At 50.1% G+C, this 71,090-nt stretch overlaps 1 protein-coding gene across 2 annotated transcripts; it reads left to right on the forward strand.

Annotated features, from left to right (window-relative positions):
* The first annotated feature begins 5,270 nt into the window (after positions 1-5,270).
* Trim29 (tripartite motif containing 29) lies at positions 5,271-41,345 on the forward strand. 2 transcript variants are annotated; one of them, XM_021172568.2, is made up of 10 exons: positions 5,271-5,335; positions 15,568-16,484; positions 24,101-24,196; positions 25,124-25,357; positions 26,903-27,101; positions 29,560-29,661; positions 31,824-31,916; positions 34,329-34,424; positions 37,146-37,222; positions 40,341-41,345. In XM_021172568.2, the coding sequence occupies exons 2-10, from the start codon at positions 15,678-15,680 to the stop codon at positions 40,401-40,403; spliced, it is 1,767 nt and encodes a 588-aa protein (XP_021028227.1). In that variant the 5' UTR covers positions 5,271-5,335; positions 15,568-15,677; the 3' UTR covers positions 40,404-41,345. The 2 variants fall into 2 exon arrangements, with proteins under 2 accessions (XP_021028227.1, XP_029337700.1); XM_029481840.1 differs by lacking the exon at positions 15,568-16,484 and having other exon boundaries at positions 5,304-5,335; positions 40,341-40,416.
* The last annotated feature ends 29,745 nt before the right edge of the window (positions 41,346-71,090 follow it).

Here is a 71,090-nt window from a genome sequence, read left to right on the forward strand (position 1 = left end):
TATTACATCAGTAAGTATTCAAAAATCATTTGAAAAATAATTCCAACCACTCACAGGAAAACTTTGGAAAGCTGTATAAGTTTAATCAGTCTGATAAAGAGTATTTTATTTAAAAAAATCCAGCTAAAGTCACCATTACAGGCAAAACCCCTAAGACATGCTTCACAGCCCAGGACTAACTGCCAGGGTGTTCACCTTCATTACCATGGTTACAAAGTATGATAGTGATCATAGCCTCGAGTACAAGGCAAGAAAAAGAAATAAGTGATATAAGGAAAAAAAAAGAAACAGGTGGTGATGATTTATGTGGATAAAAATCTTACTAGAACTAACACGTGAATTTAGCAAAGTTGCAGGATATGAGGTCATTATATACAAATAAATTGTATTCATGCATACTAGTGTTCAGAAAAGCCATTGATGACACAGGGAATATACCTGTTACAAGAGAATTATGAAAGAGTCAGGAAAGTCTTCCACAGAGATATGCAGGAGCTGTGCTCGGAAAAACCATGGCTGAGTGAAATGGAGAAGATCCAGGCAAGGGGAGAGAGAAGCAGATTATGAATGGGAAAACATTGAGAAGATCATTTTTGACAAATTAGTCTACAGATGTAATGTAATTTCTGTCATATTCCTGGGAGGCTTTCTGGTGTATTCATTCTGAAAAATATGTGGAAGTATAAAAAAGCCAAAATAAACCTAAAAAAGATAAACAAATCTCAAGGATGAGTGCTGGGTTTGCTTTAAGATCTTAAATAAGGGGCTGTCGAGATGGCTCAGCGGGTAAGAGCACTGACTGTTCTTACAGAGGTCCTGAGTTCAAATCCCAGCAACCACATGGTGGCTCACAACCACCTGTAATGAGATCGGATGCCCTCTTCTGGTGTGTCTGAACAGCTACAGTGTACTCTTATATAATAATAAAAAATAAATCTTAAAAAAGAAAAAAATTAAAAAAAAGATCTTAAATAAGTGGAAACTGAGATGGTGTCGTATTGGGACAGACAGAACTGTGGACATACAATGGAAACTCTAGACAAGGGCTGGCACTATACATAGTTGATTGAATTTAGTGGAATCTAAGACATTCTGTGAAGAGAAGACACTCTTTGAGCAAGCGGTAAAGACATAATTGAACGTCTTTGTCCACAAATAAATGAAACTTAGCTGGGTGTGATAATTTGGACCTGGAATCCCAGCACTTGGGAGGCTGAGGCAGGAGAGCTGCTATGAGTTCCAGGCCATCCAGGACTACATCCTGTCTTGCAAAAAACCTCAACACCCCAGGTTGGGGATGCAGGTCAACTGGCAGAGTGCGTATCTAGCTGGCACAAAACCTGGGTTTGATTCACAGAACCTTGTGAGTCAGGTGTGGTAGCACACACTGTAACCCCAGCGCTCAGGGGTGGGTGGTTGGAGGTAGGACTATGAGGAGTTAGAGGCCATTGTTGCTTATGCAGCAAGTCTGAGTGCAGGCTGGGTTGTGCGAGAGAGTCATAAAATACGTTTTAGACTTGTGACTTTGTCTGTGCAGGCTTTGGAAACTTCATTTCTTATTTCAAGACTTATAGCAAGATGGCAAGAGCCAAGACTGTTTTATAACACAGACAAGTCACTTAGATGACCGGAAGAGCAGAGGAGTCCAGGAATAGATTTTATAAATACAGCGAACGGGTTTTTCATAGAGATGACACTGCAATTTAATGGGGAAAATAATAGTTTTTGTTTAACAAGAGTTTTTAATGAATGACCCTATAAAGATGGGATGTCCATGGACAATAGTAAAAAAAAAAAATCATTTTGTACCAAAACTAAGAGTTAATCTGGTTCAATGCTTCAAGTCTTTTAAATCTAAGTTTAGAATTTTTTTTAAACATTGGAAGCATAACTCTTATAAGAAAAACAATCTTTTGGATTTTATCAAAATGAAAATCTGCTTTTTAGAAGACATGGTTCTCAAAGTACAAACGCAAGTCATACTGGGGCTGGAAACATTTGCAAAATCAGTGTCTAACAACAGACTTGGGTCTAGGATATGTGCTTGTATCTCCTTTTCCTTCTATAGGAAAACAAACAGCCTGTGTAAGAGCTGGGCCAAAGATGTAAAGACCCTGAGCCCATAATGGTTAGCACATAGCAGGGCTAGCACACAGCAGGGCTAGCACATAGCAGGGCTAGCACACAGCATAAGCTCAGCATCATCCATCACTGGATGAACGTGCACCTCCATCACACTGGGGTGCCATGCAAGGGCTAGGAGCTCAACAATGGAAAAAGACCGATTAGATCCTGTGTCAGCAAGATGTGAAACAAGAACTCTTGTTGGAGGGATGGGAGATGGTACAGCCACCCTGGAAAATAGTGTGACAGTTACATGACCAAAGAATCCATTTGTAAGACATGAAGACAGAGATTTCTGGGGGCCAGGAAGACAGCTCGAGGGTGAAAGCGCTTGCTGCAGATGTGTGAGGACAGGTGTGTCCGTCAGGATGCCCAGAACCCATGTTTATGTTGAGGGAATGTGTTAGCCAGCCTGCAGTTCCAGACTCAGAAGGTGGAGACAAGGGATCCCTGAACAATCTGCCTAGGGAGAGACTAGCCATGTCTGAGAGCTCTGAGATGATGGAGAGATCCTGGCTCAGTGAATAAAACAGAAGAGTGGATAAAGGATGATTTCTGTCATCCTCTTCAGGCCTCTACAGGCACATGTACACAGCATGTGTACACAGCACGGGTGCATTCACATCCACACGTGTGTGCCTACAATGTGCAAACGTGTATACACACATGCATACTCCACACACCTGAGAATGGGAAAAGAAAAAAAAAAGACATTTCTTCATAGTATGTTTTTTTTCTTTTCCATTTTCCTTTTCTTTCTCCCTTCCCCTTCCTTCTTTTCTTCCTCCTTCCCTCCCTCCTTCCCCCTTCCCTCCCTCTCCCTTCCCTCCCTCCATCCATTCCTTCCTTCTTTCTATTTTTCTTTTTCTTGTATTTTCTTTTCTTTTTTTGTTTTTGAGATAGGTTCATGCTTTGTAGTCCAGACCAGCCTGGAACTCATTCTGTAACCTAGCCCAGTTTGTGGCAATCCCCCTGCCTCAGCTTCCCCAGTGCCGAATTATAGGCATGAGCCACCATGCCCAGAGTATTCATAGCAGTTGGTATAACAACTTCAAACTGAAACAAAGACCAAATGTGCATCAAGAGTTGAATAGATAAACCAGTCATGGCTCATCCAAAGATGAACACTGCAAAGGAACTTACAGCAAAATCATGGATGGCTCTCAAAATGTTGTGTCAGAGAAAGAGGCCAGGCAGGCAGAGAAGATGATATTCTGTAAGTACCCATTGATATGACCGTCTAGAGAAGCTAATGTCAGAAAGCCGGTCAGTGATGTCCAGGGCCTGGCAGTAGCCCAAAGGACTGCACCTCTCATTAGTCTATACGTTTATCAGGGGCTCGTTGATTGGCACACTTTAAATTGGTTTATGTATACCTTATTTAATTTTATATAACTTATGTGAAGTATGCTTTAGTAATTCTTTAAAAGCATCCTATTAAGCAAATAGGCTGACCACATATTTAAAGAAAATATCTATAAAGCATATGTCTGCAAAAGGACTTGTTCCTACCCAAATGCACAATAAAGTCCTCTCATTCAGTGACAGGGACTGGGACATAGCTTGATGGTGAAATTTAGCATGGGTGAAACTCTGGGGCCAATCTCATGCATTAATAATATTAATAGTAAGAAGCTTAAGATAAGGAGCTATGGCGATAGCTCTGTAGTTAGAGGGCTCACCACCTAAGGGTGAGGCCCTGCATCTAGGCTCCCAGCACCCACATGGGCGTGGCTATGCTTGGCTGTAACTCCAGCTCCAGGATGCTGAGAGGATCTCAAGGGTTCACTGACCAATCCAACCAATCAGTGAGCTCGAGGCTCAGTCACAGACTGACCCTATCTCAGAAAAGAAGGTGAAGCGCCATCCAGGAAGACACCTGACATTGACCCTTGGCCTTCGCATGTACACACATGGGCACATACACCCTCACTACCCACCTGCATGCATCCACATGAACTTATACATGCACCACATATGCACCCCCTAAAAGTCAAGTAACCGTAGTGAAAATGGGTAAAAGAGTTGAAGAGAGTCCTCACACACACAGGGAAACGAATGCACAATATTCACATGAAACACTGGTGACATCATTAGTCACTAGGCAACGATGAGAGATCACCACAGACCTCCTGGTGGCTGCATTGAAAACACTTATAGGGGCTGGAGAGATGGCTCAGTGGTTAAGAAAGAAGGCAGGCTGCTCTTGCAGAGGACCCTGGCTCACTCCCCAGCACCCGTATGATGGCACAACTGTCTGTAACTCCAGTTCCAGGGATCTGATGCCTCCTCTGGTCTCCTCCAGCACCAGACATACTATGGTACACAGACATACATGCAGGTAAAATGAATATATGTAATATTGTGGGGAGGAGGAAGAAAAAGCCTACGGTCAACAAGAAGTTGAAGAAGCCACAGAAGCTGGATGCATACACACCACTGTTGGAATTTCACACAGCGCAGCCACATCTGAAAAAAATGGACTCTTTCTCCCTTCCTCCCCACTCCTTCCCTCCCTCCCTCCCTCCCTCTCTCCCACCCTCTCCCTCCTTGTCTCCCTCCCTTCCCTTCCCTCCCTTCTTTTGTCCCTCTCTCTCCCTCTCTCCTTCCCTTCCTCTCCCCCCACTTCCTCCTTCCCTCCCTCTTTCCCCTACTTCATTCTCCCTCCCCCTTTCCTCCTTCCCTCCTTCCTCCCTCCCCTCTTCCTCCCTTCTCCCCCCTTTCTCCCTCCCTCCCTCCCTCCCTCCCTCCCCCATCCTTCCTTTCTTCTGATTTTCCTCATTTATTTCTGTGTTGTGCACACACATACATACAAGCATGCATGCATGAGCAAGAACATGCATAAGAGCACTGAAAAGTGCCACAGTGTCCATGCAGGGGTCAAAAGACAACTTGTGGAAGTCACTTTTCTTCCACCACTTAAGCCTCAAGAAACAAATTCAGATCCTCAGACTTAGTGGCAAGGGCTTTTCCCTTTTTGTGCTGAACCATCTGGCCAGCCGACTGTTTCGTTTACAGTTAAACACACATACTCCACTCCTGGGTATTTATTTACCCAGGAGAAGTGAGAGCCTGGCCAGAGACAGATGTGACAGGAGCCTCATACACTATAGTCGTACACTGGAAACGACCCAAATGGCCACCAGCAAAACTTGGAGATGAATTGCAATGCTCACATCCAGAGGAATAAAAAGCCACAGACATGAGACAGGTGAGTCACCGAGACGTGATGCTCAGACACAAAGCAAGCCCGTGAGAAAGCTTGCTGTGTAATTCTGCTTTCTCCAAGATCTAGAGGAAGCAAAGTGAAGAAATGCATCCATCGTTGGAGGTGGTGTTAGTTTGGAGTGGTGGTAGCCTGTGGGATTACCTGGGAAGGAATGAGAGAGAATTTCCCAATAAGATGTTAACGTACGGTGTTATGACAGAGATGTGGGCACTGGGATATAAACACTTATCAGCACCATGCAGCTAATATTTGTACATTTGACTATGCAAATTTTCTTAGAAAAGCCATGTTCAAAAAAAAAAAAAAAGCACACAAATGGAGTGTGTGAAATCATAGCGAGAATGGCATACTGTGATTGTCGCTGGAGCCGGTGATGGGCGCACAGGGCTCTCAATTAGACCATTATGTTTACTTTGTGTGTTTTTCAAGTTTCCCATAATAAAAAGTGAAATAAAATAAAGGGGAAGAAAAGGATAATTGCACCTTGAGGGGCTGTTTCGAGTTCCTGCGAAGGTTGGGGAGGGCTTCGAAGGCTGTGGAGTACATTCTGAGGTCTGTGCTCTCCCCGTGTGATCTGCTCTCCTCTCCTCCCGTCAGGATCTGCTGTAGCCACTGCCTCCTTCTTCTTCATCTTCTCCCTTCTTCTTCACCCTTCCTGATGAGTTCTTTTCTTTTACCGTTGCTCCTCCACCCCCTCCCGTTTCTCTTCTCCACCTTCTGTTTTTCAGAGACAGGATCTCCTCACTGTCTAGCCCAGACTGTCCTCTCTATTCCAGATATCCTCCTGCCTCAGCCTCTCCAGTGCTGAGATCACCTTACACTCCTTCCCCCAGTTTGCACCTGCCTGGTTTCTGCTTTGAACCTTCACTGCCCTTTCCCTATGGCCCTTTGTCCACCGGGGTGACAATTTTGGGGATAAACAATGGGGAAGGGGCTTGGGACCCCTTTGAGGTTCTGCTTTCTTTCCTCATTGTCCTTTGCTCTCCGTGCTCCTGACTCCTCCTCCAGAAGAGGCTGGTGACACTCTTGACTGAAAGCCAAGGGTACTTGTGACAGGATGGGCAGGCTGTGCAGCTGGCCCTTGTCACCTCTCCCTGGCTTTCCCCAAAACTCTCAGATTAGGGGAAGTTTGATTCTGGCTCCCAGCCCTAAGACCTGGCTCACCTCCCTGCAGAAGGCACCCTCCCTACTCCACCCAACCTTGTACCTCAATCTGGCTCCTGTTCAGACAGATGTGGGTGACAGCCTCGCTTCTCTGTCAGCGCCCCAGCGCTTGCGCCCTGATTCTTTTCTTGCCAGGCATCAGCTCAGGGCGGTCTCACGAGACGCTGACTCTCTGCACTCACTCTTGTTCTCTGTTAACCACCTATGAGCTCAGCAGTGTTTAATGAGCACCTATTATTTGCTAGGTACTGTTAGACCCTGTGGTCATAGCCATCCACGGTTAAGGGAGGTAAAATAAAATGCAGGGGTTATGATACAGTGTTGCCAAGCTGTGGGGCACACAGAGGGCCCTTATATACAGCATAGCTTGGGGAGGTAGGTCAGGCCATGCTAGACAAAACACCCATGAAGCTAAGATCCAAAGTAGGCGAACAGGCCTGGACACAGCCTGTGAGGCAGTGAGGTTAGCTCTCTTGGGCTGGGCTCCCTGGGAGCTGCAGGCAGTGCAGGTGTAAAGGGAGGGTCAGGCCGAAAAGAAGCCTGTGATGCTCACACAGCCTCCCTGCCAGGATCGGCCACGCACCGGCCCATTCTTCCTCAGCTAAGCCACCAGTGTCCTTGCTCACGCAGATATGGCCTTTCCCGGAGTGGTGAAGTAGAACTGGTACCCAACCTTCATTCATTTCCTACAGGGATGCCCCCATGCCCTGACCCCCATCCCCCAATTCCTATCCCCCCCCCCCCCCCCATCCCCCATTCTCCCAACCCCTCCCACCCAACCCCACCCCACCAAGCCTCTGGCTGGGCAATGACTCAGGAGGAGCTGGCCTCAGTGTCTGACATGTGACTCCTGCCTCTGCCTCGGTGCCTCACCTGCTCCTCTGTTCCCTTTGTCTTCTGGGGAATTCTGTCTCTGTCTCTGGATCATGTTTTTGATTGTGGTTCTGATGCCAGTGCTGCTCCCTAGCTGAGCATATACCCAGGTAGCCAGGCCTTGTTGGAGCCTGACACTGACCTCACAGATACCAAAGGTACCCCTCTATCCCACATACTCTTGAGCTGGGATAGAGGGGCACTGGGCAGTGTGGAGTGGGTAGGATTCAGTGGCTTCTCTAGGATTAAGAAGCAGCTGGAGGAGGCCCACTCCCCCCAACACATTGGGAAGCTGAAGGAATGTGGGGGAATAGACAAAACGTGTTAGACACTTCACAGAGAAGCTCCTGGCATGCCCAGCCAGAAGCAAAATTCACTAGCAGAGTGTAGGGAATTAAAGAGAAAGTTCCGGGGCTGGATTATGCTGAGTTCAAACCCAGTTCTGCTAGCTATTAGCCTACTGACCTTGGGCCTGTTACCTAACCTGTCTAGTTCCTCTTATGTAAAACGGGAAGAATAAAACATGTCACATATAATGGTAATGCCATTTATTGATTGTGAGACTTCTAGCTGTTCCTGTCACCCTCTGGGAGCCTTGCCGGGATTGTCCCTTCCATCCCTGGTAATCAGAGCCGAATGGGAGTGTGCAGGAGAGAAGCTTAGAGCATCCTTGGGATCAGTGAGTGAGGGAAACAGCTCAACTTCTTGCTCTTAGCTCTTTTGTGTTCTGTCCTCTCACGGTTCAGAACGGCTCTAGGCTGAGTCCTGGCTGCTGGGTGGCTTTGGGAGGGTTGCTTTCTATCTCTGGGCCTCTGATTCCTAACCTGTGTTTTGTAGTAGGCAGTTATGCAACCAGGGCTGTGTCTATATGAAGTTCCTGGCAAGAGAATGCACCAAACCTAAAACAGTAGCTGGTTCTGTTCCTTTAAAAGCACCAGTAATGATGAAGGGGTAAGAGGGGCACTGGCTGGCTGGCAGGCTCAGGACAGAAATGTCCTTCCCAGCCTTCCTTGGACATTTACTGTTCCAGGAAGGAAGGGCGAGAGGTGCCTATGGCGGGACTCTGAGGAGCAGGCAGGGACTCCATGCTTTGATTTGTGGCTCCTTGTTATCGCTAAGCCTTGGGGGCGAGGCATCTCATGACTCCCTGGGTCTAGGGCTGCTGGCCCAACTTCTTTATATCCCCTAATAGCTGTTCAGTTTGTATTTTTTTAAAAACCCTTTTATTCTCTTCTCTACTTCCGGTGTGGACAAGCATGTCAGCCATCTTCCTGCCCCTGTCACCGTGCTTTCCCTGTCTGAGGCCGAGCCTTTCTCACCGCCGCGAACTATCTCCCTCTGGAACCATAAGTCAAAACCAACCCTTTCGTTCCTAGTCTCTTTTCTCCTCTCTCTCACAGTTCTGTAAAAGTAAGGATCTAGAATCCAGATGTCAAGGAGGAAATGCTGCGGAATCCATTTCCCACCCTAATCACCCGTGCCAGCCCACACTCCTCCAGTGCGCCGCTCTCTGAGGCGAGTGGCCCTGTCTGTGGCGAGTGGCACAATCTGTGGTGAGTGGCGCTCTCGGTGGCGAGGCCTTCACTTAGCTGTCCGACTGGAGTCCCTCTAGCTGCAGTTAGTCTAGAGGGTAAGAGGGAAGCTGGCCCAGCCTTGGTCAGAAGGGTATCATTAAGCCACCCCCTCTCCAGGCTAAACAATCCTAGCGCCTTTAACCCTTTCCTCTTAGGTCCTGTTTTCCAAGTCTTTAATTATTTTGGCTGCCCATGTCCAAATTTCAGAACACAGCCCTATAATCATAGAACTTCAGGGCTCCAAGCTACCTGGATAGACTCTGGAGGAGGGCCAGCAACAGAGGTGGCCAGCCTTGCCCTCCCCAGCCATCCCACAGGGGAGGGAATAGGTCGTTTGCCCTTCTCAGACCTTCCCAAAGGCTTCTCCAGCAGAGGGGAAACTTGCCTGGGTCCCTTTATAGGGAAAGAGCCACCTCCCGGGGTGAGGTGGGGGGCTTTTGAATATCCGCAGCCAGTGCTACTCTTAACTAACCCTCAGCAGTCCTTCTGGGTAGTGAGGGTCAGCCTCATTTTGTAAACAGGGAAACTGTATCGGAAAGATTGTGTAACTTACCCAGATCTACCCACTGAAAAAGTCCCTTGCTGGGCTTGGTTGGAACATGGCTGCAACCCAGAACTCAAGACTGAGGTAGGAGGAATGTCACAAGTTCAAGGTCAGCCTGGACTATATAATAAGATCAAGGCCAGCCTGGGATAAGAGACTCTGACTCAAAAAATAAAACAAAACAAGCAAATCATAACAAATTTTTTTTTTTTTTTTTTTTTCGAGACAGGGTTTCTCTGTGTAGCCTTGGCTGTCCTGGAACTCACTCTGTAGACCAGGCTGGCCTCGAACTCAGAAATCCGCCTGCCTCTGCCTCCCGAGTGCTGGGATTAAAGGCATGCGCCACCACGCCCGGCTAAAACATAACAAAATTAATTTCAGGAAAATGGAAGTCATGGGCTCCTCCCCCAAGCTCTGCCCCCATCCACTCTTATAACCCTGCCACCCCCAAACTCCTTGGTCTCACATAGGCCCTGAGCACAGCCCTGCAGAAAATAGCTCAGGAAGTCAGGAGCTCAAACCGACTCGGAGCCAGCCTCCATAACTGTGAACTTACGGAGGGCCTTATTCCTACCAGTTGCCCGGTGGCTGTGGGGAGTCACCGTGGAAACCTGGAAGGCATGGAGAAGCAAGAGATCTGTTGCAGCCTTGGGCTGGACTTCATCTTCTTTAGGAAGCTTCTGTCTTTAACACTTCCCGGCTTTCCGTTCTTAAAAGGAGACACACTACATCATCTAGGGTAGTCTTTATTTAACATCAGCCAATTTCTGGGCCTGGTGGTGCATACCTGTGATGCCAGCACTCAGGATGCTAAATTGGGAGGACCTCAAGTTACTGGCCAACCTGAGTTACCAGGTGAGACCACTTTGCCTCAAAACCAAGAAGGATAAGACATAAACGAAAACAAAACAGAACAAAAGGAAACAGTGGCTCCCAAGTCAAAACCAGAGATGTTTTAAGACCAGCCTGAACTTTCTCTCACAGTCCTGATGGCTACTTAGTCATTTTTAGTAAGACCAAAACTCCAGTTCCCCAACTCCACATGCACAGTCAACTGTCACTTCTAGCGTATTGAAGCTAGACTCAAAGGAGAACTGCCTGCAGATTAAATTGTCATAGAGCTTGGGATGCGTGGTAGGGGAAGATCGCAAAGTGTCTTCCTCCCATGTTTTTAAGGGTCTGTCATCCTTTAAGAGACACATACATAAAAGACTTTCTAGGGAGAGTCTTGTCCAGAGACAGGAGAATGGGCCCCGTGGCCACTCCCCTCCCACCCTGGGTTCCCAGGAAGGCAGAGGAGCCCTTTCCTTTTAAGGAATTTCCTCTTTTATGACAGGAGAGTTAGAGGCAGAGTCAGAAGCAGTCAGGCCACCAGAAGTAGGCGGAGGAGGTTGCTCCACCCGCTGAATCAGGAGGGGGACCAGCTTCAAGCTTCCTCTTGAAAGGGCTTTGAGAGGAGTCCAGGGTCAGCCACTGGTGGGCGTGGGAATAGGCAGCCCAGTGGAGGCTGGCAGACAGGGCAGCCTGGCATTTGTCCTGAGAGCCAAGGGAAGACACAGAAATCGTCCCTGTTCCATAAGGTCTCTTCTCTGGAAGCCACAGCTCAGTGTCCTAACCCTTGTCAGATCCAGCACTGAAATCGCATGATAGGCTTTAAGGAGGACCAGAGGGTGGGCAGAATGAGACAGGCAATGAACGACTGAGAAGGCCAGACAAGGCTCCTTTTCCTTTTAAGGCTTTTTAAAATACAAAGATCCTTCTGCTTTGGTCCTTGGGAGTCTTTTGCAGTTTGTGTGTGACACATAGGTTCAGAGGACCGTCATGCAGTGACTTTTTCTAGGCTGTAGAAGGATGATAGGTACTTGGCTGTAGTTAGGCCCTTGCATGGGCACAAGTGTAGAGTCAGAGCGAGAACCCTCAGGGAGTGAAGGAATCGTCACCTTTCTTTGGACACCTGGGCACTTCTTCCACTTCAGTGTTGGAGCTTGACATAGCCCAGGCTAGCCTTCAACTTTCCAAGGAGCTGAGAAAGACCTTGAACTTCTTCTGATCCTTCCTCTCCTACCTTCTGAGTACTGGGATTACAGGAGTGTACTGCCATGCTCATTTATGCTGAGGACAGAACCTAGGGCTTCATAAATGCCAGCCATGCACCCTCCCTACTGGGTTACAGTCCCAGCTTTAGCCTCACCTCTTTGGGTCAGCTCCGCAGCTCTGTTAGGGAAGCTGAAGACTATGTGGTGGCTAGGGAGGGTGCTTTTGAGGGAGACCTGGAACCTGCTCAACCTGGTAGACAAGAGGTCACTTTCAGAGTGGCCTGGGGCTCTCCCTCCCCTGGGCATTCCAAGCCCCCTTGTGTTTATTCTCTTATGAGCCATTCACCCAAAATTTGAATGGATTTTTTTACTCTTTTCCCATGACACTGCAAGCTCCTCAATGCAGATCAAGAACTCATTCCTGTCTGTATGATGGATTCCTGCTCAATGCCAGGCACACAGTAGTACTCAGGAGTAGGTGGGGATAAACTAACACTAACAAACACAGGCAGGTCTGAGCTAGATGTCTCTTGTGGGACAGGTAGGTGCTAGGATGGAAGCAGGAGCTGTGAGGTCAAAGTGACAATGACAGCTCTTTATCCCATGCACATGGGGGCCCTCTAACGTACTTCCCCTCCCCAACTTAGGACAACTGAACATGGCTTACTCCAGGATCTGCAATCTATCCATCTTCCTACAGTCCATCTGTATACCTCCATCATCCATTCACCAGCCCAAGGCCTGGGATGTGTTGGAGCAGGCCCGTACTGACTCAGGAGAGCACCAAGTACTGTCAGCATCTTGAGGTATTAGGCGCAGATTGACACTTCAAGATGGTGATAGCAGGGTGGGAGGAAGAAGCAAGTTCCACAGGCTAGGGCTTTGTAGGAACAGTCAGATGCCGAGTCTCCTTTAGCAAACCTTTGTAAGTCACTCACTCACCTACAAACTGTTTGTATCTCTCCTTCCTCCCTCTAGTCTCTCTCCCTCTCTCCTATCCTCCTTTTGCCTCCTTTTCCAATTATTTTTATCATTTATTTATCTGTGTAGAAATTCATCCATCCATGCATCCATCCATTCATGCATCTACCAATCCATCCATCCATCCATCCATCCATCCATCCATCCATCCATCCATCTATTCATCCATCCACCCATCCATCCACTCATCCATCCACTCATCCATCCATCCACCTACCCACCCATCCATCCACCAATCCACCTATCCACCCATTCACCCACACACACACACCTACCCATCCATCCAACCATCCATCCCACCCATCTCTACTTATATTCATCCTTTGATTTCTTTTTCCCAGACAACTAGCCACAGATTTCATTTTATTTTATTTTTCTGGGTCTGGACATCTGTGTATCTGCTTAGTCCTAAGGCTTCTAGTACTTCCCTGACCTTTGGAAGCAGGTGTATGAACTCAAAGCATCAGAAGCAGCTGCTGGATGGCAGGGAGCCCAATGGCTTTCCTCCCATCCTTTCTTGCTCTTCTTCCTCTCTAGTCCTCATCATCTGGTCCCTTAGGATGAGGAGACTTTCAGTGGGTGAGGAGGGGACATGTCTATACCAAAAGACCAGGACAACATCTTCCTTTCCCTCCCTGCTTCTCCTAGGCCTCAGGCAAGAGTGTAGTGTAGTGTAGTGTAGTGTAGTGTAGTGTAGTGTAGTGTAGTGTAGTGTAGTGACATTGACCTGGCCTGGCTTTCCTGCCTTACCTCCTTCTCCATTCCTGTTTCCTCTTTACTTCTCTGCTTTTCCTTTCTCTTTTTCATTTTCATTTTGTTTTGTTTGGATCTCTCTCTCTCTCTCTCTTATCTATCTATCTATCTAACTATCTATCTATCTATCTATCTATCTATCTATCTATCTATCTATCTATCTATTTTTGGCCTGGAATTTACTATGTAGACCAGGCTGGACTCAAACTTGTGGCAATCTTCCTACTTCTACCTCCCAAGTGGATTACAACCCTGAGCCATTACAAACTCTGGCCTGGCTTCTGGAACATAGTTGGGTTTCCCAACCCAGAAAGCCTCATGAGTTCTTAGGTAAGCCTCATGAGTTCAAAGGAAAGGAGTTCCCATGAGGCCCCAGGACAGATACAAGCCAGCAATCCCACTTCCAGTACACATCTCTTCTTTCCTCTAACTACTTAGTGTGTCTGCCTTTTCCCCAGGGCTGTGATAACAAAGGCTTAGCTGCCAGCCTTTTGAGTCAAGGGGTGGAGTTCCCAGGATTTAACCTGAATTTGAGTGGAAGGAATGGAGACCCTTCCCCTGCACACACTCCAGAACCTTCTACTCCAGCCACACCCACATTCTACTCCATCTATCCATCCATCCATCCATCCATCCATCCATCCATCCATCCATCCATTCCCAAGGGGAATGGGGGCAGTTCTGTACTCTGCGGGGGAGCAGTTTCCAGGTTGCCTGTAAGAACAGAACTTCTGGTCCTTGGCTAGGGGATGGGGGAGGAAGAGAGCTTGGCAGTTCTCATGTCTCTAGAGCTGAGTCCCACACTGTACTGTGTCATTTTGGAGGTTATCCCATAGGTCCCGACCAAGAGAAGGTGTGTAGGTTTTTCTGATTCATGCCAGAAAACCTACTGTAGAGAAAGGGAAGTCAATTGTCTGGTCTCCAGGGACCCCCCCCCCCATCACCTCCTCGCTGCCACTGTGTCTCTGGCCCACAGGCCCCAAGCAGGCTCTGGTCTGCTCTGAGAGGATACCCAAGACCTGCATGTGCACCTTCTTAGGGCCGCAAGCATAGGAAAACCTCCAGCAGCTATGTTCTAATGAGCTATTTAGGTGGCTCTAAGAACCAGGGATAGAAAAAGGAACTTCACAACTTCAAAAGGCCCAGACTACAATCCCAGGCCTGTAATGGGCTGAAGCCAGTGTCCTCTTAGTGCCTAAGTTTTATCTCTGTCAGAAGGCATAGCCGGGACTCAGGTGGCAAAGGCAGCCAGGTTGGGGGTGGGTTCCCCAGAGACCAGACATTGATTCTTTCCTTTGTCTACAGCAGGTTTTTTGTATGACTCAGAAAAACCTGCACACCTTCTCTTCTTGGCCGGGCCCTATGGAATGACCTCCAAGATACCACAGTGGGTGAAATGTTCACTGGGCAAGCATGAAGACCTGATTCACTCTCTAGCACCATGTAAACACTAGATGTGGTGTCCTGTATCTGTAGTACCACGGATAGGAAAGAGACAGGCAGATCCAATGGCCAGCTCCAACTTCAGCATGAGCTTCTGCCTCAAAAAAGGGATGTGCAATCGAGCTAGATGTTGGGAGACAGACACATACAGAGGCATGAGTACACACACACACACACACACACACACACACACACACGGGAGGGGGACAGAGAAAGAAAGAGACAGAGTCAGAGAAAGAGAGATACAGAGACAGAGAGAGAGAGAGACAGAGGCAGAGAGAGAGAGAGAGAGAGAGAGAGAGAGAGAGAGAGAGAGAGAGAGAGACTGAGGATTGTAGAGGCTTAAATAGGCTCAGACATGTAAAATACCTAAGACATCAGTTGCAAATTGGTTAGAATCAGTTGTGCATATAAGACCCGGGCCACAGCTTCCCTCAGAATATGCTGTCCTAGGGTGGAGACTTGCTTTTGATGTCAAGCCCGCAAATTACAAGGCGATTTGGCTTGTGTGACCCAATTAAGAAGCCTTCTGTCCCGTGAACCTCTGCGGACACCTCACCTTCTGCCCCCAGGGGCAATGACCTCCTCAAAGCCTGCCCACCTGTGAAAGAAGAGGCTCCGCCTTCCCGCCTGAAGTGCATCTGATGAAGCAGCCTAACTGGTTGTCAGTGGTGGGAAGTAATAAAACTGGGACATAAAAAACACTTCTTTAAAATCTCGGGCTAGGGATGAATGTGCAGGCGTGGCCCAGGTTATTAACCACTCTGCCCCGCCTGTCTCTCTGGGCCCGTTTTGTCAGGTTGCTCCTCCTATGGCTCCTCCTCCTGCCCCACCTTCTCCCCACAGGTGTGTCCCTGGGCTCTGGCTGCCAGCCCCACTCCGTGCCCCGAGACATCCGCTGAAGTCACCTGCCAGGAGACCCCAACCAGCAGACACAGGCTAGCAAGTGACCTACCATGGAAGGTGCCGCCGATGCCTGCAGGAGCAATGGGGCCAGCCCGGAAGCCAGGGACACCCGCAGCCCACCGGGTCCCAGCGGCAGCCTAGAGAATGGTATTAAAGCAGACAGTAAGGACACCAAGACAACCAACGGGCACAGTGGGGAGGTGACAGAGGGCAAGACCCTGGGCAGTGCCCTGAAGTCAGGGGAGGGGAAGAGTGGCCTATTTTCCAGCAATGAGTGGCGCAGGCCTATCATCCAGTTCGTGGAGTCTGTAGACGACAAAGGCTCCAGTTACTTCAGCATGGACTCTGCGGAAGGCAGGAGGTCCCCTTATGCGGGGCTCCAGTTGGGGGCTTCCAAGAAACCTCCTGTGACCTTTGCTGAGAAGGGGGAGCTGCGAAAGTCCATCTTCTCCGAGCCCCGCAAACCCACGGTGACCATCGTGGAGCCCGGGGAAGTCCGCAGAAATAGCTACCCCAGGGCTGACTCCAGCCTCCTGGCGCGGGCTAAGTCGGGCTCCGAGGAGGTGCTGTGCGACTCCTGCATCGGCAACAAGCAGAAGGCCGTCAAGTCTTGCCTGGTGTGCCAGGCTTCCTTCTGTGAGCTGCATCTGAAGCCCCACCTGGAGGGCGCTGCCTTCCGGGACCACCAGCTGCTCGAGCCCATCCGAGACTTCGAGGCCCGAAAATGTCCCTTGCACGGCAAGACTATGGAGCTCTTCTGTCAGACCGACCAGACCTGCATCTGTTATCTCTGCATGTTCCAGGAGCACAAGAACCACAGCACCGTGACGGTGGAGGAGGCCAAAGCAGAGAAGGAGGTGACTTGCTAGGCCCCTCGCTGCCTTCCCTTAACCCTCCCACTTGGACCCTCACTGGGGACTTAAGGCTTCATGGTGCTCTGCTTTTAGGAAACATTTATTCCTCCTCTTCATCTTCATCCTGGGGGGGAGGGTCAGAGGTCACTCTCTAACTTCCAACGATCTTAAGAGGGACATCCCGTTCGAGCCAACAGAAGATTACACGCTAGGCAAAGCACACCAGATGAATCCTAAGTCGGGCTGGAGTGTAAAACGGAAGGATTCAGAACTCTCTGCTTGGCTGATCTGTTGTCTGTCCCTCTGTCTGTCTGTCTGTCTGTCTGTCTGTCTCTCTCTCTCTCTCTCTCTCTCTCCCTCCCCTCCCCCTGTCCTCACAGGTGATACTAAGGCAGGAAGACTCTAAGAGGGGACTTGAGGGCTCCTGAGTACCCTTTTTTTCTGATTCCAGGTTTGCACTTACAGTCCTGCAGCTGCTGGCTCTGCCCTAATCTGGAAGTCACCCCACCCCACCCCACCCCACCCCCATCCCCTCCTCTGCTCTCAGCTGGGCCCTGTGCCCTTTGTTTGTGTGGCTCCAGCGGACAGGTCTGTGCCTGTGGGTGGACAACATTGGATCGAGAGCATGTGTGGGTGGGTGGATGTAAATGTGTGTTTTATACGCACTCGGGTGTCTGCGAATGTGGGTGTCTGCCCCTATTTATGTATGGGCTACGTAAGTGTGTTTGTGTGAATTCCCTGTGTGCAATTAGGCACACGGGGAGGAGCAGAGGCAAGGCAAGTGGAGACTTGTGGGTGTGTTGCACCTGGGGACGGTATTCTGGGTTAAGGCCCAGCTGTGGCCACTGGCCTTGTCCCTTCCTGAGCTCACTCACCCAGTAGCATGTGGCCTGCCCAGGGGCAAACCTTCCTGGTGGCCAGGGCAGGGGCTTTACTTTCTTGTCAGCTTTTGTACCCCAACGGGCTCCTCTTTACCTAGCTCCGTGATCACATGCTTGCCGGTCACTGACTCTGTGCCTCTTGCCACTACCCTCGGGCCGCAGGTTCTGAGTCGCAGGTGGGAACAGACTCAGACATCCTCTCTAGACGCTTCATTTGGCTTCTAAAGGTGTCTTCAGCTTCTCCTGTCCCTGGCCCCAGTGTCCTCTGACACCAGTGTCCCCTGGCTCCATCCTGGCCTTTAGCTTCAGGATGGGAGACAGAGAGAGAGAGCGTGAAGCCATTCTTAGGGACTGTGCTGGGGAATTCAGGACAGAAGGAAGGCACCGGGAAGCAGTCTCAGGCCTGGTGTACAGACGGTGCCAGTCATGAAATGTAAGACAGTGACTAAGCTCCCTCCATGTGAGACCGAGGCATGGGTTACACCAGCGGTTCTCAACCTGTGGGTCAGATCCCTCCGGTGAGTCTCTATCTTAACAAACAAACAAACACCACTGCTCTAGACTGCGTTCATGTTTCTCTGTGAAGCCGAAGAGTCTCTGAGGACTCTGGGGTGAGAAGGGGGACAAAGCAGATACAGAAAGCAAAGGTTTCAGGTCCCAACTCCCCCAAAGCCTGGTATACATGCTGGCCTCTTTTCTAGGCAAACTTTGGTTCCACTGTGAGCATCTGCTGAAGGGCTGATTCCAGAGGGCAGGAAGGTGTGGGCATTCTAGCCTAGAGACTCAAGAGCTTCCGAGTTTGCTATTCTCAGCCAGGGGCTGCTGTAGGGCTCGGAGAGTCCTTGACTCCGATGGCTTGGTAAAGAAACAGAGTCTCAGACATACAAACAAGATGGGACACCCTCCCAGGTATGCAGAAGCATAAACACGGAATTGCAGAGGGAGAATACCAGGCTTAATGGAGCATTCTCAGTCTCTCGGTCTCCTGTTCACCCTGCAGATGGAGGGAGGGCACACCCAAGGGAAGGATGGAACCTGGCTGGAGAAAGCTGTGCCTCAGTCCCACTTTGGGAGGGAAAGGGATACTGGAGTAGCTGCTATGGTGGGAACTTGGGGTAACCTGGGGTAACAACTCACCTGTCTGTGCTCTTGCAACACTAGGATAGACAGAGAGGAGTGGGATTGAGCATCCAGGAGACAGCATGGAAACAGTCTGGGGCTGGCTATTATGGGATGTTGGACTTGGGGGGACTTTGACCCAGAATAGGGGAGGTGGTTTGATGGATTGGGGTGAAGCAGAGTGTCAATTCTGGCATTTTCTGAAGGCCTCCGAACCAAACTCAAACACCAGCTCCTGCATGCCTTTGTGCAAGGAAGCAGGCAGAACCAGCTCTGCAGGCCTGCTGGTGAGGCCAGGTGAGGTCATTAGGCAATGTCTAGGTTAGTTGCACAAAGCTGAAGATGACACCCAGGGCCACGGGCACTCATCTCCCGGACCTCCAGCCTATGTACAGACTTGGAGTACAGACTGTGCTGGGAAAAGATCATGTGTTGTAACACATAATAGTGGCCCTTTCCTCTAGTGAATCTCAGTGCTTCCCTCTCTACTCTCAATGTCCCAATGTCCCATAGGTGCTCACTGGTCCAGCTTATACCTCTGTGTTCTCTCAGGCTATGATAGGAGATAAGATGAAGAGGGATATCAGCATCCTATTTATCCATCGTCCTCCCTAACCATTCCGAGTCCCTCCAGCTACAGCTGCCTGCTCCAGGTGGCCCTGTCTTAAGGTGCATTTGACCTGGTCTCTGGGTTGACATCGTTGGCATAGGAAAGTGTACGCTGATGACATTCAAACTGGAGTGCTACCCCAAAGGGCTCATACTAAGTGACCTGTCCACATTCTAGACATCCTCATCTGACTCAGTTCTCTTACTTTGCCTTGTGGCTTGATTTCTCATCCTCTTGCCCAATTCTTTGAGCAAGGCTGAGCCACTAGGGTACCAGGATAATGCCGCCACTGGTCCTTGGGTTGCTTGCTGTGCTCATTTGGAGAGGAAAGCTCCTTGAGCAGATGGTGGGGACTGGGGTTCAGGAAGAGGAGCCAGACTAAAAGCTGGGCTATTTAGAATCTCCCTGGTCATTTTCAGGGTCTAGGTGTAAGATGGGGGCATGATCAGTTGGATGACGAGGGGAATCTATTAAAGGACTGGAAAGTGAGAACCAGGCAGGTGGTTGGCCATCCAGTCTCTATGGAGCTCGAGTGGGTCAGGGTTGGGCTCAGCATTTGCATGATTGCAAATGAAGCAGTCCTGAGGGATGGAGGGCAGGCTCAGTGATGCAGGGACTCATACAAAGGCCAGGGATGAAGAGCTGAGGTAGGGTGGGATGGAGGGTTTCTCTCTACCACTTCAAACCTTTTTCCCTAGCAGGATTAGAAGAGTCTTCTTGTGATCATCAAATCTAGGGGCCTCCAAACAACAGGCTGCAAGTCGGGGGTCACTCGGTGATCTGTTAGAACACAGAGTCCCAGTCTCTGCTCTGAGACATTCTGGTTCCCCCGGATTCTAATGTGTAGCTGGGCAGAGTAAGGTAGCCCAATTCACCACAAGGGAAATGAAGCTAAGGGGTGGGTAGTGACAGCTGTAGGGCTCCTCCATGGTCTGCAGATGCCAGGATGAAGCCTCGAACTCTAGCTGGCACCATCCTTTAACCTGAGGCAGGAGGAAGCCAAGGGAGTGAGAGGGGACACCTCAGTGAAGCTGGTGGACAGATAGGAGGCCATTTGACATGTGAGCATAGAAATATGAAATCTATTCAGCATTTCAGATCCTTATCCAGGTAATTATTATGTGTCTGAGAGTACAAATTTGGCAATTAACTGGCTCATTTGGTAAATGTCACAGCCCAGGGCCCATGCAGTTAATCCAGGCTGACGGAACAGCTTGGCCGGCCAGGTTCTTCTTTCCCGGGGCCCTGCTGGTCCACGGGTCTAGTGCTTGACTGTGTCTACACTTGATCGGCAGTCTAGGCTGAAGCACCTCAGGAAGTGCCATCCCTCTACTCTCAGGGGGCTTCTACTTACTCAAGGCCACAAGAATTTTAATGCTGAGCGACCCACCACAAAGGTCATCCTAGCCTTCACAGAGGAGAGGCCCCAGACAGTGTGGGAGAAGGGAACAAAGGAAGCATTTAGGGACAGGCCTGGGCAGGGTGTAGAGAAAGAATCGAGGAGTGGGAGGAAGCCAGGAGGGAGGAAAGGGGAGGGGTGGAACACTGGGGCCTGTCAGTCATCTGGAGCATCTGGGGGAGGGGTAAGGGGAGTAGAAGAGTGATAGCTAGTGTGTGTGTGTGTGTGTGTGTGTGTGTGTGTGCAGTAGGAAGGGAGGATTGCTGAACTTCACCAGCTCCAAAGAGGAAGGAATTCGTTAAAGGACAAGGTCTATGTCCTAGGAATGTCTAGACTCCTACCTCACAAGGGGCTTCTGAAGACCACAGAACAAGAAATGAGCCCCTTGATTATAACTTGCCTTTACATCTCTTTCTCAATGTGCACACTTGGACCGGCTACATAGCCCCTTTAGGTTTTGGTTGCTGCTTCTGCAGTGTGTGGCTAACACCACTGACCTCCACAGGGTCTTTGGCTTGTACGAGATGCTCAGTAGCCCAATGCCTTTCCTCTACCTATCTATAATCATGGTTTCTTTGGATATCCTGTTGTTACTTTCTATGCAGAATAAACCTGACAAACACTAAGAAGATCTGAGGCACATCCCTAAGGATCTGGCTCTAACACATGTCCTCAATGGGACAAGACCCCCCCCTAGATAGAAAAGGAGCCATTACTGTGACACTACTTCCAGCCCCAGGAATACACTGTATCCTGCAGGTCTGGTCTTGCTGACCATGGTGTAGGTACTGGACCTCTCCCAGCCCATGTCTGACAACTTTAGAACCTCAGAGAAGAGGAGGGCCAGTCTCTCCTCTGCCCTGACCCATTCTGCCACCCACTGATGCAGACAGCCTGTCTCCGCTTCTGATCCTGCCCTTGCACGTGCCCAGGCTGGTCATCTCCTCCTGCCAACATAGGTGGCTGGGCAACACCCCAACTCTCCTCTTCAGACCTCAGATGGCCCCTGCCCTCCCCCTTCCCTCCCTGTCTTTCATAACTGTGGACTCCCAGGAGCTGATATCTCTTTGTCCTTAGCTTATATGCTCCATGGCCTAAACTGCATTGAGCTCTATCCCTTGGACTCAGGACTGCCTTCCTTCCTCTTGGCTAGCCAATCCAAGGTAGAGCCTTCAACCAGCTGTAGGCTGGCCACACAGCTCTTGATAGGTGTCTTTGGTACTACTGTTCACCTCCAGCTCCTAAGTCTGCCATTTATCTTCTTCCACTAGCAGGGCTTTGCCTGTTCTCCACCTTTTCTACCTCTTTCCTGCTTCCACCAGGGTCCTCCTTGCAAGGGGATATCTTACACTTTTAAGTCTGGTGTCCCAGCCACTGTCCACTCTGAAGTCTGCCCACATCCTGACTGTGTCTATACCACATCTGGACTCCATCAGTCCCCACGTACCAGCCTCACCATCTAACATGTCTCAGTCACCTGAGCACGTCTGCCACTACCCTACTTGCTATGTCTACTGTCTTGCCCCACCTGGGAGGTGCCGTAGAGAAGTGGCCATGGGGACATTACTCAGTCAGTGCTTACTCTGTGCCAGGTGCTTTCTGAGAGCGTCACTTGGTGATCCCCATCTCTCTCCTACACCCTTGGTAGTGGGTATGGGTGCTCAGGTTTCCTCCACAACACAAATGGAGCTAGAGCACAGGGAAGCAGAGGAATTTATAAGACCCCACAGACTGCTTGCGGGTGGCGGTTAAGGGTCTCAATCTTGGATTCTTATTCACGAGCTTTGAGTGAGCCTATTTGAAAGGCTTAGCTGCAAAAGATGGGAGGCCTCCTGCTCTATTTGGACCCTGGTCTCCCCCAGGAATTCTTTAGGGATGGAAGAGTTGCTGGGACACATCCCTTATCCTTATCTTTATTACACACTTTCTATGCCTATTCCTCAGGGTACAGAGCTTCTGCTCAGGCCTGGACCACATTAGGGTCTTTAGATCACTAGCTCTACAAGTGTTGTTTCCTGGGCATTTTGATTCTTCACCTCAAGGAGCAGAGCTGGAGGGTGAGGGCTTACTCTCTTTGTTTCCCCCACCCCTGCTGCTACTGTGTCTTCTCTCAAGCTTTGTTCCAGAGACCCAGCCAAGTCCCCACCCTCATCTTCTCCTGCAAGCCTGTCTTCCTCTCTGGCGATGGTATTTTCCATGCTATGGGTTTTCAGATTTTGGCGGTGGGACAAGTGCTTACTGAGAACATCCTAGACTCTTTTTGCTTGGAGAGCCTGGGAATATGGTGGTGGTGGTGGACAGGTCATGGAAGCAGGACTTCCTGTCTGGGGGTGGGGGTGTCTGTGGCTCCTGAGTCCCTGTTTTCCACACCTCTGGACACCATTTTTAAAAAGCCAATGGGAACCTATTTACCATTAGAAGCCATGCTCTGGGGATTGTTGCGACCATCCCAGGGCAGTCCCTCAGCCTCGGCTACAGGCGCTCCTTGGTTCCGTATTCTGTTCAAAAGCAGCTGTTGATGCTGCAGGCCCAGCTGCTCATGACGCCCTGCCAGGAGAGCTCACCTGCCTCATGGCTTGTGATTTCTTCACCTTAGCCAAGGTGTTCTTGTAGGTTTCCCAGGGAGATGGCTAGAGAGACGGGTAAGAGTCTGTTTTCGAACCCCAGTGGTTCTGGGAAGCTCTGAGTCATGCAAGACCTCCTTGAAGGATCACCTCTTTATCTTCCAAGCTGGACAGGGCTTTGGGAGCCCAAGTGAGGCTCAGGAGGAAAACAGAGGTGCCTTTGACTCATCGGATAGCCTTGGCTTTAGCTTCACACCTCCAATCTGCCCCAGTGAGAGCTACTTTTCAGAGGAGGGCTTTTCCCCACATGGAAGTCAAGGGTGAGCGTAATCCTGATGTCTCAGTGCCCTCCTGATAGAGCTTCTTCCAAGCCCACCACAGGGTCCGACACTCTGTGAGCCTCTGAACATGGGTCTCAGGTCCTCTCCTCCCCTGCCTGGTCTCACCCTGTAGTTTTTTTCCTTCAGGGAGCCTGGGGGAGTGTTCCCATCTTGCCTACACTGCAGATACGCTCCCTTTCTTATAAACAGGTTTACAGCTGTGCCTGCCTAGACGGAGTCTGTGCCGGCGGCAACCCCAGCTCTTGCTTGCAACACCAGGCCTGCGTCATGCCACAGAAACGCTGCACAGGGTTTCTGCTACAAGACACTCCCTGGGCAGGGTTCCACTGGACTGGGCTGAGTCCAGATCATCTTTTTCACCAATGGCCTAGGCCCACTGAAGGGAACCAGAATCTCCCACCTTTCGGGTTAGGTAGGAAGGATCTAGGAGGCTTAGGTCCTATAAGGACACAGCCAAACTGCTCAGCCCTAGTGGTCCATTAACACAGAAGCATGGCATTGGATACATTGCTGGATTCCTAGTCACTAGCACAGAGCCCAGCAGATCTGAGGTACTGATAACATGAGCTGAGTGAAGAGCTATACAGATGCATGGGGAATGTGCCTGAGTTTGCTCTACGGTGAATCACGAGCCTGGGTCTCTGGTTCTGTCTCCCCCACCCCTCTCTGTCCCTGACAACTGCAACCTCTATGCTTTCCCTACAGACCGAGCTGTCACTGCAAAAGGAACAGCTGCAGCTGAAGATCATTGAGATTGAAGATGACGTTGAGAAGTGGCAAAAGGAGAAAGACCGGATCAAGGTGAGCAGCCCGAGGCTCTTCAGCTATGCCCTCACTTGCCTGTGTTGTTGTAGAGAAGCAGACCTCTGCTGCTGCTCCAGGCTTTGGCCCAGGGCGATACCCATATTTAGGCTCCTCCCACCCCCTTTGACATTCCCTCCCACTTCCCTTCTCAGCCTAGGACATTGAGGTGGGCTTTTCCCTATCACCTGAGCCAGCCAACAAGACCCTAGAGCCATTCCTCCTCCACGTATCTTCCAATGTCATCTAATGGCTGCTCTGCCCACCAGACTACCCAGCTACTAAATACACATTCTTTTCTACTTGGGCCAGCATGGTAAGCAGTATGTCTGCTGTGGCTTAGATAATTGCAAACCCATCTAAAGATACTGACTGCGGAGCCTGGCCTCAGGAACAGCCAACTGATTTACTTTCCAAATAATGTTTGCGCTAGTCGGGGTTTCGGCAAGCACACCCTGACTTGTGGGAGACTGTGGGGGCTTGTAGAGAGTCACCTGAGCATGGAATAGAGGTTCATGTTGACCTACCCACAGGAAAGAGCCAAGGTAAATAAGGAAGAGTGGGCCATAAGAAACACCTGCAGACAGATGTGCAGGTGACACACACCTGTCATCCCAGCACTCAGTGGGTAGAGGTAGGAGGATCAGAAGCTCAAAACCAACCTTGACTACATAAGAAGTCTGAGGGTAGCCTGGTTTACATGTAATCCTGTCTCGAGCTACAACAATAACAGAGCAATCCACCTAAAACAATAACATACACACTGGCATGGTTATCCATAAGAGGCATCGCCCAATGATGCCTTCAAATGAGATTGCAGACAACTGTCTTGTCAAGTCAGGTCCTGGGGTTCTCTGGTCTGTTAGAAACCTAGGGGGTTTTTCTTAATGCAACTCTTCCTCCTCCCTCCCCTGACTCTGGACCTAGAGCTTTACCACCAACGAGAAGGCAATCCTGGAGCAGAACTTCAGGGACCTGGTGAGGGAGCTGGAGAAGCAGAAGGAGGAAGTACGGGCTGCACTGGAGCAGCGGGAGCAGGATGCTGTGGATCAAGTGAAGGTGATCGTGGATGCTCTGGATGAGAGGGCCAAGGTGCTGCATGAGGACAAGCAGACCCGAGAGCAGCTGCACAACATCAGTGACTCTGTGCTGTTCCTGCAGGTAGACAACTCCACCATTCAAATCCTCGGTCCCAATGCTCATCTCATCCAGTCTCTCAGGCCCTCATTCACTATTCATCCATGTACGATTACTCACTGCCCATTGACCCACTATCCATCCATTTATCCATGCATCCACTCATTCCTTAGCCATTCACTACCTATCCATCTACCCACTGTCAATCCATTCGTTCTTCTTTCCATTTCTACACATCCACTCACCATCAATCCACTCGCCCATTACCTATCTGCTCACTATTCATTCAACTATCCATCCACCCACCCATTACCATACACTCACTATCCATCCACCCACCCACCCACCTATCCACCCATCCATCCATCCACCCACCCATCCATCCATCCACCCACCCACATATACACCTATCCATCCATCCATCCATCCATCCATCCATCCATCCATCCATCCATCCATCCGTGCCTACAAATATGCCCACCTATCACCCATCCACTCTTTACCCATCCCCCCTCCACTCACTGTCAACCAACCAACCCACTCATCTATCTACTTACCACCCACCCACCCACTATTTATCCATCCATTCACTACCAATCCTCCCGTCTATTTAATTTTCTATCCAGTCTATCCTCTCTACTACTCTTAAGGATGGCACGCAAATGTCACCTTGCACCAAGTTCAATTGCTATGGACCAACAGTGTTCTAGACTTGATAAGAAAGAGTTCTGTGATTAATTAGTAATGCCTGCTTTGGGAAAGGGAGGAGTGGCATGAGAGAGCATTTCGTACTTGTTATCTTTGATCTCGCCTGTTTGTGTATTCATGCATCCATCTTTCTGTCTGCTAGAATGTTTTGATACTCCTGGGCAGGCAGGACTCTATCAGGTGCCGTGGTGAATAGAGAAGTATGAGACATGGTTTCTGCCCCCAGGCAGCTGCAATCCAACTGGGAAGATAAGACATGTACAATTAGAGAACAATATGGAAAAGTGTGTAATTAAGTGATAAAGCATGTGGCTCAGGAGATAAGTGCCTATGGAAATTCAGAGAAGGGCTGGCGGGCTGGAGCAAACTAAGGACAACCTAGAAGAGGAGGTGCAGTTTGGAAAGGGTCTTGCAGGCTGCTTACGACTCAAGGAGGAGGGATGCTCAGGAGAGGGAGAAGGGATATGTAAGAACCAAGAAAGACTGAGGCAGGATTGAGTAAGCCTGTCAAGATGGAAACACACACACTGTTCTGGTATTTTCACCCACCTCTTTACCTTTCCCCTTAAAGTCTACACAGTCTGTGTCACTTTCACAACTCCCCGAGTATGTATGTTACGTACACATCGGTGCTGGGAGCCCTGGAATCTCTCATCTGAATGCTAATTTGGTCAAGGCTGATTTTAGCTGACTCATCTGTCCAGTGAGGAAAAGCAAGGCTAGCTATTGAGCTGATCCCAGAACTCAGCCCTTCTGGCTCTCCGCACAGTCCCCAGCTAAACTGAGAGTTCCCTTGCAGACCAAACTCCCCAGAGCTCACAAAGACCGGCAGAGTCAATGACTGCTTTTCTTTCTCCATAGGAATTTGGTGCATTGATGAGCAATTACTCTCTCCCTCCACCTCTGCCCACCTACCATGTCCTGCTGGAGGGAGAGGGGCTGGGACAGTCTCTTGGCAACTGCAAGGATGACCTGCTCAATGTGTGCATGCGTCATGTCGAGAAGATGTGCAAGGCTGATTTGAGCCGCAACTTCATCGAGAGGAACCATATGGAAAATGGTAGGTCCTCCCTTGTCTACAGGTCCGAGGTTGAGTGTGTTTCTCAGCCAATTCCTGCTACCAGATATAAGACAAGAACCTGGTTAGCTGACACCTCATGGTCCCTGTTCACTCATTCATCGGACACGTTCAGCTTCAGGCTCAGGGATTCTAACATACCCCCCCCCCCCATCAAACTGGCAGCTATTACAAAGGATTCTAGAGTGAAGAGCCTCTGGAAACTGCTGTACAGGTGCCTCCTCTGTGGGCCATTCACTAAAGTCAAGGGCTGGTTTCATTCAAGTCTCCATCTGACTGTCAGCTCTAATCTGGCAGCTGTATACTGCTGCTGCTTGAATGGGCTGGCTTTGAGTGGGTGAGTTAAGGGCTTCATAAGTAACCCAGAATTACATCTGGGCTTGGAGGGAGGGAGGCCTGTCACCTTGACCGTGATGAGTAGTGTTAAGCCCACAGGCTAAAATTGGCCTGGTGGTGGGTTGGAGGTGACTTGACGTGTCTCTCTGACTCATCAGCCCGTCTCTGCGTCACGCTTTTCCTCTGTGGAGATCACCTGAAATACCTCACAGAAAGACTCCTGAGAACCTGCCCTGCTAAGCCCTTATTCCACCCAATCCCACTCCCTTTAGGGAGTACCTGAAGCCTGGGTACTTTCTCCAAGGCCAAGCCCCAATGGCTCAGGCCCAGTGCAAGATCTTCCAAAGCAGCTCCCTTGGCCCTCGTAGCCATCAGCACCAGTGGGAGTGATTCTGTCTGGTCTCCAGGTGCAACGTATCATTCTTCTCAGAGAAGAAGGCTAGGAGTGTGCAGGGGACCACACATGCATTATCCCATACAGTGTCCTTGTGAAATATGGGGGCGGGGGAGTGAGCATTCAATCACACCTAAGGACAGATAAGCCATTTTAGCAAGACAATCATTTGGCTTAGAATGGCACTCAGATCCTGACAGCCTTTTCCTAATGGCAATAGCCATGATCCTAATGGGGCTGGTGACAGCCAGTGTGATTGAGGGCTCCCCTGGACGTAGGCATTATGTCGAGTTCTTTCCTTCCTTGGCCTTTCTCTATTCCCTGGTAGGGTGTTGCATCTTGCAAGCGTCCAGGTTGTTATTTGGAGAAGCAGCCTTTCAAAGGGCCCCCAGCCAATGGGGAGGACATAGTGTTGGGTTTCCCACTGTTCATCTGGATGCTATGGCTTCTCATCTTAAACTGGGCCACTACCACTGTTGACAGCAGCAGCCGTGGTTTAAAGAAGGACCATTATATTCTCTGTGGCACAAACCTTGCAGGAGACTCCCTGGGTATGGTTTGGGCAGATGCAAGAGGACAGTCCTAGCTAGGGTAGGATAGCCTGTGGACCTCGTAGGAACCACCCAGCCTCCTGGTGGCTCATCATCCCATTTCTAGGTCACGATGATTCTTGCCACAGTCTCTGTGCAGGTGTGGTCCGGCGTCCTATATAAGGTGTGGAGTGTGATGGTGGCAGGGGCGAGGCTGAGTGTGCTGACTAAGCTGCCCTGCACCTGTGCTGCAGGCCCCGGGGAAGCCTCCCTTGCCAATGTCATGCTCTTGTTACCGTTGGCTGTTGGCTGGATGGTATCTGTTATAGGAGATAGAGGCTGGGTAGCATGTGAGTCAGGCCTTGGAGTGACCATCTGCTGCTCCAGACCAGGGATGCATTGCACCATCCCAAGCCCAGGGCTCAGAGGTACCAGGTCACCTTCAGAGATCCCTGGTTTAGTGGGACCAGGGCTGGACAAATACCTTTAGTCTACTGGGCACCAGGATCCTGCTAGATGCTGATGGAGATGGAGATGGAGATGGAGATGGAGATGGAGATGGAGATGGAGATGGAGATGGAGATGAAGATGAAGATGAAGGATAGGTCTGAGCCATCTACTCCTTACCTGAGAGAGCATGGGAGGGCTGGGGAAAACAGCAGCCAGGAAGTAGGGATAGGAGAGGGATGGAAGGCAGCAAGGTAAGGGTAGAGTTGGACACCGAGAGACAAGGTTGTTGGGATTTGAGAGTCTGCAGCTGTGTGCAGCTTACCCTACACAGCTGACTGGATCCCTGGACTACAGAGGCCAAGAGAGAACCTCAGTCCACCACCTGATACCGCCAGCAGTGGCTGGGACTGAAGTGGAGTGAGGGATCAAACCCCTTGACTAGTCCTATCTCCAGCAGCAATCCACTACCCCTTGATTTCCTTTTCTGTCACATGGAGATGTCCATTCACATCTGCCCAAGAATTGACGTAGAGATCAAATAAGAAATGTGTATCTACCATGTACCCAATAGCCTTCGCTAGGAGACGTGTGACTGGAAAGTAGCTCACTGGAGGAGCCGGGTGCATATGGACACCGTGTCGTCATGTTCTCTGTGAGGGTTTGACTCTTCCTGTGGGCTAGCTCCTCTTCCCATCTCTCCCGCTGCTGACCTGCCCACCCTCTCTTCCAGGTGGGGACCATCGCTACATGAACAGCTACACCAGCAGCTATGGGAACGAGTGGAGCACGCCTGACACCATGAAGAGATATTCCATGTATCTCACGCCCAAGGGTGAGGGAGTGTGCTACCAACGGTAGCCGTTCAAAGCCCCTCTCGGACTGGTGCTTCCTGGGCAGAGTGACGATGACTCAGTGTGTCTGGCACCTGCATTAGTGCTTCCATTCATTCAGGGGTGACACGTGTCCTGGTTTGGTGGCAGGTTATTCAGCGTGCTGCTCGTTAGATGCATCAGTCCCCTAAAGCAGCTGGTCACTCCTGTAGCCTCTGTCCTTCAGTGTCTTCCAGACTCTCCTCTGGTGGGCCAGAGTTATGTAGAACTTCTGTCCAAGTTGCAAGCAGTGAGCCCTGGGTAGTGAGCTGCTGCCTCCAGGGCCAATCTGCCCCTCTGCATTTTCCCCGGAGTCACCTGCCTCCTTAGCCTGCCCTCCAGGGGGACAGCCTAGGCCAGGATCTGCCTGCCCTTGGTTTAGAATAGTCTGGAACATTCTTAGAGGCCAGCAACAAAACACAACAGTGCATGTTGCTATAAGGGTGGATGTCCCACACCACAGGCCCAGGGTAGAGGGGGTATGCAGGTGGATGTGGGAGCCAGGGAGTCTAGAGAAAAGTGAGGGTGCTAGAGAATGGAGGGTGGAGCGGGAGGGGGAAGATCTGGAAAGGTGTTTAGCTGGAGAGTGGAGCCAGAGGCTCTGAGCAGTTGCTGACAGATAGATAAATCCACAGGACTCGGGATTGGAAGAAATGAGCTCATCAGACAGGAAGTTCTGCACCCCGCCTTTCTTAACAACACCTGGACTTTCTGGAAGGTTCTAGGCAGCAGAGAGGTGCCAGGATTTCCCCTCTGACATCCCTAGGGTGAACCAGACTCTGACATCAGTCCTGTCCCCTCTCTCTGCCCAGACCTCCACTCTTACTTAGCCAGTTTCATGAAAGGACAAACTGTGCTGGCCAGATCCCCAACATCTCTCTCTTTAAAAGTCCCTGTCTGCCTCTTACCAGCCTGGTCTCTCTGCTTCCAGCCCTGTGTGGTTAAGGGCTAGCCAGATGATAGTGTCTAAACCCCACTGATGGGGCCGTTCAGTCTCCACTGGCTTCGGCTCGATTCTCTCTGCATAAGGGAGACCCAGGGACAGAGTGGTCCAACTGCTGTTCACCAGGTGTAGGGAGTGCAACCTCCTACAACAGCTCCCTGAGAGTGCCAGGCTGAATCAGCCTGAGGCTGGTCACTGTTCCCTTTGGCCTGTGTCCTTCTGTGTGAAGAGAGGCAGTGAGACTCCAGGGCTAGGAGCTTTTCTGACTTTGACTCTGGGCCTGTGAGTCAGTTGTGTGACATCTATAGGTAGAAGAAACAGGTTCTTCTGGTGTCCCTGCCCTGTGGGGACAGGATTGGTAGGACACCTGCAACTCCCAGGCTCAGGGTAGAGGAGAGGCATGGGAGGATCTGAGAAGACGTCAAGAGGACCAGAGAAATGGGGCCACCGAAGGCTGAGCCTGGAAGCTTAGAGTGACTATGACCCCCCTCCCTTGGAGAAATTAGTTCCCAGGCTCAGGAAGGAGGGCTTTCTGCCCAGTGGAGGGGGCAGGGCTGTGATGGCAAAGGATGGACAGGCAGGGCAGGGCCGGGTGAGTCAGCAGTGGGTTGGGTGTACGGTGACTAGGCGAGAGGGTAGAGACAACAGGAGGGCCCTGACTAGGGGCTGTGTGGGAGCACAATGCGGGAGAGCAGAGAGAAGCCACAGGCTGTGTTGACAGGAGATCCAAGCTGGTCCATTAGCCTTCGTAGGAGGCTAGGTCATTGGGGGAGGACACAAAACCTCCCCCCCTCCCCCCACTGTTGTCATGCCTCTTCTTCCTCCTATGACCCCAGATCCCAGCCTCTGCAGTGCAGGAGCGTCGCGTCTCAGCCTCCTGCTCTCAAAACTCCTCCATAGAGTGACCGAGCATCTTAGTGCACCCAAGACACCCAGAAGTCTAGTACTCTGGGCACTGTAGCCAATAGTGTCCCCTCTGCTTTCCAAAGGGTCCCCTTCTGGGTGATGAGTTTTGTGACTACCTCAGGCTAGACCCAGGGATTGTTCCTAATGGAAGAGTCCAAAGGGCTCTGGGGGGGAGGGGGATGTTTAGGATACTAAGAGTCCCCTCAGCAAGTGGGAGTCCACAGGTCCCGAGTTGAGTCAGGACCACGTTTCTGCAATGATGTTTCTGCCCCACAGGTGGGGGCCGGACATCCTACCAGCCATCCTCGCCTAGCCGCCTCTCCAAGGAGACCAACCAGAAGAATTTCAACAATCTGTATGGCACAAAAGGTAGGCAGGGACTCAGCTTACAGTAGGCAGGGGCAGTGTAGGTGTGCAGGTGGGAACCTGGGATGGTGGTGCCACGGCTGAGTCATGGATAGAATGTCTTGACTACCCAGTAAAAGAAGTGAGGGAGCAGGATGGGCCTCCTGAGCCGAGAGAGAGAGAGAGAGAGAGAGAGAGAGAGAGAGAGAGAGAGAGAGAGAGAGAGAACTGCACTGCCTTATGCAGAACTGCATGATGTCATTGGTTAGGCTGGGGAGGAGCTAGTAAGACTCCGCATCTTTAAAAATTCCCAGGCCGCTTGTTCTTTTCATCCCTGAAGGATGGGTTGGGGGGAATGGGGTGTCTACTCTGAGGTTAGTTGTGGCAGCCTCTCCTAGTGAGCATCAGGACTGAAGGCCCACGAACCTGAGTTGACTTCTGCACTTGCCGGTAGTGGCTAAAATGAAATGCAACTGGAAAGGAAAGCCTGACCTGACACGTGTGTGTCGGGAAATCACAACAGCTCCTTATACAGAACTGGGTGTGGGGGAGGGGGTGCCTTTCCCAGGGGAGCTGTCAGATACATCCTGCTCCGAGTGCTAAGGAGAACACTGTTCCAGGTCAGGATCGTGGTGTGCTCACGAAGCCTCTGTTTTGGGGGGCCTGATTTTGCGATGGAGCTTTTGGGTACTACCTGTCATGGACAGAGAGCACTGGGCCAGTTCGGCTAGGCACCCCCAACCCAGAGACAGTCCTAGGAAGACCCCCTTAGTAAAGAACAGACCCCTGAAAACTGGAAGGTCACTACACTGCCATCTGGTGGAGAGGGCGACGCCCCGCCTCTTTACTGGTTGTTGAGATTCACAACTGTGGAGGCGGGGGAAGCTAGCTCAGTTGGTAAAGTATTTGCCACACAAGCACAAGGACCCAAGTTTGACTCCCACCACTTCCGTGCAAAAGCTGGGCGTAGCTCTGTGCGCCTGTAATCTCATTGCTAGAGAAATGGAAATGGGGAGTCTGGAGGTCAGACTGACCAGTCGGCCTAACCAAATAAGCAAGTTCCAGGTTCACAGAAGACCCTGTCCCCAAAACAATGTGGAAAGTGACTGGAGACACCAGAGGTCCTTACAGCTGACAGGCATATTAAACTCAGTGCTTGCAAGCCGGCCCGCCCACTACCTCTCCCCCATCCACATACAAAAGGTTTACAGCTGTGGCCAAACCCAGCAAGAATCTCTGGGAGAGAGAGCAGCAAGACAGTGACGGTACATGGGTCTGCAGAGGTGTATCCTTGTGTCCTGACACTTGCTGAGTGAGGTCCCTAAATCTAACTTTAGAGTGGCTACTTGCCCCATTTCACTCCACTCATCCTTCAGGGACAAGAGGAATACATGGGCTTTGTGGCCACTGCTGCAGATGGAGCCTGACTTAGGAGGTACCCAAGGCTCTCTGCTGCTGAGGAAGAAAGAACTTGAGGAGCATGTCCCATTAGTGGGGACTCCAATGTCATCTTGATGCCCCAGCTATTTCTCCCTAAGATCTCTTCCTCAACACCACAGAAATCTCCTTGCACATGGCTCTCTGTTAGCCTGTTCACCCCACACAGAGGATGTCAGGCATTCTGTCAACAGTCTCTGTCCCCAAGTGATAGGATGTATTGGTATTTATTTGCTCATTTATTAGCACGTGTGTCCATCAATCATGTGGTGAGTGTGTTCTGGTAGGCGTCAGTTTGATGCAGGGCCAACCAAACCTATCCCTGGCACCATAGGAGACGAACAATTAAACAGCCAACTATAGCCCAGGGTCCAGACAGGTCAGGGTGACAGGAGGGAGCAGGTAGAGGCACACAGGGAACTCAGGGGAGGTGACAAGGAGACCTGCTATGTCAATTTGCTGAGGATGGGGAGCAAGGACATGTCCCACGTAAAGGCTCATTTTGAAGCTAGTATTAGAGGAAGTGAAGTCACAGCTTGGCTGGGGTGTCAGGAAGTGGGTGAGAATGGGGGGCACCTGTGGGCTGTGTCATTATTCTGTGCCCTTATTCTGAGAACAGGAGCTGGCAAGATTGCTTAGTGGGTAAGGCCCTTGCTGTGTAAGCCTCATGACCCCAGTTCGATCCCTGGGACCCCATGTAAAGGTGGATGGAGAGAACCCAGAGGCATCCTCTTGTAACACAGGCCACTCCGCATCCCCTATGAGTTACTAAAGAGTACAGATCACCCTCTCATTCTGAGGATGGTGGCCTATAGGAGCACACCTATCCTTCACACACCTTCCATAGCAGGGAAGGCTGGGCACAGGTGATGTAGGCATAGTGGCATCCTGACCTCGGAGGTAGCCAAGGAACCAAGAGTCAAGGGTCTGATTGATCATGCCCTGGTCCTTCTCCATGCCTGCCTACCTGGGTTTGACGTGCCTTCTCTGTCCCGCCAGGCAACTATACCTCCAGGGTCTGGGAGTACACGTCCACGGTTCAGAACTCTGAGGACATGCCCACGGTGCAAGGCAACTCCTCCTTCTCCCTGAAAGGTGAGCTCACTTCCTGCCCCTCGCTTTGCTTACAGGCCGCCCTGCTTGAGTCTGTTCCCTCTCTGGCTCGTTCCTCCCTCACACACTCTGGAGGCGAGGGTGCCAACCTAGATGGAAGCCGGGCCTGTGGTGCGTCCCAAGGCAGGGGAGGAGGCTGGGTTATGGTGGTGTTTCTTAGGGATGACACACATACTGGGTCCTAAAGATGGGCTGGGACAGCAGGAGAGTACTCACTCTGCCTCCGTACCCCTCCTGGCCCAGACACTTCTTTTGGGCTGCTTCCCCAGCCTCTCTGCTATGGAGCTGATTTACCTCTGTTTGCCCAGTGACTCCCAGCAGCTGACTAGACCCCAGGTCATGCAGCAGCCCCCAACTTCCTGTATAGACATCTTGTAGCAGCCTGAAGGGGCGAACAGGCTTCTCAGGCCTAACCCTCTTTTGCTATACTTGGCCCTCACCTACCTACTTTATCCCTGGGGGTCTTGAACAGGTTGAATGGGCTACATCTCCTTTTCTCTGGGGTTAGGCCATCTTGAGTGTATAGTAGGTCAGAGTAGGTCAGGGCCCTCCTGTCTGTCTCTAGGCCTTAGAGGCAGCTGTGATGAGGAGGGCTTTCCCTTCTCACTACACCCAAACACTTATCCCGGAAGGAGCAGAGGCTTGTCTCTTGGGATGGAGAGGGACACTGCCCTTCCATCCCCTCCCCTCCAGCAAACAGTGGCCTTTGAAGTGGCTTCATCACCTTGTGGTCCAGTTCAGGCTAGGGCACAAGAGACCCTAGGGAAGTCCAGTATCTGGGTCAGGCGTGGGACACTGTGGGACTCTGTGGCAGGCTAGGGACACTGTGGGACTCCGTGGTAGGCTGGCTCCCAGGTGCTTACCTGCTCCTTGCTCAAGCCTAGTCTGAAGGTCACATGGTGCAGAGGGCAACAGCTCTTAGCTCCAGCTCTGGCTGGCTCCGACATTTCCCATCAGACTGTGTACAGCCTCCTGCTGAGGCCCTCCTTGGAAGGGCTTCTCACTTCCAGCGAGTTCATGGCAGGCACCTTCAAGCTGACTAGAGATGGCCTAGCCAAGTTGCCCTATGTGCCAGCATAGCCCGCAGTTCTGAGAACCCCTCCTCCCACACCCTCTGCCCAGTCCACAGGGGGAGCACAGGGCCCCAGAGAGGTGTTAGAGCCTCAGCCTCCTGGAAGCCTGTACCCACACCACTGCTAACACCTCTCTCTCTCCCAGCAGGCACTGGGAAAACCCCCTATCAGTTCACAACCCTGGGACAGGCCACTGCCGAGTTTTCCAAGCCCCTGGACCGCAGTGGGCTGTTTAAAAACAATCCCGGTATCTGCCTGCTCCCCATCCCTCCCCTTCCTCTGTCATAGAAGGGCAGGTGGGCCATGCTATGGGGGGGTCTCTGCCACTGCTAGGGAGTCCTGGGTCCTGTTCCAGAGAGAGAGAGAGAAAGAGAGAGAGAGAGAGAGAGAGAGAGAGAGAGAGAGAGAGAGAGAGAGAGAGAGATGCATGTCCCCTGTCCCCACCATCCTGGCTCCCTCTCTTTGGACTTCTGTCTGCTGCCAAGGCTGGTCTCCTGGGCCACCCCGTCCCCACCCTTAGCTCTTACGGCTGGTATGGGTTTTTCTTTCTGGAAAGAGAGAGGCCAGGTCTCAACTTCCAGTTTTCATTGTCACCCAGGACCCGTAGAATCTTCTCTTTCTCTGGCAGCTTCCACCCTAGGTGCAGGGACAGCTCCAGGGGTTCTTGCTCAGTGCAGGGGGAAGTTCTGCAGGTGGTAGGGCCCACTGCATGCAGCCACAGCCTCGCTGGATCGTGGCTGCCAAATACTGACCCCGTGAATCTCTCTAGCTTCTCATTCTCCAAGTCATGGGCGATCTGCCCTGCCGCCGAGCAGGCTTTCCATTGTGTCTCCCTTTATAGAGTGCCTGGGCTGAGAAGGAGGGTGGGGAGGCAGGCAGCCTTACCCTGGCTACCCGCTTCTCATCAAGTACTGAGAGCCACCTGCTGGGACCTTGGGCTTGCTGTCTTAGCCTTGAGTGACAGTCACACTGGCCAATGGCTGACCTTCTGTGGGTTCCTGGTCTGCTGCTGGTGAGATGTGAGATGACCAGAGCCAGGCAGAAGGAGTGGAATGATGGATTTGGAGTCTGGCAAGCCTTGGTTTCTAGTTCTGATAGCTCCTTGCTGCGGGCAAACTGCTGAGCTAAAAGAAAGGACCAAGCAGGGGCAGACACTCACATGATGCTTGGCACAAGTGGGGCTCAATAAATGACCCTCACAGCAGAGCCAGGAGTCCCTCCTTCTGGGCAGTGTTGGCAGGGGCTGCTGACTGACTGAATGACTGTCCTGGACTCTGGCAAAGGGACAAGTCTATGGTTGTTAAGCCCTCTGGGCCAGTGGGTGGTGATCCTGGCAGCACAGTGCAGACCTAGACTGAGCGACAACATTCTCCTGATGTCTGGCCTCATCCATCTGACTGGCTCCTCCTCCTTCTGTCTGTCTTGCTGCCTCCTTCCTTTGCCTCTCAGGATGTCCAGTTGGCAACCGCACCGCCCCAGCTGCTGCACACCTCTGCAGGTGGCTGAACTTGGTCTTGGGCTAGATGATGCTTGGGGGTCACTTTGGGGCAGGCATCGAAGCTGCTCCGTCTATGGGGCTCCCTGATTGCCATCCAGGGCTCCTCCTAACTGGAGCATTTTGTCTTCCCAGGCTATCCCTCCCTCCTCCGGAGCCAAGTTCCCAAGGCCCAGCCTCAGACTTGGAAATCTGGCAAGCAGACTCTGCTGGTGAGTATGGTGTACCGGGAGAGTTGCCAAACATAGGCGTGTCCAGGGACCTGGCAACTGTGCAGGCTTTCTGAGTCTGTTTGACAAGAGTGACTTTTCTGGGCCATGCTGGGAACATGGGAGGCAGCAGTGACCCTTACACCAACATGTAGCAAAGATAGAGAAATGGACTTACAGGCAGGGGACCAGTAACTGCACACTGCCTTTGATCTCGGTTTAGAGCCTGTAACACGGGCATCCCATGTTTGTATTTGAAATGATCACTGCGTATCGATGGTGGCTTGGTCACCAAGAGGCATGTGATTGTGATGGGCGTCACTCCTAGGGCTACTTTCTATTTCTGACAGCATAGAGGCCATTAGGGGTGATGGTGTGTGTATGGGGGCCGGGGAGCTGGAAAGCTAGAAAGGTATATTCAGAATTTACTCTCTAATAACTCTAAGCTGGGGCTATTAGAAAGCAGCACTGGAGGGGGGATGTGGCCGAGGGACCCAGACCATCTGCTGGCACCTCAGAACCACAGACCCTTTTCAAGACTCTCTTCATTCTTGTATTTATGGGTGCACTGTCACTGTCTTCAGAGACACCAGAAGAGGGCACCAAATCCCATTACAGATGGTAGTGAGCCACCATGTGGTTGCTGGGAATTGAACTCGGGACCTCTGGAAGAGCAGTCAGTGCTCTTAACCACCGAGCCATTTCTCCAGGCCTTCTCTTCATCCTTATAACGTGATGATGAGATGAAGTGCCCCCCGCTTCCCTGTGGACTGACAGTCTTATCCGTGCCTGGGAATAGCATTGATCACAGACTGCCACCCTGGAGGCTTCATCTCCCCTAATGCTTCCCTCACAACGGCTTGCTAGGTCCTGAGAGGCCATCCAGTGAGCCATGCAGGTAGCACCAGGGTTTTGTTGAGATGGGGGTGGGGGTCAGAGCCCTCCCTTCAGCTGCTTTTGCATTTTGAGGTCAGAGCATGGGATTTGCTGTTCTACAAAGAGCGGCTGGGGCTGGTTTAATTGAAAAAAAGTCTTTAATTTGTGGGCGAAAAGAGCTAAGTGATTGCATGTAATGCAGAGCTGGGCCCAAGGGTGTCGAAGCAGCAGGACTGTGGGAAACAGATAATGGGAGAGTTATCCCTCTCCCTCCTGTGCACCTTCCTGGCTCTCCAGCCTCCAAGGCTCCAGCAGGACAAAGCTGTGCTGTCCTACTGTGACACCTAGTGTTGGGAGGATAGAGGCCAGTGTAGTAGGAGGACTGAGAGCCAGGCTGCCTGGTGCCTAGGCCTTAGCCAGCACCAGCTTCCTATGTGATCTTGTGTGAGTCGATCTTCCATGCCTCAGTTTCCCCGTTTCTAACATGAATTCTGCAGTTTGGGTGATTTCATAGTCCTTCTGACTCTCACATGTGGTGACCCCACATATGAGGATGTGGGATGGAAATGAGCACCCCACTCACCCCCTGCCCCTGCCTCTCAGACAGCAACATTGTTCACTGCATTGTTCACTGCCTGCAATCCATACACTATTGACCCAGCCTTTCTGAAAGACAAGTTCTCGCCTATTCACCTTACCCAAAGCACGGTGGACTTCTTTGGGGCTCTGGAATGGACCTGAGGGCTAGAGAGACCTGGCTCTAGGCTTTGCTCTATTACAGTAGCCCTGTAACTTTGTCAATGCCCTGTTTTCCTTCTTGAGCCTTAGTTTTGTCTTCTGGGAATCAATGGTTTAGCTGGAGTCTGGGCTGAAGACCCTCCTGCCCTGGCCTTGCCTACGCCTGATTTCTACTATGCAAGGGTGTCAGACCAGGGCTTCTGGGAGGCCCAGAGTGGCTCTGTGCCTGACCCACTTAGGGACAAGGCTGATTCCTGAGACCCTCCAGAGGCTGGCAGTGCTTGTACTGGCCAGGGACATCTCTTTGCTCTTCCATGCCAGCCGGGGGTGGGGGGGCTGAGTTCTCAGTGGGGGTTAGGAGGAAGGGAGAAAGGGGCTGAGTTCCCTGAAATTGCCATATGACATGATCCAAAGAGGAGGTCAGGAAAGCTCTGGCAAGAGAGGCTGGAGCTCCACGATTGTGGATGGTGGGGAGGGAGCACAGCGGAGGGAGGACCTGGCATAGTGGTGTGCTAATTCTGTACCCTTCTGTCAGCGAGAGTCAGCAGAGAGAGCATAATCCGACACATGAAATACTTGAGATCCAAGAATAATACCAGGAAGTGGAATGGAGCAGGGGGTGGTGGGGTTTGGAGTCCAGTCTCTGGGTCTCTCATCTTGTTCCCCCTGTTCAACTAGCTGGTGACTTAGGCAAGTTGCCCAGCCTCTCTGTGCCCTGGTTTGCTTACTTACAAAGTGGCTGTGATCATAGTCGCCTATTTAATTGGACGGTTGTAAAACCTAATTGAGTCTGTCGATGGCAAGCCCTTGGCACGGTGCTGTGTAGTTTTGTAGAACACAAAATGCTATAGCACACGGTGGCTGTGGTGACATCAGGATATTGGGTGGGTGGGTGGGTGGGTGGGGCAGGGGATGATGTCCAAGCTCATATGCTAAGTGGCAGGGACAGACTCTAGTTAGAATTTGGACCCAGAAGTTATGCTATCACCAGCCATCTCCTGGTAGCAAGATAGATCTTGCAGGCTGCTTCAGAGTCTAGGTTGGGTGGGCAGGTTAGGGGTTTCTCAGACCATCCGGCTATCCTAACTGTCTTAGTCAGGGTTTCTACTCCTGCACAAACATCATGACCAAGAAGCAAGTTGGGGAGGAAAGGGTTTATTCGGCTTACACTTCCATGCTGCTGTTCATCACCAAAGGAAGTCAGGACTGGAACTCAAGCAGGTCAGGGAGCAGGAGCTGATACAGAGGCCATGGAGGGATGTTCTTTACTGGCTTGCCTCCCCTGGCTTGCTCAGCCTACTCTCTTATAGAACCCAAGACTACCAGCCCAGAGATGGCACCACCCACAAGGGGCCTTTCCCCCTTGATCACTAATTGAGAAAATGCCTTACAGTTGGATCTCATGGAGGCATTTCCTCAACTGAAGCTCCTTTCTCTGTGATAACTCCAGCTGTGTCAAGTTGACACAAAAATAGCCAGTACACTAACCAATCCTCTCTCCCTGCAGTCTCACTACCGGCCATTCTACGTCAACAAGGGCAGTGGCATCGGATCCAACGAGGCGCCCTGAGTTCAGGACGGAGGAAGCTGCACTCCCCCATCCTCCCATTGCTCCTGCTTTGCAAGCTGCTGCTCTTTCTCCCGGGCAGGAGCCCAGCCCCACCCTGCCCTCACATAGTCTCTGGCAGCCCTACGGGGCACTCTTGATTCCTCTGCTCCTTTCTGCTTGGTGACAGACAGTCACTGTGACTTCTAGGTGTGAAGCCAAGAGACCTACCACAGGGGCGTGAGCCAGCTGGGCTCCTTTCCCATATACTAGGCCCACACAGTGCTGGTCTGTCCACCTGCACAGGCTCTGTCACGTCAGGCTTGGTGACCATTTCCCTCCACTAGGTACCTAGTTACGGCAGCCTCTTTGCTCCTGTTCCTTGGGCTCATGTTGTATTGACAGCCTGAGCCTGTCAGGAGGAGATGGGTCCCGCATGTCCTCTTGCATCCTCCTTACTACAGTATGGCTGGTCTTGGCCACGCCTTAGAGGATGCTCTCAGCATCTTGGTTTTTTCCTGGTCCAGTGGAGAGGTTCTGCCATGTCCTCTTTGAGGCTGCAAAACCGGAGAATGGGCTGTCCTATCTGGCAAGAGGATTGTAGCCTAGATTTTCTCTGCCATTGCTTGGAAGAGCAGTTCCCCAGGTGCGCCACAATTCACTCATGAAAATTGGCCTGTAGATGTTCACTACTATGGGAATTTGATGCTCTTCATGGTAATGGCCAGCAGGAGGGCTGGTAAGAGTGGTGTCACTTAAGATGTACCACCCGTATCAGGAGAGCCAGCCTCCATCCATGTCACATGTCACTGGGCTTTGAGATAGCCAAATCAGGAACAGCACTGGATGTTGGGAGCTTGTCTCCCACTCTGGGCTGACAGGGCCTCATGAGCCAGCTTGCAGGGGTGGGGAGGGGCACTTTTGGCTTATGCTTCCCCCTCCCTGAATAAACCGTTTGTCTCTTTACAACAACTCTAGTCCTGAGTGGATTGTCCCTCAGGGTCACAGGGGCCTGTATTACAGCCCCCCATTACTTCTTTTATTTATTTATTTATTTATTTATTTATTTATTTATTTATTTATTTATTTTTGAGGCAGGTGTTTCTCTGTGTAGCCCTGGCTCTCCTGGAATTCATTCTGTAGACCAGGCTGCTCTCAAATTCACAGAGATCTTCCTGCCTCTGCCTCCTGAGTGCTGGGATTAAAGGCGTGCGCCATCCCCATTGATATTCTCAATGTATCAGTGTATCTTGAAAATATGCTGCCTTTGGGTCTAGCCTGGGTCTCTGCGGAAGGAAGCCTGGAACTTTCTGAGGCCCCCCTTTCCTTAGCACTGAACACAACAGACAGAGGCCTAGGGAGCTCTTGACTACCCCGAGAGACCTAGAACAGTGGTTCTCAGCCTTCCTAACCCTGTCACCCTTTAGTACAGTCCCTCATGTTGTGGGACCCCAACCACAAAATTATTTCCCTTACTACTTCATAACTGTAATTTTCTACTGTTAAGAATCATAATAATACTTGTGTCTTCCAATGGTCTTAGGTGATCCCTATGAAAGTGTCATTTGACCCCCAAGGGGTCATGACTCCCAGGTTGAGAAATGCTGCCTTAGGGTCTTCCATAGGTGCTTTGAGCTTGTGATTTGAGCCTAGTGGTAGAGGTGTACCAGAGGCATGGCCCAAGGACATTCTCCATGTAAATGCCCTGGGTGGTGGAGACCACAATAGAGGTTGCCTCCCAAGGAGCAACACGATTCTAGGCTTGGGGTACAGAGGAAGGGGGTGACACCATCCAAATCCCTAGGGTCCCAGAGGAGCCTATGGGACAGTCAGAGAGGACTTCCTGGAAGAGGTAATCAAAGCAGACAGAAGCATGGTATGATAGAGAGAGTACAAACTTGACAAGCTCTCCCTTGGTGGGGCCAGGGCATCATACATCTTTGGTCTCATGGTCCTTTCTCTCCCTCCTACCCCAGGCTGTCAAAATGCTGACGGGGAGGGGGGCATCCTCCACACCACACACTGCACACTGTGAAATGAATCTAAATCAGCTTCAGCTCATGTCCCTGGAGCAGCAATACGCACCCCCTTCCCTATCCCTCTGCCTATGGGTTCAGGGGAGCTTTCAGATCTCAATAGCCAGGCCTCCCAAGAGAGGCCCCTGGGAACCAGAAAAAAGGGGAGAAAGAAAGGATAAGGCGGGGAGAACTCAAAAGGCTCAAGAGAGGCAGGGGTCATAGGCTCCTGTGAAGAGCCCTCAGCACTGCTAAGGACCTGCCGTCTTGTTCTGATGCCCTTGGTAGTCACCTGCGAGAGCGAAGACAGAGTTTCCTATACTTGGCTGAAGCTTCCTAGGCCACAATCTTGCTGCTGTTTTCCCTAACAAACAGCCCCCAAGGAGTGCCTAGCAGTTGGGTACTTAATGCTACGAAGTCCATTGTCCTTTTCTAGGACCTGTGCTTTGGAGCTGAGATGCCCAGACTCTAGGAACAATGCTCTCAGCCCTAGAAGCTCCCTGTCTTGGGGGCTCCTCTTCCCACTTCCACTGCAGAGGAGGGAATGGGTTAGGAACCAGAGTTCTCCAGGGGAAAAGTCATGGGGGTGGGGCAGCTGGACCACTGCCTATCCACTGTCACCTACATCATGGAGGTAAGGAAAGGGACCCAGGTGGCAACGTCACTGAGCGCATCCCCCACCCCAACAATCCCCCCACTGACACCATTTCCACAGCTGTGACTATAAAGTAACCACAGAACCTTCTCTCCCAGCTCCCAGGCCACCTCCCTCCGAGAGACTGGTTGCCAGCCCCGGGACACAGGAAGTGTCTCTTCCAGAGGGAGGGAGAGAACAGAAGAAGCAGAGCTCTGGTCACTTTGGGTTCATCTCAGACCCAGAGCAAAGGTCTGGGTTATAGGAGGTTCTGTCTGGGTTCTGTTAGCAGACAAGAAAGATGTGGGCTATCCTGGGGTACAGCAGGAAGCCCCAGCTGGGCAGCTGTGAGCTAACTTCTCACCCTGGCCCTGTGATCTCTGTGGAACTGGGCAAGCCATTCACCCTCTCTGGGTCCAGCCTTTCCCAGTGTTCCTATTGGATCCTTACTAGGGTCTATTCTCAGCTGTCACAGCAAAGAGGGTCAGATGGGACTGGGAAATGTGCCTGGCTCACGGGCAGGGACTGGAGTGGAAGCTAGGCTGGGATCCGGGCAGCAATTCCCATCCCTGGGCTCTTTCCCCAGCCCAAAACTGCCCTTTCTTTTCTTTAGACCTGACTCAGGGCCTCAACCCAGAAGAGACCCTTTCATTCAGAAGAGAAGGCTGGGGCCTTGCAAGCTTTGGGGTCTGCTCTGGGCACCCAGGACCCTAGGAACAGTGCCATTATGTCCTAGAACATTGATTCCCACACATGGGCATGCTTGGGGGTGGGGGGAGGCTCAGAAGCAGTCACCTGAAGAGAAGCACAACACAAAGAGAAGACACATCAGACACAAAGGGTATCTAGGAAGATGTGCACTGATGTGTTGGGGCTGCTTTCTCTGCATGTGAGGAGCCAGGTGAGGGGGCATAGTCAGAGCCATTCGGCCTGGGCTGGGGTCCAGGTTGTTCCATATACCAATTCCATGGCCTTGGGCACATTGTCCCACCTATCTGTACATCATTGGAAGAACTTTTAAGAGATGACAATGAGTTCTGAATCCCTGTCTGTAAAGATTATTCTGGTGAGTGATCTATAATTGAGAGACTGTGATTTTATCATAATCATCAAAGCAACAGCAGTAAACAATAATGATGTCGTGGTCAGACTCTCGAGTTTACCGTTCTCAGCATTGTTGCTGTTGTTAGTATATATTCTTCCATTTTTATACACTCTCATCTTTCAGAACATTTTATTTTTTATTGGGTATTTTCTTTATTTACATTTCAAATGTTATCCCCTTTCCCAGTTCCCCCCTTCCCAGAAACCCCCTATCCCATCCTCCCTCCCCCTGCTTCTATGAGGGTGTTCTTCCACTCATCCACCCACTCCCACCTCCCTGCCCTTAGTTCTCCTACACTGGGGCATCTATCGAGCCTTCATAGGACCAGAGACCTCTCTTCCCATTGATACATGATAAGGCCATCCTCTGCAATATATGCAGCTGGAGCCATGTGTACTCCTTTGTTGATGGCTTAGTTCCTGGGAGCTCCAAGGGGTCTGGTTGGTTGATACTGTTGTTCTTCCTATGGGGTTGCAAACCCCTTCAACTCTTTCAGTTCTTTCTCTAACTCCTCTATTGGGGATCCCACACTCAGTCCAATGGTTTGCTGTGAGCATCTGCCTCTGTATTTGTAAGGCTCTGGCAGGGCCTCTCAGGAGGCAGCCATATCAGGCTCCTTTCAGCATGCACTTCTTGGCATCCACAATAGTGTATGGGGTTGGTAAAACACTTTATTTTTTTGGAGACTCTCTTGTAGCCCAATCTGGCCTCAAACTCACTATGTAGCCAAGAATGACCTTGAACTCTTAATCTGAGTGTCACATGATGGGACTACAGGCCTGTGCTAGGGCACCTGCTCTTTCTTTTTTAGAGCCTGCATTTAGTGATGGGCACAGGACTCCTGGACTCAGGCTCCCGGAATTCTAGAACTGGCCAGAAGGTGGCAGCATTTCACCATCATTAATGGGCACAAAAAGTACTCATCTGCCTAGGCAGGGGAGGCAGGGGGCCAGGCTGCACCCACAAAGCCCTCATCATTAAACAGATCTTCTTGTCCCTGACAAGATGGGCTAGGAAGCATTGTGGTGAAGGGTAAACCCCTGGCCTGAGCAGGAGAGAAGGACTTGTCCCTTGACCCACCAGTGCATGACACAGTGGGCTCTGCGATGGGGCTGTGGGAATACCAGGCTCTTTTCTGCGCCCCCCCCCTCCCCCGCCCATCTCTGTTCTCTCATCACATCTTCAAGTCATCTCCCAAGAGTGACCAAGGCAGTTTTGTCTTTCTGAGTATTGACTATTAAGTTTGGGAATGAGCTGTTGTTCAGCCACATAAACAAGGAGGATAAACACTAATTACTTGGTGAATGTGCCAACTGCTGGTTCGGAATCCATCACCTTGCCAAGGCTGAGGCTCAGAAGAGGCTAAGGGAGAGAAGATGGGGGTGTGAGCCAGTCCCTTGGGGGCTGGTAGATGAGGAGTCTACAGGGGTAATTGAGTTCAAATCTCCCCAGGGTGATGAAAATATTTCCAGAGTCCCTGAGATTCACAAGGATGGATAGGACTCTAGGGAAGGGAGGGAGGCAGAGAGGGGGAGGAAGAAGGTAGGGAGGGGGCAGAGAGGGGCAGGGAGGGACAGGGAGATTTTTTTGCTAGGCTCATGGTCATCAATATATAAATAGCAATCGGCCACAGTGTTTTGTTTCCCTGGTGGGCCGTCAGTCCTTGGTAGAGCCTTGCACTTCTTTAAGGTTGGCCCATCACTACCTGAAGACCTTGATGGGCCGCAAGCCCATTGACAATGACCTACCTTCAGGAGGCTGATCTGGTAGTGGGAGGCCTAGCTAGGGGAGCTTGTGTTCAATAGGACTCTACTGGCTTTGGGGTGAGGGCCGTGTCTACAATAGCTAAGAGGTGCAAGCTCAACCAGATATGTTTATTTCCTGGGCCCAGCTGAGACAGAGATACAGGGGTCACTCTGAAGTGACAGGATTGGGGGAAGACACAAGACCAGAGAATAAAACTCCATTCATTCATCGTTGTAGCCTGCCCACTGCCCCGCCATGCCCCCATGCTGTCTGCAGCTGAGGTTCCAGATTGGCAGATTCACCGAAAGGCAAATTAAAAAATGTTATGGAAAAAATTGCAGCTGTATGGAACATGGAGACTTTTTTTTAATCCTTTGTCATTATTCTCTAAATAATACACTTATTTACATGGCACTTACACAGTATCAGATACAGGTAATTGGGAAGTTTTGAAATGTACAGGAGGATGTGTGTGGGATATATGCAAATTCCACAGCATTTTACACACGTAGCTTGTGTGTCTGTGGATCACGGGGGTTGGGTACTGTTATCAATCCTTGCCAGGCACCAAGGGGTGACATTATTGGAGCCATGGCAAGAGGTAAGTACGGGGGGTGGTGGTGGGTGGAAGGGCGGGAGCCTGCAAGGTGGAGGTGACCTAAGTCTAGCTTTCCCCGGGGGGAGGTGAGCTGATGTGGTGTGGTATAGTGGCTGTCTCCACAGAGGCTTGCAGAGCATTTAAGAGGAGATTCAGCACACACCAAAAGCAGAGATCCTCATAGACCAGAATGGTTGCAGAGACGTCATCCACAAGCCTCATTGTGGAGATGGAAGGGCACGCAGTCAGGGAAGCAGACCCATGCTGAGCAGGAAGTAGCTGTGGGCAAAGCGCTGATGTGCAGGACAGGCAAGTAGGGCAGCAGGTCCCGGCTGCAAAGCATGCTAACACAGGTGAGGGACACTTTGCCTCAACTGTCAAGGGGTAGTGAGGATATTATATAGAGATCACCCCTCCCTTATGCCTGCATGTTGTTGCAAAAGAAAAGGATATGTTGTTTGTTTCCTTTCTGAGCCTCAGTTTTCTTGTCTGCAGAATGGGAGTAATACTGTGCCAAAATGTAAGGATGAAGCAAGGGCTGGTCCACAGAGTGCCTGGCACTTTGCTGTCAGGGGTGGACAGGCGCTAAATGAATAGTGGCCCCATCCTCCCCTTCTCTGACTACTGTTCTTGTGGTGACGGTTCAGAAACTGAATAATCTTTGATGTTGCTTGACTGTGCACACTGTGGCCAGCCTGAGCCTGGGCCCTTCCTTTCCCCATGGGCGTGTAGCCACGGGTCCCCTGAGCTGTGTCTGGTAGCGGGAGGGACATAGACCAAGCTCCTTCCAGAGTGCAGGGCTGGCCGCTACATACACGCATGGGTGGCCGGGGTAATTAATTTACACATTTTATCCTGCTTAGACTAATAAGATCCCACCCACTTTCCTTGAGCCCTTCTCGCTGAGCATGTGTGATGTCATCTCCACTCTAGATGCTTCCTGCTAATGTCCTTGTCTCAGCCCAAGCCTTTAGACCCTGGGTCCACACAACCCAGGCTTCTCATTTTTCCTGCTCAAAGCTGGTCCAGGAATACCACAGAGGCTATCAAAAGACGCCAATCAACTTTTGTGCAGCCGGCTCACTGAATCTTCAGAGTCTGTACCCGTGCATCTAAGCAACCGGGGAAGAAAATTACTTGAAAAGGACGGCATCTACATTAAACATGTATAGGCATTTTTGTCTTGTCATGAGTCCCTAAACAATACCACCCGACACCTATTTCCATAGCATTTGCATTGTCTGAGGCATTATAAGTCATCAGATGCCATGTGTAGTATACAGGATACAGTACAGGAAGATCTGCAGTACAGTACTGTGGGCTGCACGGAAGGATGCACTGCTGTGTACTTGAGACAAGCTCATCCATGGACTTTGGTATCCACCGCATCCTGGAACCAGACCTTCTTGGATTTGGAGGGACCAATGTGCACTCTCTGAAGGAAAACGAAGACCCAGGAGTCCATCTTTGCAGCTCTTGGTTATGGCTCTCATCCCCTCTGAGCAGAGCCTGGCTCAGAAATAGGCAGAAACATTGTGCTGTCCTCTGCATAGGGACACGCCACTGCCCCTGCAGAAGGTTCCCAAGTGAAGACCATGCAGTGGAATAGTGTGTGTTGATTTCTGCTGTTATGCCAAGAAAGGGAGAAAGGAGCAGATACACTGGAGTGGCTGAAGAGAATGGCCCCCGGGGCAGGTACACAGGAGCACAGCTGTCCCCACGTATATCTGGAAGCCACAAGGCAGGACAGCCCGAGAACTTTCCCCTGAGGTCCTCTGGAGGGTCTTGAGTCTGCAATGCATTGAGCGTCATGCATTCAAAATACATTGGCTGTTGAATGGTAAATACAAATGAGACAGAGATGCTATTTTTGCAGTGTGTATATATCAGGTACTTCTCTGTGTTTGGGAAAGAGTATAGGAAGGTAAGCCTTTATTACACGTTTCCTGAGCGTGAGAGGTGAGGAAGAGAGAAGGTCTCAGAGGACTAGTGGTGGATGCAGTGTCAGGGCAAGTCTGGGCTCCCTCAGCTCACACAGGAATCCAAGCAGATGCTTGAGGTGTTTTGAAGGTAGCATAGGAGTTGCCTGGAGGGGGAGGGGATACCAGATAGGGGGAAAAGATGCAGGCTCCTCACTTCCACCAACCGTCCACTCAAGCCTGCTCAAGGAGCTAGAGAGGAAAGCCAGTCTTAGCCCTGGCATTTCTGTGACAACTGTATCCTCCAGACCTGTCTGTGAGTGGACACTTTGGGACTTAGTTCTATACCAGCTGCTCTGTCACAGCAAGGCCCCTCATTAGCAGAGGACAGCAGGCCAGCTCCTTCCGGCTGCTTCCCTCTACTTACGGATTCCATTTGTATGCTCTGCATCCAAATCCTGCAGGATTTAATATCCACTCTGTAATCTACTGGCACCAATAGGCATTATCTAACTAAACCTTAAATTGGAAATGCTAGGCTTCCATTTTCCCCATGCCGTCGGGAGGAGCCGGGGCTCTGTTCGTCCAATGTAATTTACTCTCACACTAATTAAAGCGCATCTCGCCCTGTCCTCACAGGCATGAAGCTTGCTCCCTGGGCTGCATGCAGGAGGTGAGGGGAGGACCTGGGCAGGTTCATCCAGATCTAAGAGTGCTGCTGGCTTAGTCCTAAATTCCTTTTGCTTTAGATCTACCTCATTTCCAGTCACATGACAACCCCCCTCCCTCCCCAGGACAGGTATGCAGGACCGCAGCTGTCCCTGTGGATAACATCTGGAAACCAGAAGTCAGGGCAGCACGGGAACGTTCCCCTGAGATCCTCCGGAGGATCATGAGTTTCTAATGCATTGATCAACATGTCACTGGCTCTATCATTCATTCATCCATTCATCCATCCATCCATTCATTCATTCATTCTGTTCCACCTGTATTAAGCACTCTCGGCAGGCACAGAAATAAGAGATATTAAATCTATGATCAGGCTCTTCCTACTTGGCCTCTCTCCTCATTTGCCATGATGGTTTTATTTGACATAAATTCCCAGGACACACTATCTTGTCAAGGAGCCCTTGGGGAATAGGTAATGTTGTCATAGATTGTCATTCCCTGCTTGACATTATTCAGTAACTCTCATTTTTTTAAAAAAAATTAAACATTTTATTTCGAGATAACTTATAGTTGTCAAACTACAGGGCATTGTGAGAAACAGTAAAGACTCAGGGGGTGTCCTTCATTGTGTTCCCCAATATTAGCGTCTTGGAACAGCACAAATCATGTCCAGAATGTTGAAGTTGGTACAACCGAAACCCAGGATAACATTATCACCAAAGGACTCTGCTGAAAATGGGTCGCTTTTCCACAGGCTCTGTGTTAGCCAGCTTTCCATCGCTGTGGCAAAATACCTGGGAGAAACCAACTTGCAAAGGAAATGTGTGTTTTTGCCTGTGGTTTCACAGGTTTCAGGCTCTGGCTGCTTTCAGGACTGTGGCAGCACATTTTGGCAGAAGCTGAAATCATGTGGGAGTGTGTATGTGTGTTGTGAGAGTGTGAGTGTATGAGTGAATGTATGAGTTTTGAGTGTGTATGTGTATGAATGTGAGTGTGAGTGTGACAGTGTATGAGTGTGTGTGAGTATGTTGTGAGAGAATGTATGAGTGAATGTGTGTATGTGTAAGTGTATGAGTGTGTGTGAGTGTATGTGAATATGCTATGAGAGAGTGTGTGAGTGAATATGTGTGTGTGTGTAAGTGTATGAGTATCTGTGTATGTGAGTATGCTGTGAGTGTGTGTGTGTAAGTATATGAATGTGTATGTGTGTGTGTATGTTGTGAGAGAGTGTGTGTGAGTGAATGTGTGTGTGTAAGTGTATGAGTGTGTGTATGTTGTGAGAAAGTGTGTGTGAGTGAATGTGTGTGTGTGTATGTGTTGCCCCACCTCCTATAGACCCCACCTCCTCCCATCAGCCCTGTAGACCGTGACTGCCACCGTGGATTAGCTCACTGATGATGTCAGAGTCCTCACGATCCTGTGTGTCCAAAGTCCCACTCTGAACACTGCCGCACAGGGGACCAGACCTAAGAAGCCTAAGTATTAGGGGATATTCATGATCCAAAGCAGGGGTTGGAGAGACGACTCAGAGTGTGTTCTGCTCCTGTCTGAGCACCTGTGCGCATGCGCACATACCCTTCCCGCCCTGTCTGAGCACCTGTGCGCATGCGCATACCCCTTCCTGCCAGCCCACACATACACATGGTTAAAAGTTGGAATAAAAATGAATATTTAAAAAAATCTAACCATAACACCCCCTTTCCCTGGCCTGTAGAAACCTCTGCTCAGCTGTTTCTCATGTCTATAATTTTGATTTTTCCCAGATAAAGTCAATGAGCTTTGGACACCAGCTTGAAAATTCATAGATCCTCACACCTTGGTGAGCGAGACAAGGTTCACTAAACCATTTCACAGCAATGCAGGTGGGAGCCCAGCGGCAACGTTCACTGAAAAGACGGGATATCAGGATGGGCCACCCTGATTGTCTTCCAACCCCAGGCTCCCAGATATGGCACAGTCTTATGGTGCTGTTTTCCCCCAAGGCAAAGGGAACTCTTACTGCTTTTAGAACACAGTTTGAGCCTGGCCTGGCCTGCTGTCAATTCAATCATTGGAGTGACGGTGTCTGCATGTTCTTTGAGTCTGAATTCTTCATTTACATATTGTGTGTGTATGAGTGCTCTCTCTGCACATATAGATGCATGCCAGAAGAGAGCGCCAGGTGCCATTTCAGATGGTTGTGTGAATTCTTAAGGACAGGAAAGGATCCCCCACGGAGTGGGCCCTTGCTGTAGTTCTGGGTCAGGAGGACGATCTTGCAAAGATGAAGGTGAGGCTGCAGGTGTCTGGCCCGGGCTTGGGGGTCTCTCTTGCCTGGGCTTGGGGGTCTCTCTTGCCCTGGGTATGTGTGGAAGGGCACTGAGGCATTGACTCACTGATGCTCCCTGTTCCCTCTAAGATAAACCCAACCCCATAGACAGGGATGGGTGTCATATGTGTCCCTAAGCCACAATGGCTTAGCTCCAAAGTGGTGTCACTCAAAGAGCTAAGCAAGCATAAGATTGCTGTGTGGCCAGCATGAGCCAGTCTCCATGAGTACCCTCTCTTCTCCATCAGCCATGAACTCTGTGACCTTAGGCTTGTTCCTGGTAATTGGACTGGCAGCCGATGGGGTTACAGAGCTCCATCACCACTGGCTAGAGTCTCACCTCCCCTTTGAAGGTTGTTTTCATGTCTCCAGCCCTCTCGGCATACAGTGGGCATCCTAGTGCTCCTTAGACTCAGCCCGGGGTCAGGGAAGCCTGTGTCTGTGTGAGAGAAGAGAATTTCTCAGGTCGATGTCCTCCAGAGGGCAGAACCAGGGCTGGTGGGAAGGGATTGTGATAGGGACAGAAAGTCTTTGTTAAACTACAGACTTTTGTGGTGACTGGAAGAATCCAGCGGTACAGCAGACTATTCTGTGGGGTAGTGGGGCTCTGCCAGGGAAGGTATCCACACACTCGTTCAATTGTCACCTACTGACTATGGACTTTGGGAAAGCATCATGGATCCATCCCTGGGTTTCACAGACATGGGTTGAGGTCTCAGTTCTGCCATTTTCCACATTATGCTCCCTATCGAGTATGCTGTGGCTCAGTGTTCTCATCTGTAAAGTGGGAACAATATAGTTCCCTACCCACCCCAGAGGAAGATGAGAAGTGGTCAGGACATAAATGAACCCACAGAGACAGTGACAGCACACACAGGACCTCGAAGGCTCAACCCAGGCAAAGTGTCAGCACTGGGACAGGGAGGTGAGCATAGTCCCACCCATAACCAAGAGCTGTTTGCCATCTAGGAAAGAGGAATTCCGTGTTCAACAGGGTGACACTGGATGCATCAACCACGCTCCAGAGCGGGTCCCATGCCCAGGAGTACTTGGCCAACACAAAATGGGCTCCAAAAGAACATGGAATTGGGTGGATAGGGAGGGTCTGAGAGGACTTGGGGGAGGGAAAATATGATAAAATATATTATGTAAGAGAGAGAGAGAGAGAGAGAGAGAGAGAGAGAGAGAGAGAGAGAGAGAAATGCCCTAGCACCAAGTACACACAGGAGCGTTGTGCATATTACTTTCTAAACGTGATTCTTTCTATTCCACAGAGGACTCTATAATAAACACTCCACCGTTAAGCATCTGAAGAAAAATCTGGGTCCAAGTCAGTCTAAATCAGAACTGTGGTCATCCTCCTGAACCAAGCATCTGGGCTCAGCGAGGTATTCAAATCTGAACCAAGGGTCTTACAATACAAGGAAATAAATAACATAGCTAGCTAATAACAGGTAAGTGCCCAGGTATAATACGGACAAGAGCTCTGGATGTGTGTGCATCTTGCTAAGGAAGATACAAACAACCAAAACACAACCAAAAAGTGAGTCTCCAGGATCTGCGTCCCTGCTGTGGGGATTACAGGCAGGAGCCTCAGTCCTGGCATTTTAAATGTGGCTTCTCAAAGTGCGAGCTCAGGCAAGCACTTCACTGACTGAGCCACCTCCCAGCCTGGAATTGCCCATTTTAAATGAGAGAGCTAGCTGGCATTTAAAATCTGTATCAAAAAAGCTATTAAAAGGACAGATGAAGCCACATCAGAACTTGAGCAGAGTGCAAGATGTTGGGGAGTGGTGGAGACTGGGGAGTGGTGGCCTTGCTCATGGGCGTTTTGGGTGGAGTGGAACTTGGGACTTTCTTTTGGGATGTCATATACCCACAGAGAGTGGAGTTAAGTGCTGAACTCAGACCTGTTGCTAGCATCCATGGTCTCTGTCAAGAAGGTATCCACCGAAAAATCTCTCTGGTCAGTTTTAGTGGAAGCCGGTATTTGCCCCACTGCACTGTCTCCATGTAGAGCTATCACATCACTATGATGTTGTGCAGATGGCTATACATGATCCTAGGTCTCCCAAAGATTGACCATGTGGGACGGGCTTGGAGCCAGTGGGTGGAGCCAAGTTTGGCCTTGGATGGTTGCCGACCCTCTGACCTCAATCTTCCTACCAGAGGTGTCTGAGGGTGCCAGGCCTCACTGCAGGCTGTAAAGCACATAGCAAGAATACAAATAAAGGCTGAGTGCGGTGGTGTACGGCTATCATCCCAGCCCCCAGCAGGAACAGGCAGAAAGTTTGCTGCATGTTTGGGGCTAACCTTGTCTACATAGCAAAATCCTGTCCTTCACAAAGGGCTGGGCATGTAGTTACATTGATAGAATGTTTGATCATTATGTACAAAGTCTTGTGTTTGATCCCAGTACTCTATAAACCAGGAACCATGATGTATATTTATAATCTCAGCAGAGACAGGTTAAGGCCATCCTTGTATTTATACTGAATTTGAAGTCAGCTTGGGATATATATATATTAAGTGCAAAATGACAGACAGGAACCAATTCTGTTGGCTTTGGCCTTTGGATTTACCCCATGAATGGATGAGGGATCGATTATCCCAATTATCAGATGAAGAAATGAGGGGCCATATGTGTGATACCTTTCCAAAGGACACGAAGTCAAGACGAGACCCTGCTCTGACTGTATGTCACCAGACTATCCTCACTGCTGGATCCTGGAAACTACAGAGTGGAATGCTTCCAAGAACACCATCAACAATGGCTGGTTTCACCAGCAGGACATACCTCTAGACGTGGACAGATACTATGAGCTCCTCCAAGGCAGGAGGCAGGGTCCTCTCAGCACCTCTCAGACCTAGGAGTCTTTTGGATATGATAACAGTGTGGCTCTGGCAGGGGCTGAGGAAGACAGCAGGGGAGGAAGGCAGTGGATGCTCAGGTCCTTGAGGAGGGCAGAGTTGGGGGTCCAGTCATCTCTTCACGACCCCTTCGCCTCTTCCTGAGGCCAGGGAGAGATGAAGGGCCTGGCACTCTGCAGTGTTCTGCGGCGCTCAGGAAGATGGCTGCATATCAGGCTGAATCACACAAGCACTCTTGATAAACAGCGGTGGCTCCGCTCCTGCCAGCTAACGGGATTAATCTAAATGCACACAGGCACAGCTGGGTGAAATCAAAACACAGGACCCAGGCGACATGACACTCCTTAGCAGTGGACCCCTCCTAGTCTTGAGCCTTAGCATGTCAACCTGCCCTGTGCTGAAGTCCGTTTCTGAGGGCCTCATGATGACCATATGCATCAAGGGCTCAGGTGACCCCGAGGGACAAATGGTACATGAGGGAGGCTGGGCATATGGACGGACAGTCTCGGAATGGACGTGGTGATGTCTGAAGTTTGGGAGCCATAGGCAGGGAGGGACACTTGCTTTGGACGACAGGAGAGGCCTCTGAATACTCCTGTTACCACCGCCACCCCACCTCCCCACCACTCTGCCAGTCCTGCTGCTGGGAAGAGCTCACCCTGGTAACCTTCATGAGAAGGAGAAACAGCCAGCACCTGGAGCTTGTTCTGGTCTCCTTGGAAAGGGAGGGCAGTGTATTTACCCAGACAGACACCCCATTCTACCCCACGACTTTTACCCACCTGTAACCCCACTGTGCTGCTAAAGAAACTGTGGTAGGGTTGGAAGTTTATCAGATCGCATTCACCACAGAGACCGCATTTCCTCCCCAATCACAGCTCAAGGGAAAAGTACAACGCAGGGCCAGCTCCAAGGCCGAGGCCATAAGAGAGCTCACTGCCTCCAGGTGGCAAGCCTCCCACCCCCACCCCCCAAGGCATCAGGTCAGTCGCTTGGGCTGTAAGTTCCCTAGCACTTCCTGACTGAGTCCAGCACCCCAACTCCCACCCCGAAAGAAGCTCCAGGTGCTATGGGGGAGAGAGGGGATCTGGGGTGTGTGTGTGTGGGGGGGGGAGATCTGTGTGTCTGATCTGTAAAGTCAGGGTGGGGTGGGAGGGTTGTCGATGTGTCCACCTTCTGCCTCTGGAGTGACAGAAAAGATATAGTCCCGCCCCCTCCTGTAACCTACCCCTTATTCTTTCTCTAGAACCTCTGGGACCATAAACTGATAAACTGTCGCTTTCTGTGCTGGATGCTTTAGCCTCCTGTTCTCTTCTTCGAATGTCCCCTAGCAGCCCATGGAGGTGGCTGCTGCCTGTCACATGAGCCCCACAGTCCAGGGGAGCCAAGGCCACACTGCTGGAGCTTCATGACAAACCCCATTCCTCTTTCTCACCTCCCCGGGATCCAGCCCAATTCTTGCTCAGCTCCTGAGAGTAGGTCCTGAGAAGAGAAAGGGTAGGGTGTGGAAACAAGATTGGTTCAAGTTCTTATCCCTGGGCACCTGGCTCTGTGGCCTGGGCAGATCCTTTTGCCTCCCTCAGCATGGAAGTCCTGGTTTGTAAAACAAACGAGAGGGAAGCAGAGGGAAGCGCTGCCTTACCTAGGCTACTCTGTTGTGGGAACAAATGAGGAAAATGTGGTCTCCATGCTGTGAGGCGTCACAGAACATTAGCTGTTCTACCACACCCTGGGGGCAGGCGTGCTCCCACATCCACGCCAGCTTTTCTATTAATACTGCTCAGAATGATAATGACTTAACCATGATCCCAGTGCAGCTCTCCATGGCCCTGCATGGGGCAGGGGATGGGGGTGGGGGTGGGGCTCAGTGGCCCTGGCGTTAAGACATCATGGGGCTCTGTAATAGGACCAAGGGAAGGAGCACTATTCTCCACTTTAAAAAAATTTTTCATTTATGTACATAAATACACACACACACACACACACACACACACACACAATGTGCATTGGTGTTTTGCCTGCATGTATGTCTGTGAGACTCCCTAGAACTAGAGTTTCAGACAGCTGTGAATGTGGGTGCTGGGAATTGAACCAGGCTTGAAAGAACAGCCAATACTCCTAACCACTGAGCCATCTCTCCAGCCTCAATTGTTTTCTTTAGAAGAACAAAGAGTTGCTGAGGTTCTGGCCTTTCAGAGAACATTCTGGGCTTGGAGTCTGGACTCCCGATGTTCCTACAGCCATGATGGTGACCTATGGCTCTCATTGCAAAGTGACTGCTGATCCACATTTCCTCTCCGGCTTCATCACCACACTGGTCCTGTTTGTCTCAGGGCTTCCGCTCCCTGAACCAGCATCCTCTCCTTGGTGCCCAAGGCTGAGTTGGACTGAATTTCAAATTCTTGCTTCCTGGGAGAGAGACATCACACTGTGTTCGCCGGTAGCCTGAGGAGCTATGAGCCCCCCATTCAGTGTCGGAATCAGCATGTGAGCTGTGGTCTAGGATGCCTGTGTGGACAAATCTATTTACCTGATTGGTATGCCATTGGCATGTCTTTGGTGGCTAATCTGTTCATCGGCCACAGTCATAGACTTAACCATAACACTTCCCCACGTATACCCACCTCCGCAGAGATCCACTAGGATCTGGGATTGGGGATTGAAGTATCAATGTGGGTGTGGGGTGGAGTTGCATCAGATCCTCTCTGCAGCCCTAGCTGCCCCCCTTCCCCCTAGTCATCACATCCGGAGCCCACCCTTGCAGCCCAGAGTGCAGCTGCTTGGTGCGTCGGGTAACTCATCTTACCCCTTGAATCCCCAGTTTCTTCACTCTGGCCAGAAGTAGCTTCCTGACATCAGTCAGCAGGATGGGGGTTCTCTGACTACCACATAGTCAGGGGTTGACCCTGAGCTGGTTTCTGCATGATGGCGAGAGTCAAGTGTTAAACGTTCAGTCATTTTGAAAGCTAGTTTTCAACCCAGCTACCAGTACAAACTGAATTATATAAGTTACAATTAAACAAGTTGTATTAACCACAAAGGCAATAAATACTCAAAACTCATTACTTTCTAATTATTTCACTCCATTTTACTATTTTCTATGCTCTTGAGGTTATTTATCTGCACTGTGTTCTGCCTGGTGGAACGTCTATATAAGGGCACACAGCGATGTGCTAATTCCCAAGCCGATGTTCGGTCTGTTCAGTGGCTCTCAGTTGGCCAGGGTGGGAATAGCCAAGGCACAAAAGTGGCAAGTGCAGTAAGCAGGGCTTCATTGTTTCATTATTTGCCAAGAGTTGAACAAGCTACCTTACTACACCTTAAACTTCAAAGTGTGCTGTTATATATATTGCTTTATAGGCAACACACGCGTGTGTGCACACGCAGGCACACACCCATGGGAAAATGTTCTTGCAGAAAATGAGGACCATTACCTGAAACAGCATCGAGGATGCTCAAACCCCTGATGCATGAGAGAAGGGCCATGCACATTTTTGTCATTTCACTTTCCTTTTCTCCCCGTAATGCAAATGAAAATATCAGTCCATGTTCAGTCGCAATCATGGGCTGGTGATGATGCCAGGAGTTTTGGAGAAGCCATCTAGAATGTTCTAGAACCTGTGGCATGCATGAACCTCCACAGTAAAGGGTGTTGCATATTTGATTACAGCTTGTAAAATATATGCTGTGCATCTTTATATTACTGAAATCACAATACACAGCTGAGTGTACACACAGGAGTGCCTTAATATCTTCTTTCTGCCATTGGCCTTGGCGCTAACAGCTTTTAATAACTCTGTCAGCCTAGTGTGGTGATGCACATGTGTATAATCCCAGCACTCTGGAAACTGAGGCAGAGGGATGAGGGAGTTCAAGGCCAGCTCAGATTACATAGCAAGAATCCTATCTTTAAAATAACCAAACCAAGGAACTGGAGAGATAGTTCAGTGTTTAAGACCCTGGCTTGGTTCCCAGAAACCATATGGCAGCTCACAACCACTTGTAAGTCTGGTTCTAGGATGCCAACACCTCTGACCTCTGAGGACACTGAATACATATGGTGCACAACCTCACCCAACTACACAGACATACACAAAATAACTTTTAATAAACAAGATGAAAATAACTCTTCTAGTTGCTGCAAATAAGACAGATCCAGGCTTTCTTTTTAGACCCCCCTAGATCCCACCAGAGAAAGCTATTCCAATCCTAGCAGTGACAGGAATTTCCCCTGGAGTCCTGAGACAGCAGAGCCGAGGGCAGACGGATCGCTTTACCTGCTCAGCCCTAGGAAGGGTCCCCATCTTTTTGCCTGACTCCATCCCAAGCCCTATCACAGTACCCCTGGGGTTTTAACATGAGTTTTTTTTTTTAGCCCACTCTTGTGTCTGTGTCCTGTACAGGTGGCCACAGGGACCATTTCCAGGCCCTCATTAGATTACAGGGCTCCTCTGCTGGGGCCCCTGAAGCACAGGATGACCCAGCCTGGGGCCACCTCCTGCTCTGCACCAGCTGACCGGCTTCCTCATGGCTCCTGGAGGCCACCAGGCCAACAGTGCTAGATTTCCCTCTGCCTGAGATGGTCAGTCCCCAGATCTCTGTCTGGATCAATGACTCATCTCCTTCAAATCTTCTCAAATCTCTTCACCATATTGAGGTCTTCCTTGAGTCCATTCTCCCAGGGTCCGTTGACCTCACCCCAGCACATGTGTTCACCTTGGCCCCGTTCAACTTCTCATTTTTGAATACTGTTCTAAAATGTTTTCTGTTGCCAAGATAAAGGCCAGGTTTACACTTCCAGATCACGGTTCATTACAGAGGAAAGTCAGGGCTGGAACTGAGGCAGGAAGTAGAGCAGAAGCCATGGCAGCCTTCTGCTTCCTAGCTCCCTTGCTGGCTCATGCTTCACCCATTTTCTTACACAGCTTGTGCCCACTGCAGACCCACCTGCATAGGACTGTTCCCACCCACAGTGGGCTGGGCCCTCCCACATCACTCACTGATCAAGAGAATTTCTTACGGACACGTCCATAAGTTTGTGTGGTTGAGGCAATTCTTCAATTGAAGTACCCTTCTCCCAGGTGACCCTGGGTAGTGTCAAATTGTTGATAAAGGCCCAACCAGGGTTTTAGTCACTATCCTAACACAATAGACTAATTTCCTTGTATTTGCAATATGATCTAAGCTGTTGTCTGCATTGTTCATTGATATACTTATACCCTGCCCCCCCCAGGATCATGTGTGTATGCCATTAGTAAATGATTGTGGAGAAAAACTTTGTGGAAGACAGAGTGGCTTGTGAGAGGACTCTCTGTGAGAGAACAGAAACGACTCCCTTTCTGTGTGGGTGCCAGACAGGCAGCCTCCTGCCTCAGCTCAGCTTAGCGTGGACTCCTGTCAGTTTGCCTGTCAGAGTCCATCTGAGGCCTCATATTAACCAAGGCTTGTTTGCGAGGAGGGTTTACTCAGCCTCATGGGCTAAACTCACAAAGTCCTTGAGCAAGAGATAGCCAAGCTTCTGAAAACCTTGTGATCTAGCCAGACTGACACATAGAGATGAACCCTGGCAGACTCCCCATCTGCTTCAGACCTCCAGGACAGGAAGAAAGCAGGGCACGGGGGACCTGTGGCCATCAAGAGAGCAGCGAGGCTGCCAGTGTGACCTCTTCACATCACTATCTTCTCCTCCCATTCTCCAGGGACCCAAAATGTGGGCAGCAAGGAAGTAGAAGATAGCCCTTGGCCCATCCTTCATTTGCCTATCTGTGAAATAGGCTTAAGAGTATTCCTACATTGCAGGTTGAAGATGCAGATAGAAGGTATTACCAAGCCTGGAAGTCCATTAACAGTCTGCTCCTGTTCATGGCTAGTGAGCTCCCAGCCATGTCAGGAGAAGGGTGGAGCTTACCTCCTTCCTCATTCAGGCTCTCACATCCAGGACCAAGGGACAAGATAGGCACAAGACTCAGACTCAGAAGGAGGAGAAAGAGAAAGGGGAGGAGGCAGAGACCAGGACCTGTTCCACAGTGGGCCCTGGGAGTGGTGACCCTGCTGCTGAATGTCTCCACCCTTCACCTGTGGCCCTGCTCACCTGGAAGGATCACTGTCGTGAATGTGGCAGAACAGTGGCTGTCATAGAACAGGTGTGGCTGGAGGAGTTACTGTGGGTTCCCCTGGAAGCCAGGGACAAATGCAAGACCCGAGCTCCTGTATGCACAGATAGTGTGTGTACCCACCCCTATTGCCAGCCACCATTTGAGTATCTCCATTCCCTGCCTTGCGAGGTCAGGGGTCAGAGGTGAGAGGCGGCTCTCCCCAGCCCACCTGGACCCCAGCAGAGCCAAAGCACGGAAAGAACCTTGCCCTGCTCTGTCACCAAGATGCCCACCATCTGCTGCCTTACACCAACAGCTGTTTGGCAAGGTGAAGCAGAGCCCATGACGCTGGAGGTCAGAGGCACAAGATGCGCCCAGCGCAGGTCCTCACAAGGGAGAGAGATGGTTGATGGGAGTCCCACTGATTGGACATGTCAACAGCAGGTGTGGGCACACCTCAGCCTTGTTCTCTGGAAGTGCCACACCCTGACTCATATCACAGCTACTCTCCACTCTGGAGTAACAGCACTAGTAGATTCCAGTTGGTGGCTTTCAGGACATGGGGCCAATCTTTTCATTTGTAGCTATTTATTGACACCTATGCTCTACTTTTGGAACCCATGAATGTACAAAAGCAATAAGGCCCCTTCTGTCACAGACTGCATGTTCTAACTGGAGTGTGGGGGGAGAGGATGGTCTACATATGAGCATGTGTGAAGAGGAGAAGGACAAGGTCTGTGCCTGGGACATGTCACTTCCTAGCCGTATGACCTCCGGCAAATCACTAAACCTCTCTGAATCTTGGTTCCCCCACGTGTACTGCCAGAATGATTAAGATTACAAAAATTTCGAAGGATTATTGGAAAGTAAGTATGTGAAATTTGCACAGGATGCTTGGCTCCTGGCACATGGACCCATCCGCCCATGCTCCCGTGTTATGTTGGTACCTTACACTCAGGAGTGGCGATCAAGACATCCAAATGCTGTTCTCTCCCAGAAACTGATGCCAGAGAGGTCGTGGGTTGTATCTATACAGCTTCACAAATTTTAGTTGGTAAAACATCGACTTGTCCAAATCCTTGAGTGTTTGCTCAACAGAGACTCTTAACAGCTGACATTCTCTCCTCACTGGTGGGATCAGGTGGAGTTTGAGTTGGATGAACCAATTTATTGTTCTAATTAAATGAATCCATTCTTTGTTCTGGTATCATGGTGACCCAGCCTAAGACAGGCTGGGATTCTTTTCCAAGGTCCTAGATGTGCTTGCTCTCTTTCACAATGAGCCTTTTGGCTTAGCTCCACCTTCATTTTACAGCTGTCAAAAACAAGCAACAGGGAAGGTGGACACACACACGCCTGCATATTTACACACACACACACACACACACACACACACACACGTGCACACGCATAGGGGAGCATGCCAACCCATGACTGTCCTCCCCACTAAGTTGGGACCAAGGATACCCAAACTCCATATTTCTGACAACCTCTTCTCCAGCCAGTTTTCTTTTTCCAGTGCAGAAGCTAAAGAGCCAAATGGAATTGTCTGAATATGGTCAGTCTCCTGCCAGCCCTTGGGTAGGCTCAGGCTGCTGGCATCCTATTCTGCCCATGGTGAGAAGCATGAGCTTGGCCTGGCATGGAAAGTAGTGTGTTGGCATTGCCAACCTGTGGTGTTTGTGGGGAGGAGGGAAAGGATGTTGGTTATTGGCAGGCGGACCTGTTGCCACTCCAACTTGGCATGTCTGGGCAGCCTCAGTGGTCCAGACATAGGAAGCAGGGAAGAGGATTCTCACCCTAGCCTGGATCTGGTTCGATGTCCTGATGGGGGATGGGGGTAGGGGTCGGGAGATCTAGCTCTTTCTTAGCTGAGAGCTTGGGGCACAGTGCTACCTTCCTGTGTAGTGGAGCAAATCCACTCAGAACCCTTGGCTAGCTCCGTTTCTGTCAGCTAGGGGGTAGTTCTCAATTATGTGGGAACTTACATCTTAAATTTTTTCCTATAGGGTGACAAATGCCAGTTCTGCGTTCTTAGAAGTTGGGGAGCTGATGGTATCTTAAGGGTAGTGCCTGCCTCCTCTGGAAGCCATCTCCTCTCATTGCCACTCCAAACCCTCACCTTGAGCTGCACTATTCTAGGGAATAAGGCAGGCTGCGTCCCCAGCCCATCTCCATGAGCTGACATCAGCTCTGCACAAGGGGCCAGGATTCCAGAGCCACGGGACAAGGACGAGTTGTTTCCCTGCCTTGAGCCTCAGTTTCCCGAAGTCCTGTCTACACACCGTAGCAAAGATGAGATAACACACTGCTGGCGGAAGTGAATTGTCAGGCCGCCCACCCACTCGAAAGATGTTACACCCATCCACACAGCCTTCTCAAGGTTAGCTGGCTTGAGTGTCTTCTGAATTCAGTTAGAAAGCTGCAGGGTCCTTTAGACATCCCCTCCCCGCCCCCAAGGAGAAGCTAGATGTATCTTCCAGGGGACCTCTACTTCCTTCTTCTGGCCTGGCCGCCTGATCACCTCGTTTCTCTCCTTCCTGATGATCTCACACTTCTGCAGAGCAAGTCCCTGGGCAAGCACAGACTTGAGGAGAACAGTAACAGCCACAGACAGGGAAGATTAGGGATTCTCTTTCTGCCGTCTTCTTGCTTTCCTACTCCGAGATGGGTGAACGGTTCAATTTACTTTTTGACGAACGTATCTGCATTATGAATGATACCGGGGATGGAATTGTTACATTAAATCAAAGTTAATTTTCGACTTCTGTTCAGGGCGCCATAAATAATCAACTCCAGGGATAAGGTTATGGACTCAAGTCGCCCAAATTATGCTAATGAGGATGATTAAACTTTTGAATTCTAAGTTTCTGTAAGAATAACAATCAGTTAGCATTTGCATTTCCTTCGTGCCCTAGGATCTGTGGCTTTTCAGGGAGTTGTTATTAAATATAAATAACGACACCATTTTTAAAGCCAACTTGAACCCTTTGGGGCATATTGTATTCTCTTTCCTGGCGTGCAGCTTCTGCAGAGGTGTCTGAAGCAACCAGAGACAGAGGGGGCAGGAGGAGCCCAGGCAGCAGATACTCTGCATTTGCCTCATCTCTGCCTTAGAACTGCAAAGGCGTTTTCATGTTCTAACAGAGACAATAATTAAATTTTGCCATGGTCCATTTGGTAAGGAATGCCAAGGAACCCTGTTGATCCTTAGAAGTGCTACTCACAGCCAATGAGCCAGGATCTCCGAGGGATCTTGAACTTTGGATGGGGTAGCCATTCTTAGCTTTGCTGATTTGCCTCATGCCTCCGGGGCTAGTGTGTTAACTTTCTATGCTTTCTTGTCTGTTCCTGCATAGGCTCGGGGGACCTTTGCAGAGGACTCCTATCCATTCCTTAGTCTAGCCTAAGAAGGGGCAAAAGACCCAGTTGATTCCTGGCTGTATGTTTAGCCACTTGTATCAAAGTCCTCTCCAGGGGACGGATGCTCAGCTCCTCATGTCTGCACAGGCCCACTGGCTGCTATCAGAATGACAGGTCAGCCCAGAGGTTAGGCTGCTGGCTGAGTAGCTATTGTTTATCCCAGTTTCAATTTCATCGTCATGACAACCCACACAAGTCATTGTCCCAGCCGATGCTGCTGTGTGAAGGTGTGTGAGAAATGAGCTTTGTCCTGGCGCGCTCCACTGACGAACGAGGCCCCGGCTCTGCACTCGGGTGGCTGCTCCTTTCTTTCCTCTGTGCGTCTAGAGTGTTCTTATTTTCCCCACCACTTACCCAGAAATTGTTTTTGAAAAGCATCTCATTTCAGCTGAGTTTGGCTCAGAGTGGTTGGGAATAGTCTGGGCCAGGGCTTTCTGTATCTCCTTGGCATTCTGGCAAGCTTGCCTCTCTCTGGGGGCTTCCAGAACTAGGGACTCCACGGGATACTGTGGGTGGGGATCTGTCGGCTTATCCTTCTCAGCACCCAAGGGAAAGAAGGCAAATATTCTCTTGCAATCTGATGTAAACACTGGCCTTCTGGTGGCTTCCTCCCTGAAAATCTCCACACCGATGGCCGGCCTCTAGTTGCTGGTTTGCTCTGTTTCTCAGAGAACTGCAGGAGGCTGTGGGGCTGTTAAGACCAGCTCTGGATGCTAACACTGACAAGTGTTAGAAGAACAGGGCAACCCCTCACATCCCGAGCTTCTCATCTGGTTTCTTGTGTGCTTTAAGACTGGATGTATAACTGCTTGGTTAGGGGGACAGGCTCTACCTCTCCCTTGCTTTGGTATGGCGTGATGCTGAGTTATTGAAAGGAGAAAAGGGTCCTGGTCATATGGGTGGTCACAACTCCAAGAAGAGACCCTGAGAGCTCCTGCTAGACTCCTCCAGGAAATGGCTTCTCTATGGGTGCAGGGTCACCTGCTGTGTGGAAAGCCTAGCTGACCTGCATGGACAGAGTCAAAGAGGAGGGTTTTGGTTTTGTTTGTTTCTTTTCTTAAGATATTGCACTTTCTTTGCCTGAAACAGGTATGGGTAGGAGTTGGGTACGGCAAGCCAAGCAAGAGTCAGCAGATTCAGCAAGCTCTTTTGGAGATGGGTGCCTTTGCTTCTGAGGGACAAGCTGGGGTTAGGTTCACATGCTTGGTGTCTTGTCATGACCAGGGAGAACTGAGTCAGATAACAGCAGTGGGTGGAAAGGCAACAGGAAGTTGGGAGCGGAGTCCAGCAAACCTGGACCAACAGTTGCCCAAGCTGAGATAGGGGTGGGGGTGGGGTGGAGAGCTGCGGGGGAGGGGGGTAGTGAGAGGGAGGGAGGAGAGAGATGGGAGGAGGGGTGGTGCATGTCATTGCTATCCTCCTTCATTCGACCATGTACCTAGAATCTTTGCCATGGGCCTGCCTGTTTCTTCTTTCCGTTGGTTCTCATAGATGAGGGTGTGCATAAGGACTGGAACTAAAACAGAAACAACTATCTATGGGAGTGAGGGGTGAGACAATTAAGCTGGGACCTCAGAGGGGTCTTCCCAGAAGACACTGCTGGAGCCCAGTGCTGGAGTTCTGGGACATCTGGGAGAAGATTCAGGAAAGGGTGGGGGTGGGGGGAGCAGCGAGTAGACAGCATTTGGGCCTGTGTGGATCGAGGCCTGGGAGAGCCCCTAGGGCTGCAGTGGAGTGACAGGGAAGAGAATTGTGGTGTTATGGGGCCACAAAGACCTAGGGTACCAGACTTCCCTGGTACCTGTGACAACTTGTAAAGGTCGTTTGGGTCCAATGGAAAGCTAGGGGTGATTTGAACAGAGGAGGGGTATTTTAGTCAGGGTTCATATTCCTGAACAAATATTATGACCAAGAAGCAAGCTGGGGAGGAAAGGGTTTATTCAGCTTACACTTTCCACATTGCTGCTCATGACCAAAGGGAGTCAAGACTGGAACTCAAACAGGTCAGAAAGCAGGAGCTGATGCAGAAGCCATGGAGGAATGTTACTTACTGGCTTGCTTCCCCTGGCTTGCTCAGCTTGCTTTCTTATAGAACCCAGGACAACCAGCCCAGGGATGGCACCACCAACAATGGGCCCTCCCACCCTTGATCACTGATTGAGAAAATGCCTTACAGCTGGATCTCATGGAGGCACTTCCTCAAGGGAGGCTCCTTTCTCTGTGATAACTCCAGCTTGTGTCAAGTTGACACACAAAATCAGCCAGTACCATTGACCCCTTGTCAACTCAACACACAAACACATCACTAGTAAGCCTCAACCCTTACCTTTTTATTCATTTCCAAGATCTAAATAACTTTAAAAATCCACAGTCTTTACAAATTCTTACACATTAAAATTTCAATCCCTTTAAAATATCCAATCTCTTTTGAAATTCAATATCTTTTTACAATTCAAAGTTTCTTAACTGTGGAATCCAGTAAAATACTTTCTTACTTCAAGAGGGAAAAATATCAGGGCACAGTCACAATCAAAAGCAAAATCAAGCCGGACAGTGGTGGCGCATGCCTTTAATCCCAGCACTTGAGAGGCAAGAGGCAGGCAAATTTCTGAGTTCGAGGCCAGCCTGGTCTACAGAGTGAGTTCCAGGACAGCCAGGGCTATACAGAGAAACCCTGTTTTAAAAAACCAGAAAAAAAAAAAAAGCAAAAAGCAAACTCTAACTGTCCAATGTCTGGGATCTACCCATGATATTCTGGGCACCTCCAAGGGCTTGCGTCCCCTACTGTAGTCTCCTGAGGTTTTTGCAGCCCTGAGTGTCCATGGGCCTTAATTACAAGCTCCCTTTGTACTGAGAGATCTGCACAGACACCCAAGTGTGTAAGCAGATTTATAAAGCTCTGGGACTTTAATTCCTGGCTTTGAACTAGCCAGCAGCACCCCTTGGAGCATCCCAACACAAGAGATTAATAGTGTACCACAACCCTGGTACTCTTGGTTTAGGTATAAGATGCCTGTCACATAGGACATACACATCACACCTAAGGGCTTCTTCCATGATCTCCAAATAAGGAACCTTTATGACATGCCTCAGGGGCACATTGCCCTGTGTAGTCTTCCTCCCTGTAAGAAGAAAAAAGTTCTTGGCCAACTACCTACGATACAATGTTGCAATTGCAATCAGTAGCCCAGCAGGTTGGTGGCATGAATCCTCATGAAGAGCTGGGGGCTGGGCCTGTCTGACCTCCACAGCCACTCCTGACCCTATCCCATCTGATACTGTGTTTCCATGATGTCACCTGTTGGTGCCCAGAGCATAAGGGCTCACTCTCCTGCTTTGCAGGCTAGGCCTATCCCTGTCCTTGGAGATGTTCCTAACTGAATATCTTCCACACCACTGACAGCAAGGCTTTGTGAGTTACCGACTACAGAGACATCTGAGTTGGCAAAAACAAAAACAAAAACAAAAACAAACAAACAAAACAAAACAAAACAAAAAACAGTTCAAGAAAGGGTCCAAATTACATTGAAGGATATCACCCCGGTCTTTCAAACAGTCAAACACTCCCTCTTTTGATGAAATAGCCTTGTTATTAAAAACACATTTAAAAAAAATGAAATTGAAAACAAATCCCTTCAAATAAGATTTCAGCCTCTGTTCAAATCCAGGGGTTTATTTAGGAGTTCCATCTTCTAACCCCGAGTGGAACCAGGGTTAGAAGAGCTCAGCCCTCTGTCTTGGAGCATGCTAAAATCAAGGAGGGAGACCTTGGCCAGGGTCTCTGAAGCAGGAGCCCCAAAAAGAAATGGCCCTCTCAGAGATGCAGTCTGGGCTGCACAGGGCTGATTGACTCAGCCAAGTTGCCTGTCACTCCACAGAAACTCTCAGATCCTTAAGGGTAGATCCTTGACCCAAGATGATTGCTGTTACAGTAGTAGCATCCTGCTATCCTTCAGACATGTTTCTCTCCCCCAGGCCCTAACTCACTCCCACTTGTTACTTTCTATCTATTGGGCAGCTGTTCTTCCTCCATGCCGTGCCCCATTCAACAGGAAGCCCTGGTTGTAGGAGGGAAGAGTCCATGCCTTTCTCTGGGACTTGTCTGCTTCCCTGGAAGGCTGGGAAGGAGCAAGAGAGGCTCATGTTAATGCTGCTTAATTCTCGCTCTGTGATGAAAGACTCACTCAGAGACCTGATTGAGGTGAGTGTAGGTCAAACGAGAGGGAGTTTCATCCAGCCAGGCATTTTATTCAGCAGCTATTCACAGAGCTGGTGCAGGGACTGTGGTAGAAGACTATTCCTTGGTTCTTGCCCCGAGGCTAACAAACAGGAGGGGGAGTTTCAGAAATCAGTTTCAAAATGAGAGTGCAGAGTTGGGTATGGGCTGGGGGTAACTCAGAGGACCTACTGTAACTCTATAAGGGAGATACAGAGTCAAGGAGATGTGGAGGAAGAGACTTGTGTTGGGTTTCAAAGGCATGAAGTGGCTGGTCAGGAGACCGGCAAAATGGGTAGGGCATCCTGGCGGGGAATCCAGACCAGCACCAGGAGGTGTGGTTTCCAGCTCCAGGTGCTGTGATGTGACCCTGGCAAGCCAGAGTTTTTGGGCCTTCACCTCCTAATCTGTCAAATGGGAAACATTGTAACAACGCCTGGCCTCCTGGTCTGTCTCAAGCAGCTGCTGGAAGACCAACAAACCCCAGGCACTTGAAAATGTTTTACAGGAAATAATGTCAGACTTCTAAACAAACAAACAAAATAAAAACACACGACAGTAACGCAAAGAGTAACCATCTATTTTCATCCAGATTTATCTGCTCTTTTTAGTTTATTCCATTTATTATTTGTCCTTATGTTTCCTACTCCCAAACACAGGACACACAGTTATATATCAGTGTGTGTACACTCCGGGTTTTTTCTGAGTACTTTGGCTAAGTTATGTGTTTTAGGACTCTTTATCATGAATATATTTCCCTGTGCAATTTCTAAGACTAGGAACAATCTCTTACACACCTCAGTATATTAGCAATTTTATGGAGCTAGCCAGACCTGGTGGCACAGGCCTTTAATCTCAGCACTCAGCAGGCAGAGGCAGGCAGGTCTCTGGCTTCTGTAGATTTATATTGATAGACTGCTCTGGGTTAACCTGTCATCCATGTTATAGGTTTGTTCTGGGTTTTGTCTGGTCTGATAATCATGGTCTCTGTAGTGTTTTTCTCCCTGCACACATCCAGTCTAGGGACAGGTGATTTGTTTCTCATGTCTTTTTAACCTCCTTTAATCTGAAATATCCCCATAGCCTTTCCTTATTTTGTGTAATATTAATCATTTTGAAGAATACAATGCCGACACTCACTGTTATTAACTGAACAGTTTACAGAATTCCCCTGTAAGATATCCCGGTTCATTCTCTTACCAGCCAGGCAGTATGGTCCTCCCTGTTGGCAGCCTCTCTGCCTTCTACAAAATGGTTTCTCTTTTCCTTTATTTCTCCTTCTGGAGAAAATAGTGGGGAGGCTCACAGGAAGTTACTCAGTCCTTGATGCATTTTCCCAATACTCTAGAGCTTGTGAGTCCATCTTCTGGGCAGATGACGCCATACTTACTCAGTTGAACAATCACAGAGTCATCTCTGAAGGCAATTTGCTTCTGTAGGTTATAGTTCTTTATCCTCTTCAGGTTCCAACCCTCCATGTAATATATAGTTTCCCGGTCCACTGTAACTGAGCCATGTGGGGTTTAATAAAGGTTTTGTTGAGGATCCCGGGAGAGTTTAACACCCTGTGAACCTTGGGGCTCACACCACTGATATCTCTGATTCTGGTGGCACATGCCACACTGCATTCTACAGGTCCATACACACTGCCAGCTTTTCTCACTGTCTGGTCATTTGGAGCCAAGCTTTGTAGGAGATAAGCATCCTCCTGCCTATTCAAATGACTTTTGGGCAAACTTCACTCTGAGGTGTTTTACCCCCTCAGCTCTTTAAAACCCGCTGGCTTTCCCCCTGAGGGTTTCCAGCTTGTTTTCATCTCTTTCTGGTTCCAATGGGAAAAGAGGATGTTGGTGGTTGCGCAGTCCCCAGTTTTAATTGACAAGTTTCCTCTTTTGTCTTGGTCTGAAGGTTCTCCATGATTTATCCTTGGTATTCTTAGTGACAATATGACCCAGGTGATGCTGAGTTCTTCTTGGGCTATCACATCTGGAAGCAGACGACAGCCATCTGTTCCTTCCTGTGATCTAATTAAGCTAGGAAGACCTAGCCCTCTGTGGCTTTCTCTACTGTTTATTACTGTTTCCCCATCTAAGCTGTCAGCAGGAAGACACCATCAAACATTTCCCATCCCAGACTCTCCTGAGTTAATGTCCATTAGTGATTCATGACCATCCTGGTCATGGTGGTCCACAAAATACGAATCTCCCAACTCTAGTTCCCACACAAACTCTACCTAGCCAGTCCACTTTGACTACTTAGCCCTTGTTATTCTACAATGAGAACGAATGTCTGTCTGTCCATCCATTCATCATTGTGATGGTCAGCCTTCATTGTCAACTTGACACAACCTAGACTCACCCAATGAGAGAATCTCAGTTGAGGAATGGTCAGGATCAGCTCAGTCCGTGAGCATGGCTGTGGAAAATTGTTTTGGTTGCCTTAATTGATGTAGGAAGACCTAGTCCTTTGTGGGTGGTACCATTCCCTGGGCTTGGAGTCCAGACCAACTGAACACAAGTAAGCAGACAGGCAGGCAGGCAGGCAGGCTGGCAGGCAAGCAAGCAAGCATGCATTTACTTCTCCATGTTTCTGACTGTGGATGTGACACCAGCAGCTATTTTAAACTCCTGCTCTAACTTTACCACTACGATAACCTATAAACCAAAATTGTAAATTAAAACAAAATTTCTCCCCACTAAATTGCTGTTTTAAAGATTTATTTATTTATTATATGAAAATACACTGTAGCTGTCTACAGACACTCTAGAAGAGGGCGTCAGATCTCATTACAGATGGTTGTTACAGATGATTGTGAGCCACCATATGGTTGCTGGGATTTGAACTCAGGACCTTCAGAAGAGCAGTCGGGGCTCTTTAACCACTGACTCATCTCTCCATCCCCACTAAATTTCTACCTATCTGTCTGCTATCATCTTCAGTCATCTATTTGTTATGGATCTATTATTGATATGGTCTCACAAATTTATAATTTTTTAAGGAATTAATGTTTATTGTTGTTTTGTTGTTCAAATTACCCCAGCTTTGGCCAGTGATGTCCTTTCAATGTGACTCCTCCACTGTGTGACTAGTGTCTTCTTTCAGAGGAGCATGT

This window comes from Mus caroli, chromosome 9, assembly GCF_900094665.2.
Source record: "Mus caroli chromosome 9, CAROLI_EIJ_v1.1, whole genome shotgun sequence".
In the NCBI taxonomy this organism is placed as follows: domain Eukaryota; kingdom Metazoa; phylum Chordata; class Mammalia; order Rodentia; family Muridae; genus Mus; species Mus caroli.

Excerpts from the sequence above, each read along its gene's own strand:
- Trim29 (XM_021172568.2), top strand. The coding sequence starts at position 15,678 with ATGGAAGGTGCCGCCGATGCCTGCAGGAGCAATGGGGCCAGCCCGGAA. Across the intron at positions 16,485-24,100 it reads AGGCCAAAGCAGAGAAGGAG|ACCGAGCTGTCACTGCAAAA; the intron begins GTGACTTGCTAG and ends CTTTCCCTACAG. Across the intron at positions 27,102-29,559 it reads GAGGAACCATATGGAAAATG|GTGGGGACCATCGCTACATG; the intron begins GTAGGTCCTCCC and ends CCTCTCTTCCAG.